A 72,089-nucleotide genomic window follows, 5' to 3' on the forward strand; every position below is an offset into this window, starting at 1 on the left:
CCGCTAAGGGACCTTGTAGTAGGGCGGTAAGGGATTACCGGCACCAGTCTCCTTACTGGTGCCCGGTATCCCTTACCGCCCACCTTGGAATGAGGGCCATTGAGTTCTATAAACTCATGGTCATGCCTATACTTACATATGGTGCTGAAATACAACTTATGCTCACAGTCTGGCAACATGTTGAGGTTATTTTCTGGAGGAGAGTCCTTAATATGCACAATTCATTACACGTTGACGTGATACAGAGAGAGCTGAGTTGAACGTCACTGTATGCAGTTATGTAGTGGAAAACACTTTCCCTCTTACAAAAATGCCTGAGTCCTCCTGGGGATGGTGGCTTTGAAGTATTGAAAAATGCCCTAAAGGAAAATCATGAAAGGGCTCTGCTTGAGTGGAGAAGAATATGTACTGCAATACTACAAACCCTCGCACTCTCGGAAGAAATGCTATTAGAGAATCCAGGGTATGTAAAAAATAACTATTTGACCTTGGATAACAACAGAGGAACAGGACCTCTCCTTTAAAGCTGGATGGGTAAAAGGTAGTGACTTCAGTAGAAGGGGAGTGATTCCCAGCTATATAAAGACATTTCCATCACCTGTTTTGAGACATAAGTTTATGAGATACTGCTTCAACTTGTACCTTACAAAAGAGGTAACAGAGAGACGTTTGGCTGAAAGCAAGCACAGCTACTCCTGTAGATTCTGCTCTTCCCCATTTGAAACTTTGTTTCATCTTATGACAGGATGTTCAGCACTGAACCCTCTAAGAAAAAAATACTTGGGTACATTTTTAAATGACTATCACAAGGACACCCAAAGAAGAATGGGACTTCCTGATTCAAGGCAAGAGAACTACCGTGACACTGGCACTGCTAGCTTTCCTAAATGGCATTATTGATAAGCCAGTGAAAAATCGAAAGAGTCAGTAATTCATCGGAGGTGAACAAAAAAACAAGGACTACGTCTGGGCGTTTTTTTTCTTATCTTTCAAAACACTTCCTGTGTTACTCTTTTTTTTGGTTTTATTGACCACGGTTTCCTTCACTTATTTTTTATTCACTTATTATATTCTTACGTATTCTTGCAGCAATATCAAATTTGAAAGGTTTTAGGAAACTGTGGTATTCATAAAAAGTTTAAATTGTAAACTATAAATATGCTTAATAGTAGTGCTGTTTGCAGTATGGTTGGATCCACCCATTTGTTACAGTGTTAGATGTGAGATATATTTCAGTCAATATGTTAATATTTGGGTTGTTCATTAAATGGACACCCCCAATCTGATACCACCTCATGCACAGTACAACCCCAACAATCTGAGCAAGAAACAGAAGATTTGCTCAAAATGAGAATTAATTTAAATAAATATATTGGAGGTGAAATATAAACAAAGATGGTTCCAGTTTTATACAGGGGATGCCACCACAATATTACACAATTACAGCGAGCTGGTCTACAAAACCTTAAGTGGCATGCCTGCATGTATCTCTCCACTTCGCATGGATGAACACCAGTTTACAGGATCAATGATATATCTATATTAAGTTCTACATTACAACAGATCTGCTCATATCAATTGTGCCATTTTTTAGCCAATATTTGAACACATCATATACTTTATAAAAAAATAACCAAATACACATTAAGTTGCATTTGCTATTGATGGAAAGACAATGCTTTCCCCAAAAACACATGCATATGCTAGAATCAAAGAACTGTTTCTAGTCCCTTGCTTCCCCTGGAAATATAATGCTGTGGGCTGATAACCAGTTTGTGCAATTTACAATATGTTTATACTAACTTGGCTTAGCATTCAACAGGTTTTGGGGTAGGGAAATACTGTTTTCAATTTAGAATGCACAGACTATTTTGTTTCACCCACTCAACCTGAGAAAATTGTGTTGTATTGAATGAACATAAATCCCTCTCCAGTTTCAAATCACATATGAAGCTGTCTGGGCAATTTCATAATTTAAATTCACACTATATTATGGGACAAGAAATGACACTTTTAATCTTGATCTCATTTCACATTCTATATTAAATAGCTATGGCCTTCACAGAATACACATTGTCAAGCATATCCCCAATGGGCACAGCTATGAACGTCATCACATCAGAGCACAGTGTTAACTATTTCTTTGAATTTAATTAAGATTTTTTAATGGGTGGCTTGCCAAATGTACATACATGTTATCTATATTATTGTCCTCATAACTCAGAAAGGTATTTCAATTTGGATGCCTTACTTATTTTTCCATGCAGTGAGATTGCAATGTTTGTATCCCATGTAAATCAATGTATTTCTATAACACCTTCTGAAAACATCCCATTTTGGGTCTTAGCAAGGACATGGCTATAAAAAGCATGCATCATTACTTTTGGGTAAATCCCTACTTTTGGGGAGATCACATTCTCACTTTTGATTAGTTTTTAGAGGCAGGAAGCCAGGAGAAACCTTACTGTGTTCCCTGCGAACCACAGTCATCACCAAATTCCCCTGTGGACAGGAATCATCCCCTGGAATAGGAAACTTCACTTCAGCAGGTTCCCTTGTGGACGGAGTTCATCTGCTGGAGCAGAAACCGGCCCTTCTGCATAACTTATGTTGTACTTTATCTTTAATCCATATACTCGGAACAGGGAGAGTTCTTTCCTCCAACTCTCCCAAGTATGAGAATGATCTCCTCTGTGCTCCCACTATATTTAAAATTGGCACAAGTACCATCTTATGCAATAATGATGTGATACTCTTTGATTTGCCTGTTCGTTCCATTGGCTTGCCAAGCAACCAGGCACTCCCATTGAATACACCCCCCTAATTTACATTATATGATTATAATGTCTATACTACTCCTAAACACTTTACACAATGTATCATGTTTTCTAATATATATCAGCGTTGCAAAATACAAACTCAGTGAAACCAAGATTGTTGGAATCTGTGCATTCCAATATTGGTTAGATATGTTAGATACTGGTGACATAACTAGTTGTCATATTGCTCCATAAATGTATCAATTATTAAATATCATAGCCAATGTGAGTTTAGTGTTAAAAAGAAGAGCAGACTCTTAGCTTTGCAATCGCCACATATCATTAAGTCTAACAATTCAAAAGTTATAAGTGAAATTTTCATAAAAAGTCAATGTTAAATATTTGCTGTTTTAAAAACAAACAAAATTTACATGGCTAGATTTGCCCTGTAATTCAACTTGGAGTCTTGTGGTCAGCACATGAGTTAAATAAACAGCATTTTGCGAGGTCTTGATTAATGATTAATGTGAGTCAGTTGACATGACTCTTTTGTTCTGCTTGCATTAGACCAATACACATGCTGAGTTGTTTGGTGGTTTTGGATGCTTCAACATGTCATGTGAAGTGCAATGAAACTTTTTGAAGCTGGCCATAAAAATTAACAGCTTTTTACCAGCTGATTTGAATCGCTAAATATATTGTAAATTCTATTTTCCTGGAATGTTAGTGTATTTTTCTAACACTCTCCACTGGTAGACTCCCAAAGGTGAGAAGTCTATTTTGCTCTGAAATGAAACCCAGGTCAACTTGAAGTCATCACGCAAGCTAGCTGAATCAAACACCATTCTCATTCAAACCACACAAAAGGATCAGTTTGTTTACATATTTATACTGCAGGATATGATTTAGGTTCACTATGTTTTTAGAATGTTTTTACAATAATTAAAGAATTAGAGAAATGAAACATTACATCAAAAGACTCTGAATGAATAATGTTTACTTTACTTCTTTTGATGTATATAAAGAATTGAATTAATATGCCATTTAGAATACATAACAACACCCTACTACTGAAATGTCCATGTTCTCTAGTTAACAGGATTATATTTTGGACTAATTCTAGCCCCTTCAGCATTTTAAGAAATTAGGTTCCATTTTAAACTGGTGATTTCAGCATAACATTTTTTCAATGACAATGGTAAAAAAGCAGAATTTGGGTGAAATGTACTCAAATTCCCAATGTGCACAGTTTTATCTCTCAGGTGAACAGGTGATTACCTGCATCCCGCACCCCTGTCATGGTAGTGAACAAGAGGCAGAAAGCATAAATAATATAATCCAATTGTGTTGCTTCTCTCTCACTTAAGCTTGACATAGTCTACATTGGTATTTAATTTTCCCTTCACATAGCCAACTGCTGCAAACTTAAAAGGAGCCGCACAGTTCATCTTTTTTTACTTCCTTTGGCATCAGTTTGCTTTAGAGAAAATAGACTTTGGTTCCATTAATTTTGACAGAAGAAACAATAACCATAAACCATAAAAAGAAATCAACACAAATGTAGACCAAGCATCTAATCCTCTGGTTCATTCCACTGTTAATCATGCAATGCCTTCTATTAAATGATAGAAGGTCAGGACTGTATTCCATAGATAAATAACAGTCAGGAATGCCCCATAGACAAAAAGAAAAACACAATTCTTCACTCAATTTTGCAAAAATGAAATAGGCTGTCTAAAGTGACATCAGATGATAGTAATGAATATGTGTTGCAACATTATTATAATGTTTGATTTTCTACAGAACCCTTCATTTAAAAATTCCTTTTGCTTTTTTTCTGCACATTTATACAGTTATGTCTAAACCACAGTTTTGTTATTTTACATTTCACCAAATGCCCATTTGTTAAGGAGGGAACCGGCTTTGATACTGTAGATCACCCCCTACTTCTTGACACTCTTTCCTCCTTTGGTCTCAAAGGCTCTGTCCTCAACTAGTTCTCCTCCTACCTATCCAATTGCTCCTTTACAGTCTCCTGGAGTGACCACATCTCTTCTACCTACCCCCTTGACTTTGATGTCCTCCAAGGGTCTGTGCTCAGCCCTTTTCTCTTCTCACTATGCACCTCCCTCCTTGTTCCAATCATCTCCTTCTTTGGCATCTCTCACCACTTCTATGCCGATGACACCCAAAACTCTCTTCCTGTCTCACTGCTATCAAATCCTGGATGTCCTCCCATTTTCTTACCCTCAACACTGATAAAACAGAAGTTGTATTCCTTCCTGCCAACACCCTCCCTCCCCCATCCCCCCTCCCTTTATTCTGTTTCCCCCCTCCCGGCTCCCCATCTCCCACTCTGTCTGCAACCTTGGCATCCACTTCGACTCTAACCTCTCCTTTACTCACCATATCTCTCTAACTTCCCATGCATGTCGCTATTATCTTTACAACATTCGCAAAATTCAATCCTTCCTTACCTTTAATGCCACTAATTTCTTAATATCTTCTTTAATCTTTTCTTGACTCTTCTACTGCTCTGCTCTCCTCTTTGGCCTTCCTGCCTCAAATCTAGCCCCTCTTAAATCCGTCTACCATTCTTCCATCCATTTTCTCTGTCTCCTCTCTCCTTACGATTCCATTTCCTCTTCACTCTCCTCTCTAGGCTGGCTCTAATTTCCTTCTCAAATCAAATTCAACTTCCTCTGTTTTGTCTTGAAATCTCTATATGATCTTACCCCACCTTACCTTTCCTCCCTCCTCTCCTTCTACTCTCCCTCTCGCTGACTCCGCTCTGCTGACCACTTCCTACTCTCTGTTCCACCTGCACCCTGTACAGCATCTTGCTTCCATTACTTCTAGCTCCTTGCCCCACGCCACTGGAACTCTCTCCATCTCCCTATCTGCTCTATTACCTCATACTCATATTTCTGCACCTCCTTAAAATCCAACCTACTCCAACCTCCTACCTGACAGTTTCTCCAGCTCACTTACGTTCCTTCCAGCTCCTTGCCCCACGCCACTGGAACTCTCTCCCTCTCCGCTCTGTTACCCCATACTCATATTCCGGCACCTCCTTAAAATCCTACCTACTCCTACCTGACAGTTTCTCCACTGTTTCTTTCATGTTCTATTCTGCTTGTATTTTTTTCTAATGATCCTGGCAATCGTTCTAAATATTGTTCTCGGTTATTTGATTCATGAATTGTGTTAACTTGCTTCTTATGTAATTCCTGTTCTTCTCATGTAAAGCACTTTGGCTTAAAGCGCTACATAAAATTCAATAAGTACAAATAAATACAAAATACACACATTTTGGTGTGTATTCTCTGGAATCAATACAACAGGCCTTCAGAGAAAGAGATGTTTTCCAACATTACCAAATGCTGTTATTCATCCACACCCACATTTATCTTGTTTAGATTTAAAATATATGTTTGGGCCCTGAAGTCAATTTTGTGAATCTGGCCTTTTGTCTTTGATGACAGATTAGGTACTTGTACCTTGCTCAGGTGCAAATAACAAGTTGTAAAATAGCTATAGGAACAGTCGGTGGACCAGATGCACTTAGGAAAATACAGAGAAAGTGGAGACATTTATAGAAATTCATGTCAAAACATGGTCAGACAATAGATACAAATTAGGCCTGTTTTTAATTAGAAGACAATTGCATTAGGTGACAATTTTTCCAATCTGTTATACCTTGGCAAGGTTGCATTATTTCACTTTGAAAGACTCAGAAAAACAGATGTGCGTGTAACTCATCTGTTAAAAAATGTGCTCCAGCTTGTAAAGGAAATAAATTGCTTTAAATGTTTAAAAAGCAGTCACTTTAAATGTGATGCTTTCAAGACATAACATGCTGCATACTTTTTTTGCAGCTAGAAAAGAAACATAGAAAAGAAACAAAGAAAATACTGATATCTGAAGTGGGATGGGGCGTTCAGAATGTATTATCTGATATTGAAATACGAATATGATGCTGTTTTGCGACGAGACCCAATCTATACATGAGATGCTTATCAATGCTAGATTTGCACAAGACTTAATAATGTCCACAGATTGTATTCATCTCCATTGATTCCATTTAATCAGTACAGCCACAGCCGACATGTGTTTCTACCTAACAGTCGTTCTCAAGGCTGTTATATCAATACCAAACATTTAATGAAACGGTGTAAATTAAATTCATATTACCAATTGTCAATGCATTATATAAAACAGCAGAGTTACATACACATTATATGAATCCATTGCAATGCTGTAGAGAGAAAACAGAGGGAATGAAAATTGAAACAACATGTAACCAATCATATGGTATCATTATTTAACCCAATTCCAATAAAGAAATAATACAACTCATATTGACTCCGAAGTGCATAAATTGAGTGCATTACCAACTACAAGTGTGACACCACACACTGTGATCAAATATCAAAAATTAAAAATGAATAAGAGAAGAGTTCTCAAATCAATAGAACCCCCACCTGCATGCTAGGGTGCAAATAGAAAAGTGTTTATTATATTGTAATTCAGAAACCCAGATGAAATTGTCTTGAAATCTGTATAATACAGTAATGAAAACCTAGTCGTTATAATACATAAAGAAAATTACTTCCTGTGTAGACATGCTTGAAAAGATAACAGATAATAGGTGAAATGGCTGGTAGCCCATAATCTTTTAAATAAATGCCCATCTTGCTACTCACATAATAAAGATGATATGATCATCAAATCTGATTCTGAAAGTGCATCGTTGTTGTGATCTCAAAACTGTATGTATTCCGTGGGTCCAAATACCTACAAAATATATAATGTATACTGAATATATAAATGTACTCAGTATAAAATTAAACTAGTTGCACCAGATGAGTAAGCGTATAAACCTTTTAAGAAGCACTGGCTTTCTGGTGGTATCACAAGTTAGCTAATCCAGCCCGAGATGAGTGGAGCAAAAACAAGGCATAAAACATTAACTGCCTTGAATCTCATTAAAGACAAATTATTTGGAATGGTAAAAGTATATATATATATATACATTACATGGCCACGTAGTTATGGTTAAGTTGGTGTTTCCATAGGAAAAACACTTTTTGGACGGCTTATAACTTTGCTCCCCGTGGATGATTCCTCACCAAACTTTGCAAAAAAAAGTATATGGCCCTCTCTGAATTTTTTTGCAAAGTTTGGTGAGATTTCGTCCAGGGGGGGCAAAATTATAGGGGGGGTCCCAAAACTTTTTTTTTTCACATAGACTGAATGGGAAAATTGTTTTGCTCGCGCCTACAGCCCAAACCGCTAGGTGGATTTTCACCAAATTTGGACCAGGAGCAGCGGCTTGGTCCCAAAAGTGTGCTTTTGCAAATTTGGTGAAAATCCGTCCAGTAGTTTTTTTTAAAATGACCAAAAAGTAGGTAAAATAAAATTAGTGATATCTGTGTTCGGTCCGCGGAAACACTTCCCTGTTCGCTCCGCGGACAGTGTCCTGATTGGCCGAGTGGCTTATGTCATGTCCGCGGACATATGACGTGTTCGCTGATTGGATGGTGTTAAGCGTGAAGTGCGTCAGATTTTCGGTAGCGCCCGCCATCTTGGATTCGCGGACAGCGCGGTGAAAGTTTGTTTGAAATCTGTATTTAGTAGAGTGTGTTGTTGTGTGGGAGTGTTTGGGGAGGATGGGAGGGTTTGAGATAGGTTAAATGTTGTGCTTTTTTATGTGGTGGACGTTCTTTTTGTGTTCGATTTGTCTGCGGACATCGCGGGTGTTCTGAAATGTTCTAAATAAACTGGATGGGTGGTGTTCTGAGGACTCAAAATGTGTCAGTTTTGTTCGCAAGTAAGCTGAATCTATTCCAAGAACACTCGCGGTGTCCTGAAATATTTGCAAATAAACAAAATGGGGGTGTTATGAGGACGCTGTCCGTATTGTTCGTTGTCAACTTGAAAGTGTTCTAAGAACTCTCGGGGTGTCCTGAAATGTTCGCAAATAAACAAAATGGGGGTGTTCTGAGGACGTTGTCCGTATTGTTCTGTGGCAAGCTGAATGTGTTCTAAGAACTCTTGCGGTGTCCTGAAATGTTCGCAGATGAACAAAATGGGGGTGTGTTCTAAGAACTCACGAGGTGTCCTGAAATGTTCGCAAATAAACAAAATGGGGGTGTTCTGAGGACGCGGTCCGTATTGTTCGTTGTCAAGTTGAAAGTGTTCTAAGAACTCTTGCGGTGTCCTGAAATGTTCGTAGGGGGTGTCCTGAAGACGCTGTCCATATTGTTCTGTGGCAAGCTGAATGTGTTCTCTAAGAACTCTCGCGCTGTCCTGAAATGTTTGCAGATAAACAAAATGGGGGTTTGTTCTAAGAACTCACGCGGTGACCTCAAATGTTCGTAGGGGGTGTCCTGAAGACGCTGTCCGTATTGTTCTGTGGGAAGCTGAATGTGTTCTAAGAACTCTCGCAGTGTCCTGAAATGTTCGCAAATGAAGAAAATGGGGGTGTGTTCTAAGAACTCTCCCGGTGTCCTGAAATGTTCGCAAATAAACAAAAAGGGGGTGTTATGAGGACGCTGTCCGTATTGTTCGTTGTCAAGTTGAAAGTGTTCTAACAACTCTCGCTGTGTCCTGAAATGTTCATATGGAGTGTCCTGAAGACGCTGTCCGTATTGTTCTGTGGCAAGCTGAATGTGTTATAAGAACTCTCGCGGTGTCCTGAAATGTTCGCAAATGAACAAAATCGGGGTGTGTTCTAAGAACTCACGCGGTGTCCTGAAATGTTTGTAGGGGGTGTCCTGAAGACGCTGTCCGTATTTTTCTGTGGTTAGCTGAATGTGTTCTAAGAACTCTCACGGTGTCCTGAAATGTTCGTAAATAACCAAAATGGGGGTGTTCTGAGGACGCTGTCCGTATTGTTCGTTGTCAAGTTGAAAGTGTTCTAAGAACTCTTGCGGTGTCCTGAAATGTTCATAGGGGGTGTCCTGAAGACGCTGACCCTATTGTTCGGTGGCAAGCTGAATGTGTTCGAAGAACTCTCGCGGTGTACTGAAATGTTTGCAGATAAACAAAATGGTGGTGTGTTCTAAGCACTCACGCGGTGACCTCAAATGTTCGTAGGGGGTGTCCTGAAGACGCTGTCCATATTGTTCTGTGGCAAGCTGAATGTGTGCTATGAACTCTCGCGGTGTCCTGAAATGTTCGCAAATGAAGAAAATGGGGGTGTGTTCTAAGAACTCTCCCGGTGTCCTGAAATGTTTGCAAATAAACAAAATGGGAGTGTTCTGAGGACGCTGTCCGTATTGTTCGTTGTCAAGTTGAAAGTGTTCTAAGAACTCTTGCGGTGTCCTGAAATGTTCATAGTGGGTGTCCTGAAGACGCTGTCCGTATTGTTCTGTGGATAGCTGAATGTGTTCTAAGAACTCTCGCAGTGTCCTGAAATGTTCGCAAATAAACAAAATGTGGGTGTTCTGAGGACGCTGTCCGTATTGTTCGTTGTCAAGTTGAAAGTGTTATAAGAACTCTCGCGGTGTCCTGAAATGTTCGTAGGGGGTGTCCTGAAGATGCTGTCCGTATTGTTCTCTGGCAAGTTGAAAGTGTTCTAAGAACTCTCGGGGTGTCCTAAAATGTATGCAAATAAACAAAATGGAGGTGTTCTGAGGATGCTGTCCGTATTGTTCGTTGTCAAGTTGAAAGTGTTCTAAGTACTCTCGTGGTGTCCTGAAATGTTCATAGGGGGTGTCCTGAAGACGCTGTCCGTATTGTTCTCTGGCAAGTTGAAAGTGTGCTAAGAATGCTCGCAGTGTCCTGGAATGTTCGCAAATAAACAAAATGGGGGTGTGTTCTAAGAACTCATGCGGTGTCCTCAAATGTTCGTTGGGGTGTCCTGAAGACGCTGTCTGTATTGTTCTGTGGCAAGCTGAATGTGTTCTAGGAACTCTTGCGGTGTCCTGCAATGTTCGCAAATAAACAAAATGGGAGTGTTCTGAGGACGCTGTCCGTATTGTTCGTTGTCAAGTTGAAAGTGTTCTAAGAACTCTCGCGGTGTCCTGAAATGTTCGTAGGCGGTGTCCAGAAGACGCTGTCTGTATTGTTCTGTGGCAAGCTGAATGTGTTCTAAGAACTCTCGCGGTGTCCTCAAATGTTCGCAGATAAACATAATGGGGGTGTGTTCTAAGAACTCACGCGGTGTCCTCAAATGTTCGTAGGGTGTGTCCTGAAGACGCTGTCCGTATTGTTCTCTGGCAAGCTGAATGTGTTCTAAGAACTCTTGCGGTGTCCTGAAATGTTTGCAAATGAACAAAATGGGGGTGTGTTCTAAGAACTCACGCGGTGTCCTGAAATGTTTGTAGGGGGTGTCCTGAAGACGCTGTCCATATTGTTCTGTGGCAAGCTGAATGTGTTCTAAGAACTCTTGCGGTGTCCTGAAATGTTCGCAAATAAACAAAATGGGGGCGTGTTCTAAGAACTCACGCGGTGTCCTGAAATGTTCGCAAATAAACAAAATGGGGGTGTTCTGAGGTCGCTGTCCGTATTGTTCGTTGTCAAGTTGAAAGTGTTCTAAGAACTCTCACGGTGTCCTGAAATGTTCGTAGGGGGTGTCCTGAAGACGCTGTCCGTATTGTTCTCTGCCAAGTTGAAAGTGTTCTAAGAACTCTCGCGGTGTCCTGAAATGTTTGCAAATAAACAAAATGGGGTGTTCTGAGGACGCTGTCCGTATTGTTCGTTCTCAAGTTGAAAATGTTCTAAGAACTCTCGCGGTGTCCTGAAATGTTCGTAGGGGGTGTCCTGAAGACGCTGTCCGTATTGTTCTGTGGCAAGCTGAATGTTTTCTAAGAACTCTCGCGGTGTCGTGAAATGTTCGCAGATAAACAAAATGGGGGTGTGTTCTAAGAACTCACGCGGTGTCCTCAAATGTTCGTAGGGGGTGTCCTGAAGACGCTGTCCGTATTGTTCTGTGGCAAGCTGAATGTGTTCTAAGAACTCTCGCGGTGTCCTGAAATGTTCGTAAATGAAGAAAATGGGGGTGTGTTCTAAGAACTCTCGTGGTGTCCTGAAATGTTCGCAAATAAACAAAATGGGGGTGTTCTGAGGACGCTGTCCGTATTGTTCATTGTCAAGTTGAAAGTGTTCTAAGAACTCTCGCGGTGTCCTGAAATGTTCGGAGGGGGTGTCCTGAAGACGCTGTCCATATTGTTCTGTGGCAACCTGAATGTGTTCTAAGAACTCTCGCAGTGTCCTGAAATGTTTGCAGATAAACAAAATAGGGGTTTCTTCTAAGAACTCACGCGGTGACCTCAAATGTTCGTAGGGGGTGTCCTGAAGACGCTGTCCGTATTGTTCTGTGGGAAGCTGAATGTGTTCTAAGAACTCTTGCAGTGTCCTGCAATGTTCGCAAATGAAGAAAATGGGGGTGTGTTCTAAGAACTCTCCCGGTGTCCTGAAATGTTCGCAAAAAAACAAAATGGGGGTGTTATGAGGACGCTGTCCGTATTGTTCGTTGTCAAGTTGAAAGTGTTCTAAGAACTCTCGCTGTGTCCTGAAATGTTCATATGGGGTGTCCTGAAGACACTGTCCGTATTGTTCTGTGGCAAGTTGAATGTGTTATTAGAACTCTCGCGGTGTCCTGAAATGTTCGCAAATGAACAAAATCGGGGTGTGTTCTAAGAACTCACGCGGTGTCCTGAAATGTTTGTAGGGGGTGTCCTGAAGACGCTGTCCGTATTGTTCGTTGTCAAGTTGAAAGTGTTCTAAGAACTCTCACGGTGTCCTGAAATGTTCCTAGGCGGTGTCCTGAAGAAGCTGTCCGTATTGTTCTCTGGCAAGTTGAAAGTGTTCTAAGAACTCTCGCGGTGTCCTGAAATGTTCGCAAATAAACAAAATGGGGGTGTTCGGAGGACGCTGTCCGTATTGTTCGTTGTCAAGTTGAAAGTGTTCTAAGAACTCTCACGGTGTCCTGAAATGTTCGTAGGGGGTGTCCTGAAGACGCTGTCCGTATTGTTCTCTGGCAAGTTGAAAGTGTTCTAGGAACTCTCGGTGTGTCCTGAAATGTTCACAAATAAACAAAATGGGGGTGTTCTTAGGACGCTGTCTGTATTGTTCGTTGTCAAGTTGAAAGTGTTCTAAGAACTCTTGCGGTGTCCTGAAATGTTTGCAAATAAACAAAATGGGGGTATGTTCTAAGAACTCACGCAGTGTCCTGAAATTTTCGTATTATTCTATGGCAAGCTGAAAGTGTTCTAAGAACTCTTGTGGTGTCCTGATATGTTCGCAAATATACAAAATTGGGGTGTTCTGAGGACGCTGTCCGTATAGTTCGTTTTCAAATTTAAAGTGTTCTTAGAACTCTTGCGCTGTTCTGAAATGTTCGTAGGGGTGTCCTGAAGACGCTGTTCTTATTGTTCGCTGGTAAATTGAAAGTGTTCTAAGAACACTGGTAATGTCCGCGGACATTAAAAGTTTCCATAGGCCATAGTTGAAATGTTTGAGTGTATGGGTGTGATATGCTGCGGTGGTTGTGGCCAGGGCATAGAGTGTTGGGTGCCTGGCCAAATGGTCAGGCACCCAACACTCTATGCCCTGGCCACAACCACCGCAGCATATCACAGTTATAGTTGCTTATAACTTTGGGTTAAAAACAAATTTATAAGGAACAAAGGTATAAGATATTATGGGTGTGATATGCTGCAATGGTTGTGGCTATGGCATAGAGTGTATAATATACTTACTGTTTGGTTTAGTAACTGGAGTACATGTATTACTTGTTGATTTCTGTGAGAAAAGAAAATAGCATGTTAGTATTAGTATTTTGTAATGACTTATTACATTGTATAATCAACATTTTTTTTTTTTTTTTGGACCCTCAAATTTAGTAGATTACAAACCAGAGTACTGTGCAATTTTCTCAGTTTCTGTGTTCGTTGCTAAAACCATTGGGTCTGTGGGAGAAAAAAAAATCCATGTTGGATTAAAAAAAAAAAACTTTTTCTGTTATGCTACAGTTTATTTGTTTGTTTGTTTTCAGTGTTCACTTGTTGTTTCTGGCTAATGGTTTATACATTGGGTTGTTGCCTTTTTTTGGAGCAGTAACATATTATTTATTTGTTTGGATATCATAAAATTTTGGAGCAGTTAGATACCAGTAGGCGTATTCCAACATTCTATTTATTGATATATTTCAGTGGTATTGATTTATTTGTTTGGATATTTTTACATTTTGGGACAGTTAGATACCAATTGGCGTATTCTAACTGTTATTTTTTGCTCTAATTTAGTGGTATTCATTTATCCGATTAGTTGTAGAATCTTTGGGCAGTTATATAGCTTTTGGAATATTCTAAAAGTTTATATTTTTTTACTACAAGTCTAGTTAAGGTTTTAGAACAATTTATTTATCAAATTTTCGTTTTAAGAACATTAAATAAGCGTTTGTAAGATTTGCTGGTAATCTCTGCTTGAGAGTAATGGTACTATCATTACATTCAAACCATCCACATTTCTTTTTTATATATGCAGTGTAGTGACCTGCATTGGTTGTGTCTCCTGCGTGGTAGATTATACCTATTGTTGTGAAGGTTTTCTTGCCAAGTGATATTTGACAATGTGTGAATCCAGTCAGCTTGCAGTTGTTTTTGGTACCATCTGCATTGTAATGTAGAAACATTAGTATTACGTATTTACTATGTGTTTGTATTACTAATGTGGAGCGATTATCTGAATTGCAGGTAGAACATAATCTACCATGGTTTGCATTTTGTACAAGTTGTTGAAATGGAATGGATTCACAATTAGGTATTGATATATATACGAAGCGTTCATTGGGGATTTCTTCTTGTGTCACATTGTTTCAGAGAGTGCATGTATGTTTCCACATGTATGAAATCTGGAATATTTCATTTATAGATATGTTTTTGTTTTCTAATACTTGTAGTAAGTACATTAGAAATTCTTGTGGATCTTCCTGTGAGTTTATAGTGAAATTAACCATTCCAGCACAGTAGTCTAATTCTTGTCTTATTCCATAAACACTTTATGTGTTATCAGGATTGTTTGCTGCATTTCTGTGAAGTACTAACATTTGCAAACACAATTGGTCTGTACTGTGTAATTAAATGTTGTCAATAATTGGTGGTAATTGAAATAGAATATTCATTGCTACATTTGCGTAGCAACTTACACCAACTATATTTGAGAGTTTAAATGGACCAGGAAGTTCTGTATCTGACTGCTTTTTTTGGAGTTTGAATTTCTTCTTTGAAGAAGTACCTAGTTTATTTTCCCTAATTGATTCTTTTTTGCTTGTGGTATTTGATGAAGTATTAGTTTCTTGTATTCTCTTGGGAGGATTTGCATTGACATCCTGTTGCATTTCTGTTTGATTTATTTTTCTTTTATAATGTTTTACTTTTTGTGGAACAGAATATGTGTTTAGATGGGGGTGTATAGTGAGCAAAGTCTATTGTATTCTAAAATGGAAGGAATATCAGCGTTTACTTTACTTGCATCAAAGTTGATTAGAATTTGTCCGTCAAGTGTACGTAAGCGTGATAGTGCCACGTAGCTCATGCCTTCTTTAAAGGCTGTGTTACCAATATCTATCATTGCTTTGTCTAGGGTAAGACCTTGAGATTTATGAATTGTGACTGCGTATGCAAGAGTTAGAGAAAATTGTTCTCTGCGTACATACATGTCTTTGAAGAGAAGGAATCGAGCTGTTGTGCGTCCTATCCTTTTTTTGTTGTGCCAGGAGAGAGTTTCTCAGATACTCTTTTTGTTGAGAGAACAACAGATAGCTATGGCTGTGTGTTTCAGAAAACAGATTGTTTGGGTTTTGGGAGATTCATGGATACATTGGTTGAAGGTGCATGCAGAAAGCTGTGGAGTTGCTGTAGATCTTGGATTTCCACATGTGGAAGTACACTGGCATGGAGTACATGGAATGAAGTGGTTGGACTTGCTACCTCTTTGTGCTACTTTAGAGACAGAGCAACATCCAGACATAATTGGAATTCATTGTGGAGGGAATAGTTTAGGACATGTGTCTGGAATTTCTTTGCAATTTTCTATGAAGGAAGGACTTGGGAAGGTCATGGACATGTTTCCTAATTCTCAAGTAATATTTTACGGATTGCACAGAGACAAATGTGGCTTTGTCCTTCATTTGGTCCACGAATGGAAAAAGCAAGGCGCAATGTTAATAAGGCTGTTTGTGCCTTTCTAAGAGGTTTTGACATGTCCTATTCTCATAATGAAAATATTATGTTTCGTACTACATACATTTTTCGCAGAAATGGAGTCCATCTTACTTATGCTGGCAATCAGATTTTTTTGACAAATATACAAAATGCATTACGACCTTTTTTAGATTTACAGCATCTATTTTGAAGTAGGTGTTAAGTATTTATAATTTTTGACATACAAACACCTCCCAAAGGCTCTTTTAAGAGCCACCACTTCCTACCAGAGAAAATTGCAATGGTTATGATAGGGTACCAACCCAATTTTTTTGATGTCCGCGAACTGTCCGCGGACTTCTCAAAAATACAAAGGGCCCTGCTTAATTTATTTTCACTTCTATTTTTTAACTGTGAAAGGCGACTCTGAAAAGAGCCTTATTTTTTTTGATTTTTGTAATTTTGTATTTTTTTTGTGATTTTTTAGACACAACACACTAGGAGAGGAGGGGAAAGGAGGGGAAAGGGGGGGACACCAATTCCAGGGATAAGAAAGGACGAGCTGAGAGAGGAAGATGTAGAGTGGGTTTTATTTGGGTAGTGAGCAGGTCTTCTCGTGCTCTGAGACAATAGTCTCAAAAGCACTCCGAAGTCGCTCCCCCCTGCAGAGTACTGTGTCACAGTACATACATACAACTGTGACCCTCGAAAGGTATGGGTCATCAGAATTCTGTATGGCATGTGAGGCAGCTTGAGGAAGACGCTGTCCCACAGAGGTGGTCCTTGTGGTGACAGGATGAGAAACAGAGGATGAGGTAGAGGAAATCAACCTACTACGTTCTTCGCAAGGTACAACCTTGCGAATAGCCCCAGAGTGAAATGACTTCAGGTGTCGCTTCATGGTCGTGGTCCCAAAGCTGTACGAAGCGTGCTTCCCACGACTGAGTATCATTTTGCACTCATTGCAGATAACACGGTTCTCACGAGCCTTAGGACCATTCCCATTAATGGAAAATAACCGCCACACCCAAGACTCACGTCTAGTGCGGGTAGTAGGGATTTCCTCTACCTTATTCTCATCATCCTCTTCTTCCTCCTCTGCATCCTCACTCCTGTTCCCCTCTTCAGGCCCTTGGGAAGGTGGTGGTAGTGGAGGGGATCGGGGTGGGGGTGGTGCTGAAGCAGGTACAGCACCAGGAGGTAGTTCTGCAGCCAGGGATGCCATCTCAATGCTGTAATCAGCAAGTTGCACGAGAAATAGCTGTGCTCTGAAGAATAGCCAGAAACACAATGAGAATAAGCTCTAGGGCGTGGTCTTTTATAGGGGTGCTTGTACGCGGTTCACGGACATGCGCGCTGTCCGCGGACAGATCAAACACAAAAAAGGGTTCAAAAAGTTTCAAAAGATATGCAGAAACTCAGGATTACTATGTGGCACTTGTGCCATGATGAGTTTTTATGGAAAAATATTGTGGATTACTCGAAAATGTACTTTTAATTTGTTCGGGGACACGAACAGTTCGCAAAGGAAGTGGCTGTCCGCAGGACACCAAATGCACGGACATTGGTTTGCGCATGCACGTTGATGTTCTACGGACAGTGTTCGGGTCTTGAATTAATTAAAAGTGCGTCACACATCAAACGTACATTTCTGGACATCGCGTGTGTTCTAGAACAGTTTAAACTTGCTAGCGAACACTACGGACAGTTATAGTGTTCTTTAGGACACCTCCATTTTCGTTTAATTACAAACTTTTCAGGACACCAATTGGGTTCTTAGAACAGTTTAACTTGCTAGCAAACATTACGGACAGTTATAGTGTTCTTTAGGACACCTCCATTTTCGTTTAATTACGAACATTTCAGGACACCAATTGGGTTCTTAGAACAGTTTCAACTTGCTAGCAAACAGTATGGACAGGTATAGTGTTCTTCAGGACACCTCCATTTTCGTTTATTTACGAACATTTCAGAACACCCGTGCTGTCCGCGGACATCTACATTGATTTAAAAAAAATAAAAAATGGGAACTAATTACAACACAATATAAAAATTTAACTTTATTTCACATATATTTTAATAATATATTTTATTAGATTTATAACATACAACCATTGGGCCTTCCAGGGCCAACCTTTTAACAACAACATTAATGATAATAATAGAAATAAAAAAAATAAAAAAAAATAAAAAATAACGTTGGATGGGAGAAGCACTCATATGGAACACATGTTAAATGCTATTATGTAACATTCGGTACATAGCGTAATAATGTTTGGTACAAAAGTAGGTATTCGGCAGCATTGTCCATAACCCTTGTTCTATGATGTTATGATATTAGAAGTTCATTAGTTCATATTGTGTCTTCCCAGCGTTGCCATACTCTATCTGCTTTTCCAGGGCAACCTCTGGCTCTGTACACCCTCCTTTCTATTGCGATGCAGATTTCTACATCCGTGACCCACTGATTCACCTGCGGCGGTTCCGCTGCCCCCCATAGGCGTGCTATGTTTCTTTTGATGATTGCTGTTGTGGTCATGAGGCAGAGCTTTTCGTATTTTGAGAGATCTATCTCACTGTCCACTCCCAGTAGCAACAGTTTGGGATCTCTGGGGATCGTCTGATTCAGGACTCTTGATAACACGTCGCAGCATTGCTGCCAGTAATTACTGATTACCGGGCATTCCCACAGTATATGGAAGACGGTTCCTTCCTCTTCCCGGCAGCGCAGGCATTTGGGTTTGCTATTTTTCCCCATTGGTACAGGGCTACCCTCGGGTAATAGATCCTGTGCAATATCTTCAGTTGTACTAGCCATAGTCTGGCCGATATGGTGACCTCACGGGGGTACATCAGGATTTGGACCCAGTCTTCCGACATAATTTCTCCCACTTCAGCCTCCTATTTCGACTTCAATTGTTCGAGTTCTGGTGTGGCAAAGGAGGTGATAACACTGTACAGAACAGTGGTGACTTTGGCTGGAATATGGTCTTCCACTATGTTCCGTTCCAGTGGAGTAGAGTCTGCCATGTCGGAGAGAGCAGGGAGGTGCTGTTGCAGGGCATGTCAGAGCTGTGTGTAGTGATATCTCTCTGCTTCCGGGAGGTCAAAGTTTGAGATTAGTTCATCAAAAGGTCTAATAGATCCTTCTACTATAATGTCTTTCACCATTTCTATACCGTGTCCCATCCAGATCGGCCATTTCGGCAGTTTGATTACCTCGGGGAGGTTCCTGTTGTTCCACAGCGGTTGCAGTGGAGTGATTTTGTCTCCCCAGCCTATGAAGGTGTGTGACTCTGTCAAGATACGTGGCATGTGCGGGTTGATGTCACGTGGAGATGTCCTAGGTGTCGCAGCGTATAATTCCATGGGGGGTGACGCTCTCACATGTGGTAATGTTGGATCGGCGTGTAGAGTGTCGTTTATCACCGCCATCTGACTGGCCCAGTAGTATGTCTGTAGCCTCGGTAGACCAATACCTCCTTCCCATATTGACCTTTCTAGAGTTTGAAGTGCTATTCTCGGGTGTCCGCCACCCCACAGGAGTTGCCTAAGTACACGCTCTATCACCTGGAACGTTTTGGTTGGTATGTGTAGCGGAGCATTCTGTAGCACATACAAGTAGCAGGGAAGTCTTAACATTTTGAACAATGCAGCTCACCCTTAGAGGGTCAGGGGTAGAGATTTCCAATGTTGCACATCTCTTGTAAATCTTTCCGTAATGGGTTGCAGGTTGTCAGGTATATAGTCGTTGAGGTTTCTTGTAATCTGGATGCTCAGATATTGAAACTGTTCATGAGCGACTTTATATGGGCAGGGCTCAGGGGGCTCATTTCCCAGTTGATTCAGTGCAAATAGTGTGGTTTTGGATCAGTTCACTTTCAGACCACTAAAGGTGCCATATTCTTGTAATAGCTGTGTTACCACTGGGCAAGTTGTTTTAGGTTCTTGAAGGTATATCAGTAGGTCATCCGCGTATAGTGTGACTCTGTCCTCCCACTCTGGTCCTCCGGGGATGCCTTTCCGTGTGTGCGTGTCTCTCAGCCATTGGGCCAGTGGTTCCAGGGCCAGCGCGAAGAGAAGGGCTGATAGTGGACAGCCTTGTTGTGTCCCCTTACCCAGGGCGAAGGATCGTGACGTCCAGCCGTTCACGCTCACTTCGGCCGTCGGCGCCTCGTACAGCAGTTGGATCCAGGTTAGGAATCGCTCGCCAATCCCCATTTTACGCATAATCGCCCAGAGTGCTTCCCAGTGGACCAAGTCGAAGGCCTTCTCAAAGTCTACCGCGAGTACTGCCGTGGGGATGTCCAGGGTCTGGGCGCGCTCAATGGCCAGGTGTAGTCTACGTATGGTCATTCTCGTAGATCTACCAGGCATAAATCCACATTGATCTGGGTGTATTAGGGATGTTATGACTTGTTGTAGGCGCATCGCCAACACTTTCGCCAGTATCTTCGTCTCGCTGTTAATTATGGATATTGGTCGATAAGAGCCACATTCGTCTGGGGGTTTGTCTGCTTTAGGTATCACAACTATTGTCACCTTCCTTAAATCCACTGGTAGGCTGCCTTTATCTCGAGTCTGCTGATACAATTTGAGTAGGTGTGGGGCCAGTTCAGTTCCGCCTATTTTCTTCCAGATTTCAATGGGGAAACCGTTCGGACCAGGTGTCTTTCCGGACTGGAGTTGCATCATAGCAGCCACTATCTTGTCTTCTGTGATTTCCATTTCTAGCCCAGCCGCTTGTTCAGCATTAAGAGAGGGAAGGGCAATCTTGTCTAACACAGAGGTTTCAGGGGGAGTTTCAGGTGCTCTGTATAGTTTTTCATAATATTTTGCAAATTCCTCTGCAATATCTGCATCTGTTGATCTCGTTTGAGCGTTTGTGTTGTTATCGCTCTTACTTGGTTGTGTCCCTCATCTCTCCGTTCCAGCCATGCTAGCATCTTTCCAGCTTTGGTGCCTCTTTCATAGACTCTGGCTCTCATCGCCCCGTGTGCCTGTTTAGCATTGTCCAATGCAATGTTTTGTAGCTTTTTTTGAGCTAGGATTAGAGCTCTGTTCGTGTCAGGAGTATCGTGGATTAGGTGTGCTTCCTCCGCTAGTTTGACATTTGCCTCTGCTTCTCTTATTGATTCCAGGTGTGCTTTTCTTTGTGCCGCGGTCCAGGAGATGATCTCTCCACGAATCACAGGTTTGTAGGCTTCCCACAGAGTAATGGTGGAGTCCACTGTTCCTTCATTTAGCTCGAAATATGTTGTGCTAGCGTGTTGTAGACGTTCTAGCAGTTCCGGGGACCCTAGGTGATAATTATTCAGCCTCCATACCGGTGGCGGTGTTGGTTTATACGTCGTGATTGACATTAATAGGGGGGAGTGATCCGAGATGCCTCTTGGGAGGTACTCTGCATGTGTTGCCATGTGTATTATTGATGCTGATATAAAGAAGTAGTCCAGGCGCGACAGTGATGCGTGTACCTCCGGGTGAAGGTCTCGCCACAGATCCCTAATTCCAAATGCTTCGACAAAGGTGGCCAGGTTAGTTTGGCGATTGGGGTCTCTAATGCGGAGGTGTGTGCGGTCTCGGGTATTGTCCATTACATCGTTGAAGTCTCCCCCCAGGATTAGGATGTCTGAGGTGTCCATAGTGATCAGTGGCGTGATGTCTTCTATCAGCATGGCTTGCAGTGTGGGTGGGGCATAGATCGCCAGTAGGGAGATTGTTGTGTTCCAGAGCGTGCCTGTGACATGCGTGTATCTGCCTCCAGTGTCCTGTGTTGTGGCCGAAAGGGTAAAAGGAAGTCTTTTATATATCAGTATTATTACTCCTCTGGCTCCCATCGTGAATCCTGCTTGTATTGCTGTACGGTAGTTGGACCGCTTAAACAGTGCATTTGTTGTTCCTGCTAGGTGGGTTTCAGTTAGGAAAGCAATATCTGGGCTGTGTCTATTCAGGAATTGTCGCACTAATCGTCTCTTCAGACTGCTTCCTAGACCATTCACGTTCCAGGTGAGGAGCTTTAAAGTTCAGATCTTAGTGTCTTGTGGAGTCATTTAGGCGTATGTGGGTGTAAATGACAGTAACGTCCTTTGGGGTCTGGCCATTGCGTTCATTTGTACCATGGCAGGGAACAATGGTCTAGGCCGTATCAAAACCTGTGTCTCGAGAACTTCAATGTTCCATTGAGTTTGTCCATCCTTTAAACATAAAAACATATAACCAACTCCCCCCTCCCCATACTTCGCCCCCAACTGAAGCATCTGTTGCCCCATTACAACTTGAATACAAATGAAACAAAAACTGTAGACTCGCAGCCCATCGCTCATAAGTTCCCACTGTGCTCCAACGCAGGGAGGCAGGGGGGAGCTTTCCAGGGGGCAGGGGGGGCTTCGACCTGTTCTGACCGCTTTTCTATGAGTCTCTTCATGGCTGTCATAATCGTGTAAACAGAATGTCAACAATACACAGTACCTTACACCTTGTTTATTGGGGCCTTCAGAGTTCCTGATTATTCGTGCCTCGGGTGTCAGTCTTCTCTTTCTTGTGGTTGCGGAACGTTGCCTGGTGGTTGTTGGTCCGGCGGTTCATGTCTTGGTCGCGCTCGGGGGGTTCTGTTTCCGTTGCCTCTTGTCTTGGTCCAGTCGCCTTCAATGTGTTGCTCTACCCACTTCCACACATCTTTGGGGTCAGTGAAGTGAACCGTCGTGCCTTTATAGTATATTTTAAGTTGGGCGGGAAATAGGAGGCCATATTTCACATTCAAGGTTTGCAACTGTCGTTTGAGTTGGTCAAACGATTGTCGGGCTTTTTGCACGTCTCAAGTGTAATCTGGAAAAAAACGCTATCTTCGATCCATTGTATGTGAGGGTGCCTTTTGCCCGTGCCATTTGGAACAATGCGTCACGATCTCGATAGTTAATAGCTTTGCTATCACTGTGCGTGGGGGGGGCACCCGGTACTGGGCGACCCGTCAGCACGCGGTGGGCCCGTTCAATTGAGAAAAAGTTGGAAAATGTATCTGTTTCGAACATGTCAGTGAGTAGCTGCTCCAGAAATAATTCCATGTGCGGGCCTTCAACTTTCTCTGGCAATCCCAGGACTCTAACATTATTACGCCTGGATCTTCCCCCGCTTTCATCGACCCTCTCCTCCATGATTTTTAGGCGGGACGTAACTCTGGCCAGTTGTTGTTCTACTTGCCGTAGGCCGTCCTCCGTTCCAGATATGCGTTGCTCTGCTTCTCCGGTACGGGACGTCAGCTTCTGGAGATCATGCGGAGGAGGGAGACGTCCATGCTGATGCCATCTATTTTTTGCTCCATTGAGGCCCGTGAGTCTGCTATGGCAGCCATGATGTCTTTTAACAATATTGTGCCTTCTGCCTGTGGTATAGTGTCTGGTAGGTCTTGTTCCAACAGGGTGGTTCCTGTCGGCGTCGTGAATTGATCAATCCTGCTCTGGGAGATTAGTTTCCTGGGTTTATCCTTGCCCATATCGTACGGCGATGGTGAGGTGCCTCCGACTGAACAGGCGTACAGTTTTGGGGTTTCAGGCCAGCTTGCGTAGTATTTCTTCTGCGCCCTCCTGGGTCGGGGGCGACTGCTAGTCCGTGGAGGTGCGGGCATCTGTTGGTTAGGCCTGTGGGCAGCCGCTTCCAGGCATAGGTCGCTGGTCGCAGATCTATCACAGTATGGTACTCCTTCACCCTGCTATGTACTGACGGGTGCGGCCATTTTGTCTGTGGTTTCCGGCTGTCCTGTAAATTCACTGACCGCACTGATCGCACTACGAGGCACGGGTCTTCGCCACGCGTATCCACAGGTCGGAGTCCCTGGAGGGTCTGTGGCGTCTCCCGAGACGGGTTATGAAGCCAGCGGGTCACGTGCCGTGGACCTACCGGGCCGCCTGGCTCTGCACGCCGTCTGGGCTCCTTCTCTTGCAGGCTCTGTATGAGCGCGAGGGCCAGGGTAGGGCAAACATATGGATGTCACCCTAGAGTGCCGTCTCCCTCTCGGGTCACCCTGGCGGCCCGATGGTGCACTGGGGCTCGCCACACCATTCACATGGGCACAGCGTAGATTCGCCGCCTTCGGGAGAAGGTGGGCACGTTCTCCGTATTGTTCACCAGGTTCCCTCCTGGTTCGGTTTGCTGGCCGGGAGTGTTCCACAGACGACGTGAGTGCTGCTGTTCTGGTGGAGCTTCCACCTCGTCATGCGCAGCTGTTGTTGCTGCGTGCCTCCATTCCCAGCCACCGGTCACTGATCACTGATCACAGATCCGAGTCGGAGTGACGATCCTTCATTCGGCTACGATCCGACGAGCGCGGCCATTTTGTCTGCAATTTCCCGCTGCCGCGCAGCTTGTTTTCTTCGGCTCCGAACTCACCCAGGAGTGTGCGATTTTGGCCGGGATTTCGCCTGGTTGTGCCCAGTGTGTTTGTCTTCTGGAAAATGTATAATTTCTACAGGAAAGCCATTCGTAGCAGGCTGTTTCTACAGGATATCTGCTGCGGCCGCAGGAGCTACAGGGGCTCACGTCCTCATAGCTCTGCTGCTGGCCACGCCCCCTATTTCACATATATTAATAATTTATGACAGAGAAGGTGAGGCAGAAACAGAAACAAAAACAGGAGAATTAGGGGTTTCAACATGATTGTTATCAGGTGAAGAAGGGATGGAAGTCTCATCAAAACCTTTTGGATTATGGAGAGGGTTTGGGGATAATTGACTGGGATATGGTGAGGAGGGACAAGTACATGTGGGAAAATGGTATGAGGTTTTTGTTTTAAAATGATCCTCAACAAAAGTTTTCAAATTATTAAAATTGCTGAATAATAAATCAATGTTTTCTTTTAAGCTGTCAAGCGTGTTTTCCATAACAGTTTCTTCAGAGATATTTTCTATTTTGGTATGCTCTGTACAAAAAGAAATACATATGTTAAATATATATAAAATAATAACAATTAAATGGTTTATATTGTAAAGTATGTACCATTAGCTTCACTATTTTCTGACATTTTGTCATGTGGGAAGTGCTCCTCTAGCCATTCCAGAGTACTAGAAATTTCTGTGAGAAAAAAAAAAAAATTATATTTTTTTTAAATTTAATACAGAAAGTTTATAAAGATATGAGTAAAATGATGTACACTTACTATTTCAGGTAAGATATGTTCTGAGTACTCTGTAGGTCCGGTCTTGGTCTTAGTTGTGGAGTGTCTGTGAGCTAATTATGTTGGAAGTCAATTTATCTTCTCTTGGTATATTCCATTTTAGAACATATTGTATTTAAATGAATGGTTAGTGTGGTATGATATGATATGGCATTTGTAACGCGGCTATACACAAGTGTTTCAAGGCGCGACGAGGCAGGGCGGGGGGAACAAGGGGAAGACAGACAACGATCCTACTAGGCCAGGTATCATTCAGACCGCGCAAGTGCAGGGGTAGGGGAAGGGAAAAGTGCAAGGGGAAGGGGAGGGGGAAGTGCAGTACAAGTAAGTAGAATAAAAATAAATAAATAAATAGGGCCAGCTGTTGGCAAGTGCAAGGTAAGTGCAGACAAGTGCTGGGAAGGGGGCTGTAGGGATACAGAGACAGTCCCGCAGTGCAGGGGATGCCAGGGAGGCAGTGCAAGTGGAGAGTGGCTGGGCCCAGGACCGAGGTCGGTGAGAGTGGCCCAGTTGCAGATTCAGTGCAATTTCAGTGTAGAATTTAGCTGGGGAGAGGGACAGAGAAGGCAGAAGCAAAGAGGAAGGTTTTGAGGTGCTTCCGGAACCGGAGATGGTTCTCCTGAAGTTTCAAGGAGGCAGGAAGGCTGTTCCAGAGGGAGGCCCCTGCCACGGAGAGAGATCTACCCCCAGCTCATTGCTTTGAGAAGCGGCTGACCCTGAGGGAGTTGGGGACGGATGAGCGAAGGGCTCGGGAAGGAAGATATTTAGGAAGAGAGAGTTGAACGCATTTTGGCCCCAGGCCCAGAAGGCCTTGTGGATAATGCAGAGGGTTTTGAACTTAATCCTCGCAGCCACTGGGAGCCAGTGTAGAGATTTCAGTCCTGGAGAGATTCGGTGCCTGGGCTTAAGGCCAAGGACAAGTCTCGCAGTTCTGTTCTGGATGAATTGCAGAGGGCGGAGGCAGGCAGATTAAGATAGAGGCTGTTACAGTAGTCCAGCTTCGAGAGAACCAGGGCTCGGGAGACAGTGAGTTTCTGGGGGAAGGAGAGGAAGGGAAGAGTGTGACTTCTTAGAGACGTCAGATATGTGAGGAGAGAAGGAGAGTGTAGAGTCGAAGATGACCCTGAGGTTTTTAGCCTTGCAGGTAGGAGCAGGAAGAGGGCCAAGAGAGGCCGGCCAGAGAGCTGCAGGGAAGGAGGGAGTGGGTGTGCCAATGAGTAGAATCTCAGTCTTACTGGCATTAAGGCAGAGGTCATTGGCGGCACACCATTCCTGGATAGCAGACAGACAGTCAGAGATGAGGGAAGGAGAGGAGGAGGCCGAGGGTAGCCTGAAAATGAGCTGGGTATCGTCCGCATAGCACTGAAAGTTGGGGCAGAGGGCGGCGAAGCAGTGGGCAAGGAGTGACAGATGCTGGTTGAAAAGCAAGGGAGAGAGATTAGATCGCTGGGGAGCACCACAGGTGGAGAAGAAGACGTCAGAGAGGAAGGACCCAAGTTGGACCTGGGAGGGTCGATTGGAAAGGAAAGAAGTCAGCCACGCCAGAGCCTGACCAGTGATACCCAGGTTATCACGGAGACGGTTAAGCAGGATGGCATGGTTGACAGTATCAAAGGCAGAAGAGAGATCAAGCAAAATGAGAACACAAGCAGTGTTACAGTCAAGGTTGGAGAGCAAGTCTTCACGGATGTTCAGGAGAGCAGTTTCCGTGCTTCTGGCAGCTCTGAAGCCAGACTGATGGTCATGAAGGCTACCAACAGATTCAGCATGGAGGTTAAGCTGGGAGATGGCCAGTTTCTCCAGGAGCTTGCCCAGGAAGGGAGTGATGGAGATTGGGCGATAGTTAGACGGGCAGGAGGGGTCGGAAGAGGGTTTCTTAAGAAGAGGGTGCACAAGGGAGTGCTTGAGGGGGGATGGGAAGACTCCAGAGGCGAAGGACTGGTTGCAAAAGTCAGCCAGGGCGGGAGCCAGGGAGTCAATGTGGTCCTTGATAGTTTTGAAGGAACAGGGGTGAACCTGTTTAGACGAGACTTTCATAGATCGGACTTGTCTGGAGACCTCGTCAGCAGAAAAAAGGGGAAAGGCAGAGAAGGAGGGAGGAGGGGTGGCTGCAGAAGGACCAGAGGAAGAGCCGGGAAGAGAGGGAGGGAGGTGATAGGAGGAGAGTGAGGACAGGATGTCCTGAGTTTTAGAGATGAAGTGAGAGGCCAGTGCCGTGCAGAGGGCCTGGGAGGGGACAGGAGAGGTAGAGACTGCAGCAGGGTTGGCAAGCTCCTTGTAGATTTTAAAGAGTTCAGCCGAGTTGTTAGATGCCGCAGAGATGCGGGCTTGGATAAGGGCTTTCTTCTTGATGACAACGGAGAGACGGTATTGCCTTTGGAGCAGGCGGCAGGCCAGTTTGTCAGAGGATTAACACGAAGCACGCCATTTCCTCCCTGCCACCCTGCACTTGCGTTTAAGGGTGACGAGATCCGAGTCATACCAGGAGTTACATTTGGCTTTGGGCTTCAGGCGGATTCTCATGACAGGGGCAAGGATATCAAGAGTATCAGAATATAGCAGAGTGGAGCATGGAGAGGGCTGTGTCAGGGTGGGAGTCAGCCGAAGGGGGAGGGGGAGGCGGGAAGGTGGCAGCGAAAGCCTCAACTGACACGCGCTTCATGGGTCGGATGGCCGAGAAGGTGGGTGGCGATGATGAGGGTGGCTTTGCCTGAGGGGTAGCGAGGGTGAGGTGGGAGGATAGGAGAAAGTGATCACTCCAGGAGCGAGGAATGGAGAGATGGACGGAGAGGGGAAGGTCAAAAGAGATCAGAGCATCAAGAGTGTGCCCTGCAGAATGAGTAGGCCCAGACGGGAGAATAGAGAGTGAGAGAGAGTCGCAGAGGTCACGAAAGAGTCCAGTGGGGGGACAGGAGGCATCCAGGTGGATGTTGAAGTCACCAAGAAAGAGGATTTGAGTGGTAGCGGACAGGATTGAGGAGGAGAGGTCAGCCCACTCAGAGAGGAAGGAGGAAATTTGACCAGGTGGCCGATAGATAGTAGCCACGGTAAGGGAATGGCTGGGAGAGAGAGAGAGTCGGCAGACAAGCCATTCAAAAGAGGAGTAGGTCTGCGTAGGAATGACAGTGGCAGGAATCCACCCAGGGAAGATAAGGGCAACACCCCCCCAGCACGGTTAGGCCTGGGCACGGAGAGGATCATGTAACCATCAGGGAGGAGTGTGTCAAAGCTAGTGACAGAGCTGGCTGTGAACCATGTCTCAGTGAGACCGAGGACGTCAAGGTCCCGTTCCTCAAGAAGGCGACAGATATCAGAGGAATGCTTGATGGCAGAGCGAGAGTTAAGAGTGGCAATGTGGAGGCGGTTGCCAACCTTGAAGGACTTCCGGTGAGGGGTACAGATCAGAGGTATGCCCTGCGGAGGTGTAGAAGAAGGAGGTGAAGAAGGAGCATGAGAGGGGGCAGGGAGGGAGGGTAGAGGCAAGGTAGAGGAGGACAGAGCAGGGGGGACAGCAGGAGAGGAAAGGAAGTTGATGAGGCGTGGGAAGCGTCTATCAAAGAGGTGAAGGTTGGCCTGAGGGCCTTGGACCAAGACGGTCCCATTAGCGTAGACATTAATGATGGCCTTAGAGGAGTGGAAGGAGGCCAAGAGGACATCCCAACGGGTGCCACCATTAATAGGAGAAGAGGAAAAAGGAGAGAGCACGGAGACCATATGAAGGGTCCATAGGTCAGGCGAAGGCACGAAAAAAAGGATGTCAGTGAGAGTTTCCTTAGTGCAGGCACTAGTGTAGGTGTCAGCAATAGGGAGGCCTGGGTTGGAACCAGGATGTCCTTTTTAAACTTTTTCTTACCAGATTTAGTGAGGAGAGCAGGATAGTCAATAGAGAAGCAGTTAGAGAAGATAGGCGAGATAGAGAGCACCATGGAGTAGGAGGGGGTGGGGGGGGACAGACGATGCGAGAACACGCAGACAGGAAGAGAGCGGCAAGCACAGGTTACCACATTTCAGAACAAACAACGGTATGCGAATTAGGTACACAGTGGTGGGGCCTCACCTAAGTTTGAGAGTCCTGCGGGGGGAGAAAAACCCTAGTTTACCAAATTTTCAGAACAGACAACGGTATGCAAATTAGGTACACAGTGGTGGGGCCTCACCTAAGTTTGAGAGTCCTGCGGGGGGAGAAAAACCCTGGTTTACCACATTTTCAGAACAGACAACGTTATGCGAATTAGGTACACAGTGGTGGGGCCACTTAAGTTTGAGAGTCTTGCGGGGGGAGAAAAACCCTAGTTTACCACATTTTCAGAACAGACAACTGTATGCGAATTAGGTACACAGTGGTGGGGACACCTAAGTTTGAGAGTCCTGCGGGGGGAGAAAAAACCCTAGTTCACCACATTTTCAGAACAGACAACGGTATGCGAATTAGGTACACAGTGGTGGGGCCACCTAAGTTTGAGAATCCTGCGGGGGAGAATGGTACATATATGGGTTACATTTCTTATGTATTACTACATATAATATGTATGTGTACTACTTTGTGAATTTTTTAAATGTTATCATGTTGTAATATAACAATTAAACATACCCCCTCAGACTTTTTAGGTAGTGGTACTGTTGTCCGAACATGTCCGCGGACATCAAAAAAGTTTGCGGACATCACATTCAGTAGAATTGGTTCAGTATGTTCCATATTACATGTACATAAAGTCAAAGTTACTATTGTTAAGCTTTGCTACTAAAAACCTATGAAATTCAGTGAAAAAACTTTGTTAAAGGGACGTTATGGTTAAGTTGTGCTACTAAAAACCTATGAAATTCAGTGAAAAAAACTTTGTTAAAGGGACTTTATGGTTAAGTTGCGCTACTAAAATACCTATGAAATTCAGTGAAAAAACTTTGTTAAAGGGACGTTATGGTTCCAAGTAAAACCGAAAAACCCTTGAAATTCACCAGTTATGGTAAGCTAAGCAACCATAACTCGCGCCACTACCGTGCACTGCTAAGACTAACACCCAGGACATCAAAGATGACATCACAAATGTCATTGATGACATCACTGATGACATTACATGTGTGGCTCCCCCTTTTTTCCTTTGCTGACATATCTAAGCCACATGGTTTTCTTCAATAACAGTCAGGAATTAAAAGTGGAAAAGGTAGTATATTTGTAGACTTATCCTTCAAGTATGCTCTTACAATAATTCCCTTAGGATCCAGTCATATTATATGAAACATATACATAGGGGAAGACACAAGCTTGAAAGATAGCAATCCTTTCTGTGCATTAAAATAATCAGTAGAGTTGTCAGCACTTTCTGATAGTTCTGTTGTTTTTTTATTACTGTACTATCCCTGTATAAGCTCCTATTTTTATATCTTGTATTCACACTACTTTCATTAGTGTCCAGGCACATCATGTGATATATATACATAGGGTAAGTAGCAGCTTTGAAACAGAACAATCATTTATCTGCATAAAGGTAATCAGTTAGTTTATTAACACTTTTTGCTACTACTCCTGCTGTTTTTCTCTTACTTCAATGTCTTTGTATATACTCATATTTGTATGTGGTGTTGTTTCTTTGTGTTTTGTCTATAATAATGCAATTATGTAGTAAGTGGGTTTTATTATCTACTTATCACATGTTTCATAGTATTCAAAAGTCTAATAAGAAAACAGTTATCATTTCACTATTTAACATGGCAAGCTTATGAATATTGCATATCCATCATGTTTGCTGCACACAATACCTACGTTTCTACATGAGCACGTTAGTATACTGGATGGACTAATTAGCCCTTGATATTTATTCCAATGATCCTTCACACTTTTTTTATTAACATTACAATAAGAAACCCTTGTACAGACTTTTCATGAAATTTGTGATGTCATCTTTGATGTCCTGGGTGTTAGTCTTAGCAGTGCACGGTAGTGGCGCGAGTTATGCTTGCATAGCTTACAATAATGGCAAATTTCAAGGGTTTTTCGGTTTTACTTGGAACCATAACGTCCCTTTAACAAAGTTTTTTCACTGAATTTCATAGGTTTTTAGTAGCGCAACTTAACCATAACGTCCCTTTAACACCGTTTTTTTCACTGAATATATATATATATATATATATATATATATATATATATTCACTGAAAAAACTTTGTTAAAGGGACGTTATGGTTAAGTTGGACTAATAAAAACCTATGAAATTCAAAGAAAAAACTTTGTTAAACGGACGTTATGGTTCCAAGTAAAACCGAAAAACCCCTGAAATTCGCCAGTTATGGTAAGCTAAGCAACCATAACTCGCACCACCAAAGTGCACTGCTAAGACTAACACCCAGGACATCAAAGATAACATCAAAAATGTCATTGATGACATCACTCTTTTTTGGTTTTACTTGGAACCATAACGTCCGTTTAACAAAGTTTTTTCATTGAATTTCATAGATTTTTATTAGTCCAACTTATCCATAACGTCCCATTAACAAAATGTTTTCAGTGAATTTGAAAGGTTTTTATTAGTGCAACTTAACCATAACGTCCCTTTAACAAAGTTTTTTCATTGAATTTCATAGGTTTTTACCAGTGCATGCCTCATACAAGAGTTGCAATGACTTTTAAAGGCCAAACCCATGTGCAGAGAAAAGAAATACATTTGGGATACTTTGAAAGCAGAAAAACAGAGGGTCCAGTAAGTCTGTTTCGGACTGAAAAACAGTGCATGCGGAAGCAGACATTGGGGTGTGTGCATGTTCCTTGCAGCTCATGCTCACAGTGGGGCTTGCTTGCATTCTGATGTTCTGCTGATTTCAGTGTTGTGCCATCTGGCTGACAGTTGTGAGGCCGCTGTCCGTGACAACCCCTGTTGTGTTGGTCTAGGGCTCTTATATTGTGATGAAGTGGCTGTTTCTATCACTTGCTGTGGCAATTCAGTGATTCTGAATGCTGAGCTCCAACGATATATGGGGTCACTGATGGTCAGGCTGGTGGCATGTTGCACTTGGGATGCCACTCAGTTTACAACATCATATTACTTTTTTGTGTCGGCTGACCATTTGTGTGCCTAGCTGTCTCTCCTCCCCCTCCCACTTCTCTGGCTTGGGTCATTGTCCTAGACACAGTTAACAGGAGGGAGTGTTTTGAAGATTGGGGGCCTGTTTGAAGGCCTTAAGGCATGTGGTAGTTCCTGCTGTTATCTGTTGAACCTGTAAAATTCCTTAGGCAGTGAGTTGGCATAGTGTGACTTAACTCCCAACCTCCAAATTGGTTTTAGCATGCCTATTACAAGATCTCATAAAACCAATATGACACCCATGGGTGGTAGTTCTTTGACAAGGGAAATTGAAGCTGAGGATTTGATCCAATCCAAAATTTCTGTTATCGAGGTGAAGGATGAACAGTCAAAAGAAGGTCAATACTCTTGGATTCTCAATTCGGATATACCACTTCTGCCACATGTATGTCAGGGGGAATTGTCTCTCTCGTGTTCTGGAAAGGAGAACCAGGAAAAGGCAGTGACTGCAGGAATCAAGAAGGATAGATAGTGAGGCTGTTTGCACTAATGATGTGGAAGAGTTGAAACCCAAAGGTTACAGTGCTGTTGTTTGTCAGGGAGGGTTCATAGAAACACAGGAGTGTACTATCAGGAGGGATCCATTGAGTTTCCATTGATGTTATAGATGCAATTGTGTGTCATTCATCGTCGCCTGTAATGAAAGTGGTGGGTAAAGTTCCTACTACATCCCCTCCAAAGTTCTCTCTGAATGCCCTGCTAATACAGGTTGAGAGGGGCTGTGAAATGATTGATCAGCAAATTGGCCAAACATTTTATTGTGTCTAACTTTAATCAGTTTTGCAAATTAAATGAGTTCTGCCAGTGGCTTGAATCTTTGGAGGAAGGAGTGATCAAAATTCAGCTGGGATCAGAGGATAAATATAGTTAGTCAAACAGACCTGGAAGAAGAGAGCAGTATCAGGATGGTTAGGGAAGAAAGTGTCGGAAGGCCAGGTGACCACTGCCTCACTGCTTATGGCAGCTCCATTGACAGTTTCAGTTGAATCCACTGGGGGATCTATAGTGGCTCATCAATATCACGCTAGATCTGCAAATATGACACATGGAACATCCGGGTCCTCTACTACAAGGGATATTATCTTGCTTAAAACGCAGATGCCTATTACCACTGACAGTTACTTAGGAGACTTTGGGCCTCATTACGAGGTGGGCGGTAAGGGATTACCGGCACTGGTAAGGGCACCGGTGCCGGTAATCCCTTACTGCCCTACTACGAGTTCCCTTTGCGGGTCCTTCCTAAATGCCTGGTTTTACCAGGAGTTAAGGACGGGACCCGCAAAGGGATACCGGGGACAATAACGGTACCACAATTAGCAGTACGGTTATTGCCGCCTTCTCATTGAGTCCTATGGGGGCTCAAATAGGAATGGGGAATGGGGAATGGGGAATGGGGAATGGCTCTGGTGAATGAGGAATTACCGGTCCCACCGACCTCGGAATGGACCGGTAATTGCTCCATCCACCAGACCGGAGTCGGAAGGGTTTTGGAGGCAGCCATGGCGCTAATAGTGCCATGGCTACCTCCAACCTCGTAATGAGGCCCTTTGTTTTGGATAAAAGAAATGTGATCATTACTAATGTGGAGAAAACTGTAAGACCTGAGCCAACAGAGGCCTTGTGCAATAAGGTCTTAGCTTGACTACCCATCAAAATGTAGGGCATGGGACTATAAGACTGCATGATTTGAAAAAAGGGTCAATACCCCACTTTTCTAATTTCACCCAGTCTTGATCTATCCACTCAGTCAAACGAAGCTGTGTAATCTATATAACACACAAATAGTGGCACCCCTGTAGACAACCTTGCATTTCCTGCTAATAGTTGCATTACCCATATTGCATGTATAGTGCTGTACCCCTTAGAGAATCCTATTTGCTGCCATTTTAGAAAGTTCCTCTATTCAGCCCATGTGGTCAGTTGATGTAATAAAAGTGAGGCAAATATTTTTCTGCTTATATCAAGCATAGCAAGCATGCTAAATTAGATGGTACTCAGTGGCTCCCTTACTTATGGACAGGAATCGGAAATTGAAGTATGCCAACTCTTAGGAAGTTCAGTAGTAGACACAATATTCTGGAATGGTGCAAATACTATTATTGTCCACATCTCAGGATTTTGCCTAACCTCTACATTTGCAATCTATCAGGCCTGGGGGCTCTTGGTAGCTTCAGCTTGCTGATATTTTCTATGATATCTTCCTCAGTTATATGCAAAGACCCTTCTAAGATGGACAATTTTCTAGAATTGATAGGCTGGTCAGGCACTGAAAGACCAAAGAAATATCGAGGCTTAGTACCACAAAATTAAATACGCCAATCACGGGTCAAATGATGCAAGTATCTTTATTTCTGTGCAGAATTCCAAAGTAAACAGATAGCCATCTGGCTCCCAACACCTTGCAGTGTGTACCAGCAGACACAGTGATGGGTGAGACTGCTGGACATCTTAATGGGAGCATTTTATACATTTGTCCTATCATTGTCCAGCCCCTCTACCAACTAATAATTTACATGCTAGGGTTCGTGCCCAGTTCAGATGACAAATATTACAATATTGTACAACGGATTTAACAAGTTTGCATGTCCATGAAGTTACAATGACAGTATTGGGTACCCGGCTCACAGTAAGCCTAGTTTCAAGAAAGATCACAATATATTACAACCAAAGCACACAGCTTGAGTTTGCTCCACATTGTTCCACTGTTTATATGAGGATGAGGCTTTTGAGTGTAGACAACACTTGATTTGCAGTTCATATGAGTCACAAGGTTTCTTTGCACAGAACAAACAGTCTGCTTTCAGTCAGCCTAAATGTTGACACAACTCAAAGGTCGTTCGGCTCAGCTGCAGTTGAAAATCGGAGCATTTCAGACACGGCTTTCTGTGCAACGCGATTGGCTTAGGTCAACATTCATTACAAGGCGGTATTATACGAATACTGTTTAACAGCACAATTTCAGGCCAAAATTGGGCCGCAATATGCTTGCTCCACTCCACCTCTGGCCTGAAAGATATCTACAATGCAGATACCAAAATTTGTTCATGTCATTATATGTTAAGATGATATACAGCGCATTCCATTTTGTGGTGTTCAGCGTACATCTTTATTGACTTAGCCAATTTTTTTTATCTACAGTACAACACATTTACACTGAATTTCTTTGTTGTACATTTTAAATACTTACCCTTTTTTATAATTCGACATTCTTTCTGCATTATTTTCTTTCTTTCTTGAAAATAACAATCATTTATTTGACCACTTATATTTTTATCCCGTAACATTCAAGATTTATTTCAAAGTTTGTTCTTTACATGTTGCACAAGCGTTTCAGCAACATCATCAAAATCTTCAAGCAATGTTTGCACAGAAACCAAGTAATTTGCAATATCGTTATTTGCTTTTGTAACATTATAATGTGACCATAAAATCCTATTGCCCTGAACATTGCTAATAACCTCCCTCACGCCTTGTTACCATGGTATTCTTGCCAATGTACAAATGTCACAATTAATGGAGCATGATTGCTAAGTTTTGTGAAACTTGTTTTAGAATCCATTACTTGTGCAATTAAATCATGAGTGTCAAAGATGCAGTGTAGGTTAGAAGTATAAACTCCATTATGCCATGTCACATCCTCAAACAATGTGTCCACCTTATTAGGAGTTAAAGGAGTGATCCCAAAGTCTAACATCTTGCCAGTCTATATTTTCCCCTTATGTATTACCCTCCACTCATAGATCTCTAGATGTTCAGCAGGACTAGGCCCAGACACATGTTTATTTTGGTAAGGTTCCTCATCCCCCAGAGCCAAACAATGAGAGTTATAATCTCCTGTGAATAATCTTGACCTCTGTGAATGTGATTTTAACTGAGATTGTATTATGACGTAGGCTTTTTCTAATACTAATCTCATGTGTAAACCTTCAGGTGGATCATATATATTAAGTAACAATGATTTTACATGTTTCTGTGATAAAAATCAACTTCTGCACACAAAAAATTAGGATCATTAATACCACTAGTGAAGAGGTTTTTTTTTTTTTAGATTTACATCAGCTTTTGCCCAAATGCACAGACATCCTTTGGCTGGCCAGGGCCTTTGCCACTGGTCTTACACTCTACAGTTGTGAAACCATTAATAAATAGATTTTGCTTAGCCCATTTCCCTTGTAAAAAGAGTATTGATGAAGACATGAGTATTTTGATTCCGTCTTCGTGTTGCATGAAGGAGTGGTGTCCTTGTGTATTCCATTAGGCAAACTGTATGGGAGTTCCTTTGCTTAGGCTTCAATATTGCCCATACGGCTCAGTTAGGGACTGCCATGTAGCATATTCTCTTTTTTGCCATTTGCTGTTTCTCAGATCAATTGCTGCCCAATGTTACAAGAAGCCAAAGATGTATGTGAATTATGACCTTGCTTATTCTAATAAAAATTATCATTAGCAAGAACATGAATATCAAAACCCAGCTTTAATATGCTCGCCAGGTAGTGTTGTATTCTTTCCACAATAATGGATGGAACAAAGGTAACAATAGTCAATTTAGCCCTGCTGCATGCCCAATGTTACAAGAAGCCAAAGATGTATGTGAATTATGACCTTGCTTATTCTAATAAAAATTATCATTAGCAAGAACATGAATATCAAAACCCAGCTTTAATATGCTCGCCAGGTAGTGCTGTATTCTTTCCACAATAATGGATGGAACAAAGGTAACAATAGTCAATTTAGTCCTGCTGCATATAGTAGGAAGTTCAACCTTTTCTATGTCCTCTGAAGATATTAATGCAAGCTCTGGTATCTGTTGCAATACTTGAAGGATTCAGGTTATATTCAAGAAGGGACTGGAGGGACTAGTGGGACTAGAGGTGCTAGTGTTCCACTCCCAGAAACGAATTTGCATACTAGTGGGACTAGAGGTGATAGTGTTCCTCTCCCAGAAACGAATTTGCATACTAGTGGGACTAGAGGTGCTAGTGTTCCTCTCCCAGAAACGAATATGCGTACCCACACAATGCCCCCTTATCTTGGCCACTTTCGTAATGAGGGGAACAACACATGTGAGGATCACTTCATATACAGAGTAGAGTAGACAGCAGTGCAAACGAGCCACTTAATGGACACTTCCGGCACATTGTTGGACACGATTATAATGAACAACACAATGATGGAGATGCATAAAATCTTAAGGGGTAAGATAATTATACTATCCCTCTACAGGCACAAGGGAATTGATATCGCATACATATATGTCTGTGAGAAGTTCCTCTTTACTTACAAAGAGAGAAACTAATGTGAGATGACACATGGCGCAAAACTGGCACGACCGATACAAATTATAATCATGACGCTTAATGTAAGAGAGCCCATTAGTAGCTCTGATTCACTATATAACATCCAGAGTCACACAAGTATGGAAATGGGACAATGGGTGTGATGCACATTGCACCAAATTGACACCAAACAACTGATGAGATGCAGAGATAGTATGCTGTACAATAACTATCAACCTGTATTGACCCATGCCTTTATGCTTCTCTTTCCTCAACAAACCTCCCATGTTTTCCATTTGTTTATTTATTATTATTTGTTATCCTTTTCTTTTTAACAAATACCAATTGAAATGGCAAATGGTTCACTCTTACTTTCATTTCAGTTGTTTAGAATGCTATGGTCTGTGATATTTAATTTATTTATTTTTTATTTTACATTTATAAAGCGCTCACACAGCCCGCAGGCATCGAGGCGCTGTTACAGGAATTGTTTGTTTTTCTTAGTTGCGTAGTTGTGGTTTTTTTGTCTTAGTTACGTATTTATAACGCGCTTAAACACCCAGAGGTGTCTAAGCGCGGACCCGGGGATCGAACCTGTTGTTGCTTCGTGTCGTCTTGCTTCCAAGACGCGCACGCTGCCGCTGAGCTATCCTCCCGGGATATATGTGCAACAATGGTCCACTTATGATATGATACTTTCAATGTGATAATAAGTTCAAACATTAAATGTGTCTGACAACATTATGTTACATAATATATATATATATATATATATATATATATGTACACAAAGTACACAATAATAGCGCAGTTTGAAGAAGACTGAAGGGCGGTTGAAACACATGTCACATATGGGAAGTTAACTTAGTATAGAACAAATGGCACACAAGTCTAAAACTTATTTCTTTGTTATCAGACAATAACCAAGTTCAGTAAACTACTGATGGACTAGCGCCGCACAGAGGTACCACATCTGAAATTCATTTTAGAAACAATCACATCTGTGACATTAATATCATATCTCAAATTATATAAGAAGAAAACACGTACAACCTAAACTGCAAGTAAATCGATGCACTCGTCTGGGGAACTCCCCAAATGTTTTCAATGATTGGCAAAAAGAAACAATCACATATTAGTTAAAATTCGAAAACCATGATTTGTCAGACTACATAAACGGATATTCCTTATTGACATTAATATATTTTTTAATAAGATACCCTTACTCTGAGCCTGCTGGAAACATACAACTTGAGCACTTCTAATCCCAATATTACTAGTCAACCACCATTTTCATAAAATTAAACAATGATAATCCCACATCATAGTAAATTTGCAATTTTAATAAACCGTTTTTGAATTAGTCTCAACTTTCTGAAGTACAGATTCAGCTTGCAGATTAGATGTAACAATTAAGATACCAATCATTGTTCATACCTTTGGGCTGTATTGTTGACATTTTATGGATTAAACATATCTCCCTTTGAGCCAACAGTCTTGTCAGAGCTCCACCTCTCCTGGTAATTTAACAAATTCGAGAATAACAAAAACTAAACTGTGCTAATGTATGTTTTTTCTCCATAAAGTGCATAACAACGGTGGAGTTAGGATTCCGCAATCTAGTATTAGACTTATATTAAGTCAATCTAAATTTTGCTTTACTGGTTGTCATACCTATGTAATAGCTTCCACAAAGACATTTCAAACCGTATAACATTTGGAATATTGCATGTTGGGAAATGTCTTAATGCAGTACGTTTTCCAGAATATGCATGTCTAATCGAGGGACCTTCAAAAATATTATTGCAATGTTGGCATCGCAAACAGGCATAAGTACCCTTATCTTGGGTGTCTAGTCAAAGGATCGAATCTAAAGGGTCGACAGGTCAAAGGATCGACACCAAAGGGTCGACAGGTCAAAGGATCGATTTTTTAAAAAAATGATATAGATTTTTTTAGGTTTTCGTTTGGGGAAAAAAGTGTTTTTTAGCAAAATAAGGGGGTTAGGGGACCCCCACAAAAAAAAAATATGTGAAAAAAAATAAAAAATCCGATCCTTTGACCTGTCGACCCTTTAGTGTCGATCCTTTGACCTGTCGACCCTTTCACTGTTGATCCTTTGACTGGCAACCCCCTTCTTGCATGTGCTGCTCTCTAACTCTTTGGTTAGCTCAGCTTTTAGCAGTCTTTTTCTCACTGGCTCTTTCCATAATGCTGACTAAGACCATCTAAGGCTGTTGAGTCCATGCAACCTGATGACAAATGTTCATGAGACCCCGAGCAATGACGCCACTGAATGCACCTATTAAGGTACTAATAAGCTTGCTCTGAACCCAGCATTCACTAACACACACTTGAAATCTGGAATAGCAAGCTCATTAGATCAAAACCTCCACCCAGACACTCACCTCTCCTATCACTATGCTCACTCTTTACTCTACACCAACACACAATTAGAGCGCAGCTACACCCCTCAATCAATTTGGGCTAGCTGCACACATAAGCACCCTACACAGGCCTATTTTATTTTAAAATGTTTTTCTTGGGATGTGTAGTATACAGTAGGAATCTGCCTCCAAACTTTACCATTATTGTTATACATGTATATAAAAAAGCAGGTTAAGAACAACAACTTCTATGGTAAGCATAGCTTCTTTAGCTTTGCACTATGACGTACTTCAGTGATTTTCAGCTTAACCAGCAACCCTCTAACTCTCGCTCTTAAATGTCTTTTTTCTTCCACTTCTCCTCTGTCTACTCGCCTTGGTACTCACTGTCTAACTTGGACCTTCTATTACGTTTTGTTTCAACATCTAACCACTGTATCATTGATGATGTCAATTATTATATATTTACTTTACCAATCTGCACTAACCACCCCACGCACCACTCACCACATATCTCCATGCGCTAATCATGCAACTTTATTCGTGTTTTACCATGACCCATATTGTATGAATATTGAATGTCCTTTTCCATCATGAACATGTCACTACTGTGCGTCTGGTTTGATATATGATTCCACTTATCGTGATTTCACCTTATGCAACATGTCACTGAACCACCCACTCTCCCACCACTCACCAACCCCCACCTCACACAGCCTTGAGAAAGACTTCGGTTGAAACACGCGTCGGCTGTTTTTGCTACTTTTATGGTTCACCGACCTGGTACATTGTGCCCCAGGTGTTATGCTGCACTTGAAATAATAAATATTCCTGCACATACAATAACTCTGGACTGAATTGTGTAAGAACTAGTGACAACACAGGGGTACCAACCCTCTTGCCAGCGCCACCAACCAACTAGGTTTTGTCAACCCACCCATTTCATAAGAACAAGTAACCTTGTAAAAACAACAGTCTTCATTGTTAAATTTACACATAGGAGTACTCCTCTTTCCACTGGAGGAAGCCCCGATGAGCAAGGCCTTGTTGGAGTTGTTGAGGGCCAGAGGGGTCCATCCGGACTTCCTTGTCTTAGTGGTCCAGCTCTTAGTGAGTTCTGGGCAATTTAGGTGTGGACACAGATCATTCATGGGGGTTTGTCATCTGATGGATGAAACATGTCCCAGATTAGTGTTTTAGAGGCCTCATTTGCAGGATGCCTCCCACTATTGCTTCAACTTGTTGTTTTTGAAGTTGGGTTTGTCTGCTAGCAGGCTATAGAGCCTGGATATTGGCTTCCATCCATCGCTCAAGTTGTGTAATAGTGTTAGTAGTGGGTCTGCCTCCTGCTCTTCTGGCCATTCTTTCCACATCCTCTTTGCCACCTTCCTAATCTTCTGATACTACAGGTACTGGCTGTTGGGTAGTCCCTCATTCTCGCACATGGATTCAAACTCCCTGAAGATGCCCTCCTCACATGCATCCCCCAAGTATAAATGCCATATCTTTCCCATTGCATTACATTTGCCAGATCAGCTTTGACTGTGCAGGCATCAGCTGCGATCGGGGTTTTGGGGGAGTAGGGGTGTTCGCGTCCCATGAGTTTTAGGGCCGTGCCCCAAACCCTCCTGCCTAACTTTATGATCATTGGGACATTACTCAAACAACTCAGTGGGACCCACAGTATCTCTTTTAGGTGTGTGGGCGCTAATAGCTGTTTTATCAGCCTTGTCTCTAAGGTGGCCCCATCTGCAAGCCACTTGGGTACGAAGTTGAGCTGCGTAGCCAGGTAATATTTCTCGAGATCTGGCAATTGGACCCACCAGCCTTGTACGGCAGCATAAGTGTGTTTAGAGATAGCCTGTGACTAGTGGGACCCCAAAGCAACTCCCCCAGTAACCTTTCCAGTAGACAAAATAAAGAGGCCAGGACATAATAGTGAATATTATGGAAGAAGTATAGGAACCTTGGTAGAACTATCACTTTAATAATGGCGACCCTGCCCATCACCAATAGCGGGAGTTTCGGCCAAAACTTCATGGACTTTCTGAGTTCTTGCACCGCTAGCGCAGTGTTGCAATCATGTATCAATTCTGGTGTGCGCTAGAAATTCTCCCCTAGGTACCTGAACAAATGCAGCTGTCATTGGAGCCCAACTTTTGGGAGGTCTTTATCCGATCTCCTCGCTAACCCCGCCAGCGGGAATATGCAGGACGTCTCCTTGCTAAAGGAGATCCCTGATACTCGTGCGAAATTCCCGAGTACATCCAAGATCACTGGTACATTAAGGTGCGGGTCCCTTAAGTTCAGCAGTACATCATCTGCATATAAGGACACAATGGGCCTCATTACGACCCTGGAGGTAGCCATGCCGCTATTTGCGGCATGGCTACCCCCATTCCGGGTACCAGGTCGGGGTTCCCTGAATGGGGAAATTCTGGACCATTCCAACCTTGGAGGGCCCGGTATTTCCCCATTCAGGGAACCGGGACCCAGTACATTCCCATTCCCATTTGAGCCCCTATAGGGCTCAATGGGAATGAGGAGGATGCAAACAACGGGCCCGTTAATGATGTTAATGATGGGCCCGTTGTTTGCATCCTGGTTTACCAGGCATCCTTAGCGGGTCACGCGAGGAGACCTCGTAATGAGGCGGTACGGGGTTAACGGGGCCGGCAGCTCTACCGGCCCTGTTAACCCCCTACCGCCAGGGTCGTAATGAGGCCCAATGTGATACGCTCCTCCCACCCTGATGCCTGCATCAAAGAATTGTTTCCTGAGGTATGATGATATCGGCTCTAAACCCAAAATATAGAGATTTGGCGACAGCGGTTAGTCCTGTCTGGTACCCCTCTGGATATCCCATAGTTCTGACACTCTTCTTCTGGTCTTCAGCCTAGCCACCGGAGTTTCATAGAGTATTTTGATCCACCCAATGAAGTGCTCTCCCAGCCCGAATTCTCTCAATACAGCAATCAGCCATTCCCAATATATAGAATCAAACGCTTTTATGGCGTCTAGGGAGACTAGCACGTACTGTTCTTGCGAGTCTGTTGTTTGTGCAATGATATGCTGCAGCACTCACAGATTTATTGCAGTGTTTCGGCCTGGTATGAACTCTGCCTGGTCCCCATGCACTTTGGACCCTATGACCCTTGACAGCCGTTTGGCCAGTATGGTCGTCAGTATTTTGACATCATAATTCAACATTGCTAATAGCCTATACAAGCCACACTCATCTGTGGGCTTCCCAGGTTTAGGTATTGGGACCACTAATGTCTCCCTCATGCTCTTCGGTGACACCTTTGTTTTGTACGACTCCTTAAATACCTTGTGCAGGTCCTGGGTTATTTCCGAGCTGTATGCCTTATAAAACTCAGGAGGCTACCCATCGCTCCCAGGAGTCTTGCTAGTGGTCAGTGATTTGATTGTGTCACTTACGTCCTCAGCCGTCAACTCCCTGTCTAGTATTCCCCGTTGGGTACTATCTAGTGTGGGCAGGCCTATTTCATGTAACGTGTCCTGTATTTCGCCTTGGGGTATTAGTGTACTGTGGCGGTACAATTGGGAATAAAATTCCTTAAAACCGTCATTAATCAACAATTGTGATGTGTGCACTGTGCCTGATTCATCTTTAATTCCTGTGATCAGATGTCTCGGGTTTTCCCTCTTGCACAGCCACTACAGCAGCCTGCTTGGTTTATCACCTTCTGTGTGTGCCCTAGTGGTTTTTGCAATATAATCAAACTTTGTTGGTATAGCCCAGGCACTCTGGCAGTTATCCTTGGCTGCTGATAGTTCTAGCTCCGCCTCTCTAGTTTTCTTTGTACAGGCCTCCAACAGCCTAATTATTTCCTCGCCTGCCTCTAGTTAATTTCTCAGCGACCTTCTAATGCCCCCAGCACTAGCAATGACTTCAGAGCTAATCACTACTTTCAGTGCCTCCCAGATTGTATCCAAACCCTTCACACTCCCAATGTTGTTATCCATGTACTCCACTATTTTGCTCCGGAGGCCATCCCTAAAGGCACTGTCCGTAAGGCCATCCACTTGCATGCGCCACAGCGGTATGGGTGGCCTACGGCCCTGCATCTTCCATTCCATGAGTAACGGTGAGTGATGCAATATTGATCTACTCAGATACAGCGCTGACATAACTTGGGGCAGGTGTGTTCTGTCTATTAGTAGATCATCTATTCTAGTGTTTAGCCCATGGGGCGACGAGAAGTATGAGAATTGTCTGCTCTCTGGATGGAGCTTCCCTATCACTTTGTTGAGCGACAATGGAATCGTCTTCGCCCCCTGCATCGGCGGGCTTGACCAATCTAGAGTAAGGTCGCAAACACAATTAAAATGCCCTCTCCAAATAAAAAAAAACTGTTGCGATAAGGAGCTAACTTTGCGCTCAACTTGGTGAGGTACGCCGAGGTCCCACAATTAGGAAGATAGGAGTTAACTATGCAGATCTCTAGCTGCTCTATGCTGCCCCCAAGTATCAGATACTTCCCCTCTGTGTCCGCCTCCTTAGTCAATGGTCAGAAGGGCACAGTGTCGCTAATCCACATCTATACACCTCGTGCATATTTAGAGTATGTCGCTTCAAAATCCTGTCCCCTCCAGTGCCCTACCATTTTGTTGTTGCCATCAGCAGTGAGGTAGGTGAACTGCAACAGTGCAATGGAGACTCTCTTTCTCTTCAAAAAGGATTTAATCCTATTCCTGCGCATGTAGGTGCCCATTCCTCTGACATTCCATGTCAGTACTTTTATGTCAGCCGCCATTGCAACATAGTGTAGCCCAGTTCTGCTCCCCACCATCTCTTCGCTTCCACCAAATCATCTCCCCCTTCTGCTCCCATCTGTTCTCCCAGTGCCTCCCCAGTTGGGTGCCCTTCTCCCCATTATACTGATTGCAATTAAGATCTTATAACAGTTTGAACAAGAACAAACCAAAATTAACCAACTGCACCTAGCAGTTGCACTGGATAGGCAACGCTCAGGTGCCCCCGCTCCTTCTTGGCCCATCTGGTTAATCATGTGCGTATCGTAAAAGGTCAGCAACAGGCCAACCCTAGTCCTTTCGTGAGGGGATGCTCCTGTCGGCTCAGGTCAAGTATTCCGGCAGTCCTCTCGTCCATCTTAAGTTCTGTGTCTTGGCTGCGCTGAGTTTATGTATCCATAGGCGCATGCTGCTTCGAGTGGTCTGCCAAGGCACCGCAGTTGTCAGGCCTTCCCCCTCCTGTCTCTGTATCCAAACTATTTTATGGCTTTCCTCTCCTTCCGTCATATTGTTATGCGCCAGCCACATAGTAGACACCGCCAGGGTCACCAGGAAGACTGCCCTCCCCTTGTACAGCACCTCAAGCCTTGAAGGATACATCAGCATGTATTTAAGGTTTAGCTGCCGTAGCCTGGCCTTGATCGAGACAAAGGAGTTCCTTGCTCTTTGTAACGCTGGGGTATAGTCTGGTTATATGGGGATTATAGCATTGTCTCTTCTTATTTCCCCTCCTTCTCGTGAATAGCGCAGTATGATTTCTATGTCTTGGAAATTCAGGATCCTTGCTATCATTGGCCGGGGGTGTGATCCAGGTGGTGGCCTTTTTTGTAGGGTTCTGTGGGCTCTCTCCACCACAAAGCCCTGTGATAGTCGATCAGCACCAATCTCTTGCTGTAGTAGGGTTTCCACAAAATTCGTGGGGTTGGGGCCTTCCATCACTTTAGGGATGCCTAGGAGGCACACATTTTTGTGTCTAGATCGCCCTTCAGCATCCTCAGCCCTCTCTTCCAAGATTTTATTTCTCCTCTCCAGTTCCTGCACTATCTGGCCTGAATATCTTTCAGTGCTTCTGCAGTTTTTTTCTGTCCGGACTCTGCAACCGTTACCCGCTCTGTGAGGTTGCGCATGTCCTGGCGCATCAGTTGCATATCTGCCTTGACCTCCACTATTTCGGTGTCTATAAAGGAGCATAGCCTAGCAATAGCCTCTAGCACCTGTTTGTCTTTGTTGGTGTCGTCTGGGGTCGCTTGGGCCAAACTAGCCTCACTGGTGTTCTGTGCCTGGTCACGCGGTTTGGCTGCTGCAAAGGATTCCATAATTGTAGTGTTATTCTTCTTTTTAGGTGGGAACATATCCTCCTGTGGGGAACCGGAGAAGTGCTGGCCGTTGGGTTTACGTTGTTTCCTGTTAGGTCCTATCTAGGTGAAGGGCCACCTGCCGGGCCTATGACCAAGTTCAGAACACCGCCCGTGGCGTCCTCTTGTATCCCAGTTATTACGTGCTTGTCTTGGTGGGCAGGTGCGTTGTGAGCCCAGTGGTTGCCTCCGTTGGTCTGCCCCAAGTCTCGCAGCACTCCACTGATTGTCTCCATGCAGGCAGTGCACTCTGAAGCCTACAGGTTCCTCAATGTTGTTGGGATCTTGTGGTGTTAATAGTGCCCTTCGTTACCTTCAGTCCCCTAGGTGCAGCATTGTGCGGCGTCCCTAGAGGCGGTTTCCTTCAATGGGGCATACAGCTGTCTGTTTAAGTTGGCTTCCAACAGGCCCCCAGTTTGTTGTGAAAGCTTTAGTGGACAGCCTTCACCAGGCCTTAGACCACTCCTTGCCTTTTCTGTGGCCCAGTACCTCGGTTTCAGCTTCACTGTGTAAAGGCAAGCTGTGGCGCTTGATGCGGCTACCTTTCAGCAAGCAGTTACCAGCAACAGCAGGTTTCAATAGTCAGTCTCCCAGACACATGTGCCTTGAGCCCTAAGCCTTCAATGCAGTACTTGGTGGGGCCATGTCCTGTAGTTACCACTGTCAGTAATGGAATTGGAACTTACAGTTTGTTTCTCCTCGCGCCTGGGGCAGCTGTGCGCATTCTCCAGACGTGCAGATGTGCTGTTTTGTGCTCCGGCGGGTACCGCTTGTAGTGCCGTCTCCTCATTGCCTCAGGGTTGCTTGGGCCTGCTGTATCCCGTTTAACAGCTCTTACAGCGCATGCCCACCGCAGTGCCCCCTTCTTCATCTAGACTGTGCAGTCTGCCGGTTTAACCCACCCGTCCCTGCAGGGTTCGCTTAGCCCAGTGCGCCCTGCTTTCCAGGGGGCTTCAGTACTCCACAAGTATCCCAATGTTTGGCAGCACACGGGCTGCCTTTATGCCTCCAGAGTGTCTAGCGCTTGGCATATCTCTGGTCAGTCACACTGCGCAGCTCCCGATCAATGGCCCGATCGTGATCGCATATCGGGCAGGATATAACCTTGGTGCCTTCGTCTCAGACTTGTCCTCTCCTCAGCGCCTCAGTCCCAGTGGACCCCACATTCACCTGCTTTTGTGAGTCATCAAGGGGTATGTCACCTTTCTGCTTATGCTTTCATTTTTGATCCTCTAAGCTGTTGCATCGGGCCGTCCTTGCCCGTCTCTCTGCTCATTGGGAGGCACCCGTACCAGGTGCGCTCGACACTCCTCCATCTTGTCCTCCTCTGTCTGAGGCAGCAGAGCTCTTCTCGCAGTGCGTCCCCCTAACCTCGTTGTTTGGCGTCACTAATCCCTGCTCTGCGAGCAAACTGCCGACACTGGTTAGACTGCGGATCGGAGGGGGTGAGAGGCCTCCTTCTTCCCATGTCTTTGATGTCTTCGGTGCAAGTCAGTGCGGAACGTTGCACTCTCCCCCTCTCACTGTCAGGCCACAGCGCCATCCGCCATCTTGCTGCCGGAGGGGGGTTTGTTTAAGCACCTCTGATTTCGGTGTGGGAGCCCGGATTTCCCACAAGCTTCTTGCGGTTAGGTGCAGAAATGCTTCTTCTGTACATGGACGCTTGTTGAATTGCTAGTTTCTTCTGCAGCTTTGAGATTAAAAGATTGTGTTAAGGATCGGGACAGGAGCTCCGCTCGGACATCTCCTCACTCCATGAGCCGAGGCCACGCCCCCCTATACAGGCCTAACGCAGCCAGAACCCACTGTCGGTGATCATCCTCCAGACTGCAATCATTTAACTGATATCAAGTAACACCACACCTAAGGCTAGTATGCAGCTACCATCAGACAATCGCATCGGCTGAGGACATAATCGGTGCACCCAAGCACCCTATGACACCTTACTCTCTCGACTGACTTGGACTATGGTCCCCGAGGGCATGCAACCTACCAGCGCTTTGAGGTCATTCCAATGAATGCCAAATAACAAAAAATAACATAACTAATGAATGATTCCTATTAGCAAATTTAGGTGGAATAGGAATATGTTCTGCAGTCAAACTGTCGTGTTTTAAAATCTGCCAATTCGATAAGATAATCTATTTGATTGCTCCTCTTAGCTGTGACTAGGTACTAACATGCACTATGTTAGGTTGCCCTTTTTATCTTTAAGTGTAAGTAATATATTACTATCCAGTCTAGCAAACCTATTCTCAGTTTCACTTAAGAGGGATTGTCGATACCCTCTAGCAAGGAATTTTCCTTTGAGTTTCTCATTTTCTGTAAGCAAATCATCTTTAGTAGGAGTAATTCTTCAAATCCATAAGTATTCACTCTATGGTAGATTACGAATTAGTTGGGGTAGGTAAAAATTCTTATCAAAAAGGAGATTATTCTGGTCTGTTGGTTTATTGTAAACTGAAGTTTCTAATCCTGCCCCGTTTGCTGTGATTCAAATATCTAGCTAATGTATATCTTGCACACTGCTTTTCATGGTGAATTTAATATTTGTATATCTATCATTCAAATAGTCAAAAAAGATCTTTAAGTCTTCCTGCTCTTGCCAAATTATGAAAATAGCATCATTGTAACGCGGAAAAAAGTTAACTATTTCTTTTGACCCAAGATGTGTTGTTTCTCAAATAAATCAATGAAAATATTACCATAAAGAGGTGCAATGCGTGCACCCATTGAGGTGCCTGAAATGTGTAAGTATTTGCTCACCGAAATGGAAGAAGTTATTATTGAGTATGAATTTAAGCATACTTAAAAAGATTTCAAGGAATCCAGTTCTCTACATTTTACTTCCAGCAATGGAGGCATGTATGTATTTGTCATGTACCATTCGGCTGAGTGCAATGCCAGCTAATACATTAAAGCCAATCAGATGTATATTCCAAAGTGAAATAACAATTAGTGATTCCCAATCATAAATAACTGGATCAATCACTTTTCTCAACAAAATATGCTGTGTAAAGCAACCACATGAGATGGTAAAAAGAAAGGCTGGTTCTAAAATGTATTATTATAATACTTAATTATCTGTAAAAACAATTCAGTTGTAAATCCCCTTTGTTTGTTCAGCTCATGCATTATTCAATGTCCCAACCAGATCTTCATTATTTTACATTTAACAAAAAACACTTTTGTTAAGGAGGGAACTTTGGAGAATGAACTAATACTTGGTGTTCGCTCTTTACAATCCATAGACAAGACTTTCAAAACAACATGTGTTTTCCAACAAAACAGTCATGCTGCCTCCACCAATGATGAGGTGGCTTTGGTAAACAGTGAAAAAGGAATGTGATTGGTGAAGGGAAGGTGGAGTGGAAAGAGTGCATGGGGTCTGCTGAACTCACCCCTCCTCCATATGGGACCAGTGGTTCTCTGTCTGCATATCTCACCAAATAAAGGGAGAACTAATTGTACACCATCAAATTTTAAAGTCATTTTAATGCAGTGTCACTTTAAATGTATGCATTACATGGAGTTGGCAAATAGCTTTCGAATTTAGATTTCCTCGATTACCATTGCTGAATATGTGATTCACTGTCAAAGCTTTGCTATTCCATACTAGAGAACATCCATTTTCCTACCTCACCACCCTCACACTATGAAAATGTGTTCCTTCATTTGTTTGTGTTGGCAGCCACTGTCAAATTGTAGTCCTACTTTTACATTGGTCCATGTTTCGGATTTTGAAAATCTGATCCCCCTAGTTATATATCTCTGGCTCCTCATCTCAGCCCATAATTTCCACAAAACAAGGAATCACTCAAACACAGGCAGGCACTCCGGAAAGCTACAGCCCCAAATCCCAGATCAGCCAGTCCTTCCAACACATCCCAGTAAACCTTGAGGGTGAGATGACGATGTGGAGCTCAACAAGGCTTTTTCAAAAGAGCACAGACATAGGGAGAGGAAAAGATGAGGAGAGAGAGTGAGAGAAAGAGAGAGAGAAAGCACTTGATTGGTGCATGGTGCCCTGGGTACAGAAAGCGCTATATTTGAAGCGGTGGTACGCGTGAGTTAAGGCTACATTTGTTGTTTGTTGGACTTTGATTGTATTAGGTAACTAGTCCATTTGGACTCAGCATTAATACCTCATTATTGGTCTTACCAACATCTGTATATTTTACAATTGTGTGTGTGTGGTCTGAGCCCTAGTACCATAGAATTGGCATTCTCAGAATTTTAGAGGATTTCACTTTTGTATAACAACATGGTGAAACTCAATATTTTCTGGACATTTTTCCATGTACCAGATTCACAAGTCTCAGCAGCCACAATTGACACTTTGTGAGAATCACTCTTACTCCCTTTGACTTTAGCCAACAGTGAGGGTAGCAGTGCAGGCCTCGGCTCCCTCTTCCATTCTCAATGTCATGGAGGCCCTATAAGAAAGAAAGCCTTGCCACACTCAATGGGCCTCATTACAATAATGGCGGTAAGGCAAGAACGGCGCTGGTAGGGCTACCTGCGCCGTTGTTAACATGCCGGCACATTACGAGTTCTGATCGCGGGTGCCGCTCTGCATGCCTGGTCAGACCAGGCGTGCAGAGCGGCACCTGCGAGCAGAACTGGATGGTAGCAACGGTACCATTATGAATGGTACCGCTGCTACCATCTTCCCCATTCCCATTGAGTACTATGAGGGCTCAAATGGGAATGGAGACGTACCGGCTCCGGGTCCCGCGCAAGGGGAATTACCGGGACGGCCGAGGTCGGAATGGCCCGGTAATTCCCCTTTCGGAATGGCCCGGTAATTCCCCTTTCGCAGGACCCGCAGCCGGACACGAGTTTGGAGGTAGCCATGCCGGTATAAACGGGTACAAAACCATTATATTAAAAAAAGACAGTCACAAGGTGGCACGGATGGGGTGGTGTTCAAACACAGTTAGGATGCAGTTAGGATGCTCCAACCTCGTAATGAGGCCCAATGTGTCTTCATATACTTTTTCTTTTCAATCATGTTTTCGTTTATTTTTTTTACAATTAATTTGATGTTCATTCCTTTTTTCCAAAATCAGGCCTTGGGTGTATCAAGACATTCTCCTTTTGATCCATATTTATATTCTTTTCTGTTTGTCATGATTGTGGTTTGTAGGGAAAGAGCACTTATGTGGCTCTCGCATTCTCCATTTATTTTGATTTTTCAGTGAGAACGTTCCCACTGTGACCGGGAGCGCACAGGTTGCCATGCTTTCCCCCACCCAGATTTGCTGAGAAGTTAATACATATCAGAAGCCAAGAGAGAGCTTGCAGTAGTTTCTTTCTTTGTGTATTCGTATGCCCAAGAGGTGCAAACTTTCAGAGACCAAAGATTGTGGCCTTTTCCTTTTCTATACCCGTTCCCCAGTGCTGCGAAAAGGGCCACAGTCAGGTGAGAGCGCAGAAGGCAGTTGCTTCTTCTATTTATCTTATTTATTTATTTATTTTAGAAAAGCCCAGCACATGAAGGGAAATGGGGCAGTTTCACATTGCTGCTTACACCACCACCAAAAGGGGGATCCCTTTCAACTGTCAAAAATCTGTTTCAAGGGCAGGGAAATGCCAAACTTGCACTTGCCACCGGACGGTATATACACTTTAATTGATCGTCTCTGGTATCTTCACAGTAACGTTCAACTTTAAGTTTCCCTTTTAGTAATAAAGAATGGCAACTTCGTTATAATGATGTTTTACGGCTTGAGTGATCGCCATGCTATCGCTTTGTGGTTAGCTGTAGTTGTAAGCAGGAACAACCTCTTCTCTCTTCATTTTGCAGTGTGTGCACTGAGCATTGATGGAGTATGGGTTTCAAGCCCTGGAGTCAAACAAGATGTGCTTTTCCATGGGATGTGAAATAGATCGAAAAAAGACTACATTTGTCAAAGCAGGAGAATAATTTGGAAAACCTGTAAGTTATTTCTGACAAAAAGAAGGGGGAGGAAGAGTCAATAAAAACAATCAAAAAGTGAACAGCTCTGACTTTGCAAACGTAAAGAGTAAGATTTAATTAGTAAAGCTCATAGGAAAATAAATTAATTTTGCAATTGATGAGACAATATACTAGTTGTGAAGAAATCATCTTCTAATTGTTTGGGGGCAGGATACACACTCATTGTTTGTAAACGAATGTACCTACTTTGTTTGAAGGGCAAACTGAAATACAAGTTGCTAAGAAAAGATCTTACATATGTTTGCAGGCAGAATTTCATTGAGCGGCATAAGAAGGTGACACTTATTTGTGACATGAAGCACAAAACACAAGTAACTCCTACAAGACTGAGGGGACAGCATTGTGGTTGCAAATAAAAAACTCTTAACATGGTTTAGAGGGAGACATGTATTCAGTGGTTATGGTGGATTGTGTTGGGCGCTGCATCAGTTTTACAACCGCTTGTTTTTGATATCTTTGAAACCAACTTTAAGATCGGCAGGGAAGTGAGAGCCATCACAGACATCAATGACTATCCCCAAAAAAACAATGCAAAAAAAAGACACATTGAGCAGCAACCTGCACCAATGGATGATTGGGTGAGTGAGAATGAAACTATTACTCTTTGCCGGAAACCTGACAGCCCTCTACGGGAAGCTCAAGTGGGAGAGCGGATTAAAATCACTGTTGAGTGCAATCAAAAATCAACTGATGCTGCCATAAGTAAATCTGGTCCCAAAAATGACAACCAGAAATTCGACAACTAGAGCTGGCTTGTGAAAACTCTTGGAGGATGGAATTACAGCTAATGTCCTGATCCAGAAAAAAGAGAGACGTTTTGCATCGGCACATGGAATACCAGAGGATTAACGCATCTGTTCAACACCAAAATAGATTGGTCTGATTGCCTTGATGTACTTTCTCTTCAAGAAACCTGGCTCGATGCATGCCCAATTGCTGACGATTTCGAAATTGCTATGGATCCCGCATTAAGAAAATCCAAAGGACGTCCTTCAGCAGGTCTCATAACTCTTGTTCAGAAAAGTTTGGGATTTGAAATTTGTGACACCAAAAACATTTCTTCAAATATTCAAATCACGGCGAGTGAACTAAAAAAGATATCGAAAAAAGGAAAAATGTCGTAGCTACATTATAAATCTGTATTGGCAGCATAAAGCTGCAGGTACGATAATATTCATTGACAAAGTGATGAAAATAATTGATGCGATCAAGGCAGATGATCCTTGGTCAAATATTATTTTGTGTGGCGACTTAAATGTAAGCTGTATAAATGATGTAAACAGGCACCAACAACTCAACAGCGACTAGCACAACAATGATGCTATGAGATGGAAATGAGGGACATGGCTTAATGGGAATATACCATGAGATTATCCCCCCCAGGCGACCTGGAAGATAAATACACAAGAATCAGTGCTTGATTACATCTTTGCATCTGGAAATTTGGGGCAAAGCACAGAATCTATGCAGGTAGTTTTTATGTATGAAAGTGATCACAATTTGGTAAAAGTGTCACTGGTGGCTCCACAAATATCAAGAACCCAGGCTTGGAGGTATGCAGTGTCTGTTGACTCAAGGCGGAGGAGACTCCGACTTAAAGACAACAGTGTGGATACAATTACTGAAGCTTACTGCAGGGACCTGGGTGGAAACAGTGTAGAGTATGCTCATTTATTTGAACAGTTTGCAGAATGCTCTCATGGCTTTCATAATTGTTCCTTCAAACCCAAGCATTCATATGACATTCAAATTGCGAAAAGAAAATGAGAGTTACGTAAAGAGTTCATACAAAGCACAAACAAGAACAAAAGCAATCAGACAATCGCCAAAAAAAGAATCAAACAAAAAAACAAGAATTGGATGATTGCAAGTGGAGGGGCAATCCAACAACCGGATGCAGAACATATAATAAAATGCTTGGCAAATAAAAATTCTTCTGAATTCTAGAAAGTTATTAATGAAGAGAGCAGCTCACAACAGGCTCTACAGATCAATATGGTGACAGAAAAACAATGGGTCATGCACTTTGGCAAGTGCTATAAAAAAGAAAGGAGAGACAAAAGAACCCCCTTTACTGATGGTAGATTACTGGGCGATTAACTTTTTGTGGATTTTTGCACTCTCCTGTTCACAAAGATAACTTCAGAACGTTCCACTCCTACATCATGGAAGCAGGCAATTGTGGTGCCTATTTTTAAGCAAGGCAACAGAGCAAATCCAATGGACTATCATCCAATTGCACTGTTGGACGTCGTAGGCAAGATCTACGCCACACATTTACAACAGCTCCTGTCTTCCTGGATTACAACTAGCCACCACTTCGATCCTCGACAATCAGGTTTCGTCAAAGGAGTGGGTTGTGGACTAAACTTACTTCTTATTAACTTAATGAAAATGGAAGCCATAAGAAGAGGCACAAATATCTCTCTTGCATTCATAGATTTATCACACGCATTCAACAGTTTGGACCATGAAATTCTTTGGTCAAAACATAAGACGTGGAAATGCTTGCTTAGCTCGCTAATTGCTATAAAACACCTACACACCAACACAGAAGTTGAGATCCAACTTGATGGCTCTGGAACCCTATCTGCCACCATAAAAACCTTCTGTGGAGTTAAGCAAGGCTTTCCATTAGCATCAATCTCATTTAATTTGTTTCTGTCTGACATTGGGGACATCTTTGAGAGCATTGTGACATTTTCACCCAAAATCCATGGAACACATGTGAGTTGGATACTCTATGCGAACGATCTGGACCTTTTGCATGTAACACAAATCGGGCTGCAGCGGAAATGTCATGCTTCGGAACAATATGTAGCAGCAAATGGTCTGTGCATCAATCCCAATAAATCATAAGTCTTGACGATCCAAGATTTGAGAAAGAATAAATCCTGGAATGGGAACAAATTCCAATGGTCCCTGGAAAAACAACAGCGTAATGCACACTAGATATCTAGGAATGTGGATTAGCTCAGGTCTGAATGCTGCCCCTTGGGTAGAAAAAACAAAGGCCAAATGTCAGCAGCTTGCTGTACAAGCAGCAGTCTTAAACAAGAAATTTGGTATTACATTTTTACAATCAAAAGGTAGTACCAACAATGATCCATGGGGCTGAATGTTCCCTGGGGTGTCCATCGACCGTCTGGGCCACATTGGAAGACATCTTTTGGACCAAAGTTCTGTTGCTAGTCAGGGGAACACCCACCTCATGCATCCGATATGAGTTAGGTCTGCTATCCATAAACGCCCGAATTTCATGGAACATGCTAATAATGTATCGTAAGATGATCATGAAGAATGGACTACCTCAATTCATCCGTTTACAAGATCCAAGCAGTGGACACAAAGATAACATTCTCACACTATGGACCAAACGCTGTGAGGGAATCTTAGACAATCTCGGCACCAACAAAGTCACTCTAGAAAACAAACCTCACTCAGTTAAGAAGAAACTCTGGGCACAGGATTAGATTGATACAGGGGATCTAAGAATTAAACATACAATCATGCAAAATGTGCCACAGGGGGCTAAAGGCCTGAACAAGATTCCTAAATACTTAGATACATTTTCGGACAAATACCGACAAACTCTTTTGATGAAATTTCGGCTGAATCAATTCAGAACCAAAAAAGTCCATAGTCGATTGTCCAAGAACACAGAAATTGACCTAAAATTTACGTTTTGCAACAAACAGGACAAAACCTTAAAACATTTGAGACTGTTTTGTACAGCCCTGAGAACTGAAAGAACTAAACATCTGGGCACGTTGATAGCAGATCATAGTTCACTGAGCGCTGAAGACTGGTGGCAAATGTGTTTCAATGAAACAAACAACAAACTGACATTTGCTTTGACTTTTTTTAAGCAATTGTACAGCGATTCTCAATAGACACTGGTGGCAGATTAAAAACAGAATAGAAAGAGCAAACGATCCCAGAGCAGTGAGGAAATCATTGGAAAGAAAATTGATTTAGCTATGTAAATGAACTATTTGCTTTTGATTATGTTGTTTTGTTTTTGTAGTTTTGTGTAATGAAAACATTTGAATGGTTTATAATAAACCAAATAAAATAATAAGAAAAGATTGTGCAAGCATTGTATGACAGGTAAAAAGCACATTCTGGTTGTGAAGAAACACACTTATTTGTATTATTTTTAGACATGGTGTGCATTCAGTGACTGTAAAAGAGTGTAAAAACCATGGGGTAACAATATGTGTTTCTACAGTGTACATATGTACACAAATATAGATTCAATAAAAGTGATAGATGTAGTGGAGAAGGAAGAAAAAATAGAAACATCAAAATATTGTAAACATACATAGATAAAAGTGAAGAAAGTGGTTTATCACCCTGTGGAGCTATATAATTAATAGTTTTTCTCAATTTTCAAAAACCGACTCTTTATTGTGCTATGGAAATGCTAGCACTGGTCATAAAATGTGACCAAAGCCCAAGGTCACTGAACATTCAACTGTAATGGGGAACCTGACCACTTGCACCTCAGTGTGGTGAGGCGCAAGTGGTTAGGTTACCGAAAATATATAGATACTCTTATCTGATCCACTGAAGGCAGCAACGTCCTTGCTATGTGATAATGATATTATGAAATCATACTCTTTTTCAAATTCAAGATTGCCTACTTCAATGTTAATGGCTTGAAAAATATATTATCTCAAAGGGGATCCATCAAGGATACGATTAAAGAGTTATATACAAATCACAATTCAAGAGAAGGCAGAAGATTCAACATTCATTGTACATCAACAGGTGATGTAGTACAGTAAAACGGCAGATAGTAAATTGACCCTGGAGGTAAAATGGATTGATTACCTCTGGTTGGTATTGAGGATTAATGCACACAACCTTTTTCTAAATAACAAATTATTAATTGTTCTTACATACCAAATGGTTATGTCAGTTCTCAAAGTTCAGTACAAGTTTTAGGATAAATACTCTGTATACATTGTCTGTTGCTTATGTTTGATTAGACATATTATTCATAGAGGCTGGGATATTTTCACTATTGTTAAGAACAATAAACACATTTCTATCTGCAAATTCTGCACAAAAATGAACATTGCGCAAAGCCATACAACGTTCTGGCACTGTGGGAGTTTGGAGTCACGTGGACAATAATCATCAAGTGGTACTGAGTGCTCCTCAGGAGAAGAGCAAAAGTGGGTTGGATGCTGCAACATTTTCCGAAGGGACAGTGCTTATGGCCAAGGAAAAAGATGATTTTGGTGAGGGGAATACAAGAGGGAATAGAAGATTTGAGCAGGGCATCAAGCCCTAGGCACCTGAAGCTTCCACGTTGTGGCAGAGTAATGCTTTTCAAGCCCATTTGTGATCTCCCTCAAGGTCAGTCAATTTTCAAAGAAACAAGCTGGGGGAGATCTCTGTCTTTGGTTTGGGCCTCCCTCTGGAACTGCCACTTTAAAACTTAAAGAGAACCATGTCCGGTTCCGGAAGCACCTCAAAACCTTCCTCTTTGCATCTGCTTTCATTCCCCCTCTCCCCTGCTGATCTGCTCTCTTCTTGGCACTGTGTACCTGGCCACCCTCTGTCACCTGGGCCCAATACCTGCTCAACCTGCCACCCTCCTGCACTGGCTCCTGGCCACCTGTTGCAGTGGGGACTGTATCTGTACCCATACAGATCCTCACTCCCCATTGTCTTCTTTTTCTGCACTTATAAGACTTACCAAGTCTGCTGCCGTAAACACACTTGTCACTTGTTTATTGTCTCTATTATCTATTTATTTTTATTTATTGTTATTTATCTGTGTCTCCTCTGCTCCGCACTCTCCACTCTCCCCCTTCCATGTACTTTTCCCCTTTCCCTTTCCCATGCACTTGCACGTTCTCGATGTCACTGGGCCTAGCAAGATCGTTGTTGTTGTGTTCTCCCCTGTTCCCCTCCCTTGCCTTGTCGAGCTCTGAAACAATTGTGTATGAGTGCAAAACAAAAAAAAAATCATATCATATCATGTCAGCAATTAGTGAGCCAGTAAACCCTGCACACTGTCTGATGGCACACTTGAACAATTTAGTACTCTAAAACAATCCACCACCAACACTGAATTCACCAAGACTACAAAGTACCACACAAACCATGGCTCTCTGCATTTTTACCATAGGAAGATGTCCAAAATCTTGGCAGTTCAAACCCTGCCCTATTCTGTGAAGGCTCCTTGCATTTGTCGAAGCAGTTACCCAATAGTATATATGTTTCCACTATTGCCGTGCCTAATCATCACATAACACTTTTAGTGACAATCAGAAAAGTAAAGATGGAGTCTGATGCACATACCATTAATGTGACAATGGACGCGTGGACCAGTGAAAACAGACAATATGTGCATCAGGGCACACCAGTCACTTAACCCTCACTACCTCAAATGCTTTACCATAATATCTTGACTAGCAAGTTATTCTTTCAATGTCTGCCATGGAGAAGGTGCACCAAGAAGTAAAGATCCAGGCAGCTTTCAAATCCAAGGTTTCGGGATGGCTTAAATCAAAACTATTGACTGTTGGTTTTAATGTCATCAGCAATGGTCTCTACAGTGTGCATGCTATGGCTGATTCTAATTATTGCAGTGTGTCCTCTTTTGGGCACTGATTGACCCACATGATGCAGAACTACATGCAAATGGACACAGTTGTTACCAATGTAATGGCTATATGTTGCAAAATATGTGGCCAGTGCAGATAATTCTTCTAAGATGACAAGACGGCTAAGAAAATTGCAAATCTTGAATGGCCTTCCCCAGTTCCCCACCTTCGCCTCGTCAATGGAATACAACTCTATGAATGCTTCAAAAACTCTTTAAACAACCAAAAGCTATCAAGAGAATGTGATGGAACACAAAGTTGAACAACGGTCCAGTGAATACATGACCTGGAGGCTTCAGGGGTGTGCGAATGCTGTAGGCACGGATGTTCTAGCACAGGATTCAGGATTGAGGGCAATGATTAGCTTGAGACATGATTACACAGTAGGGAGAGGCAGCAGAGTTGTTCAGTCAGGAGGATCAGGTGTACAGGCAATCCAGCAGCCTACACCCATCAGTCATCCTATCTCTCCAGCTTCTTCTAAGGTAAGCTTCAACAAACAAATCTGCAAAATGGCCCAGAGTCTCTCGATGTATGCACACATAGGGGCAGAGTTTAGCTTTACCCACAAATCCACAGCCGTAAACAATTCGAAGTTTTAATGGCCAATCAAGCAGGCATGACCAGCCAAACTTCATTCTCTGAAGCAGCATGCACACACAGATACGGAAGGAGGTGCCTATGAGACCCTCATCAACTTTAAACAAGATGGCAGTTATAAATATGTGCCTTTGTGGGATCTGCAAAGAAATTACTTATGTTGAAAGGCCATTGTGGTCCAACAAAGAGAGACCTAAAAACGAAAGAGGCACAGTGCAACCCATTAATCATTTTGTCATCACGTGGTAAAAACGTTTCTGAGTGCTGTCGCCAAAAACAAATCATGATGCTGCCACCACGCTACTCTCAAACACCTATTCTAGCTGATAAAACGTATCCTGCAAATACACAGGTGCTTAGGAACACATATGAGCTGGTAAGGAGAGTACATTAAAAAATAGAGCTGCCGGTGCAGGGGGGCATCAGTAAAGGTCCATGTGATCGTAAAAAGACTAAGGCCCTCAGAAGGAGTTTGCTGGTAAATGGTAAAAGTGAGGTAATACTGGTTACCAGCACTTTCACCGGTCCAGCAAAGTACAAGTATGCTGGAACACAGTTACCAGAAAAACCAGTACCGGTAACACCATGGGTTCATTACAAGTCTGCCCGTCTGGAAATAAGGGAGCTGCTCGCAACGTACCGGCACCCTTTCTGGACCGGCAGACTACAACTGTGCCTGCCAGCACCAGTTCCCATGGCAGGTCTGCCATGCTGGGCGCAAAGGCCCTGGTAGGCACAGTAGTCATGGAAGCACTGTCACCATTTCCAATGGTGCCAGTGATTCCGAGTCCCTATTCCTGTGGAGTCCTTTTGGACTCCACAGAAATGGGGACTAACATTTTCCGCTGCCTGATAGCCAGGGCCACTGGGACTTGCAATGTCCCGGTGGCACCAGGTCTCATGTGGTGGAAACAGTGTTAGAGTCCGGTGGCAACCCGGCGGTAGCACTATTGGGTTACCACCGGACTTGTAATGAGGCCCATCATCATGTCCAGAATTGCCGGTGCCAGTAATACAGCTGACAGAAATGCTGACTGGGAAGGAACCACGTGCCGGTAATACCGGCACAATGGTATCACCAGCACATCACGAGTATGGATCTGCTGATAATACCAACAGATATTTACCGGTAATACCGGCAAAACCAAGCCAGAGATACCACTACCTCAGAGCAGCAGGTAAATGGACACAGGTGAAGGAAATAAAGCCACAGCTGGGCCTAATCAACCCAGGTGCATCCAATGCACACAGGAACAGCATTAAAGGGCCACACCTTCCCCAAGAACACTTCCCAATACAACCATGCTGCCACTCATTGCTGCATCTATAGATCTGGGGTTGCTCCATGATGATGTCCAGCTGGAAGAGCAGCAGTGGAAACAGAAGGCCGGGGATAGAGGGAGGAGCAGGAGAAGGAGGATGGGGATACAGGTGATGCAGTTGGCGAGGCGGTGGTAGGCCATGATCGCTCACACAAGGGCCACACCATGGGCCCTCACAGACATCCAGATACTTACTCTGTACTGCCTAAACAGGGAGTCCAATCATGGCCTCCTGATCCACATTCAGGATGACATTGGGAGCAGGATTGGCATCAGGACAGCCATACTACCGCTGGTGAAGCCGGTGTCGGTCCTGCACTTCCTGGCCAGTGGCACATTCCAACACTCTGTGAGCCAGCTGCATGTGATTTTGCAGCCTGTCTTCTCCAGAGTACTGGTGCAAGTACTGGAGGCCCTCTTGCGCCATGCAGGCCAGCACATCACACTCCCAACCACCCAGGCACAGTTAAACAGCACAAAGGGCCACTTCTATGCGATTGCGGGCATGCACAATGTGTTGGCAGCATTGGACTGCACACACATAGAGCTGGTGCCCCCCCCACGCCTCAGAGGAGGTCTACAGAAACCAAAAGTAGTTCCATTCGCTCAATTTCCAGGTGACCTGTGAGGCTGACCTGACCATCATGCACAGTTGTGCCCGGTTTCCAGGATCAACCCACGACTCCATGATCCTGCAGAACAGCACCCTGCCCGCTTACATGGTGGGTCACAGAGGGAAAAGGACCTGGATGTTTTTTGTTTATTTATTTAATGTTTGTAATGCGCCTATACAGCAGTCTTTCCAGGTGACACAAGACAAGAGAGGGGGTGGGTGGCAGAGGAGAATGTAACAATAACAGTCTTACTAGTCCTTGTGACATTCAGATTGTGCAAAGACAGTAACAAGAAATGCAGGGGGAGTGGTCAGATCAGGGCGAAGGGATTGGATGAGGGAGAGGAGGGAGAGGGATAAGTGCCAGAGGGAGGGGGCCCCAGGGGCTGGGCAATTGCTGAGGGGAGCCTGTGTGATGCCGGAAATGCATCTGAGGGACAGGGCCTCTGAATCCTTGTCCTTTTTCTGTTTTTACCGTGTGTTCTGTCATGTTTTCTGCCCAGGAGTCCATGAGGGACTCCTGGCAGTGCAGCTCTCTTTTGGTTTGGTGAACAGACCCATGGGATACCCTTATGGCACCCATGGGTAGGGGTACAACCCTGTGCCCCTAGTGTATGTTTTTGGGCACCTGTGGGTGGCCCACAGAGCAGGGTATGGGCTGGTGGCAGCTCCATGCTAAACTTGACAGGTGCTCTGGGTGTCCTCCATTTTGGGATACCCAGGCCCTGCCATTGGGATCAGTTGATTCCTGATAGAAACAAGATGGCCCCTGTGGCCTCTTGCTTTCTATTGCCTGTTGTCTTGTTTTTCCCAAAGTCCTGGGAAGCCCTGGCTCTGTCCCTTCCCCCTGGCTGGCTGTTGGGTGGAAGCTCCATATATGGTGTTGTTGTGAAGGCCCAGCTAGACTGACTGGAGCCTTCCCAGTGACTGTATGTTATGGGTACCTCCTGTGGGTGGGACCTGGGTGAATGGAGTGTGTGACCAATATACACTCCTTGTTGTGGTTGTCTGGTTTCTGGCATGAGAGACAAAGACTGAGACAGCCCTGCCCGAAACTGGCCTGAATGCAGTGTGTAGTGTTGAATGGCTGGGTACTTGTCCCAATCCACATTCCTTGTTGTGAGTGTCTGAAAGGGAGGAGTGTGGCCTGAATGCACTGTGTGCCTGATTGGCTGACTGACTGCATGAATGCCCTTCTGTGTGATTGGCTGCTGTGTGTGTGCCAGCAGTGTGGATGAGAGACAGAATAGTATATCTGGGGACCTCTCACCACTGGAAATTGTTCAGAAGCATTCAGAAGCTGAGTCTCCACTCAAGAGTAACTGGATTTGCTGATCCTCGACGTCCAGCTGGAAGAAGAAGACTTGCTGTGGCATTTGCTTCGACGGAACTGAAGGTTGTCGAAATCGTCGAGGACTGACCCGAGAGAGGACCTGGCTAGGCGCCCTCTTCCCGTGCTCCGAGGGACCATCGAGCACCGCTGAATCTTCGCCGAAGCTCCCTGGACGCCAGACCATCGAAAGGCTGCCGACCGGAGAAGGGGACTGCCGAGGAGACCGAAGTAAAGCACCCGGACATCGACGCTGTCGAAGTCCATTGCCGTCGACCAGGGTTCGCAGGTCTGTGCAACCGCTGGAGGCCCGTCGAAGTTGTGTTGCCCAGCCGTGGGAACCACTTGACGCCGAGCCGCCGACGACCGGAGCCGTCCGCTCCTTGCCTAAGAACATTTGACTCGAAGGACTCCCTCGTCCGCACCGTCGACCGCTTTTGTCCTGCCGGAGAAAGTCGAGGACGACCAACGCGCCGAGGAGAATCCGCCGGTGGGTTTCCCGCCACCTCACGACCCCAAAGACTCGAGCGACTCGACGCCCTTGCTGGGCTCCCGTCTCTACAATCTTTGCGGTCCAGAACTATTGTCATCGAGGTGCCCCGCACACCTCCGCCTTGCAGGACGCCGACGCCCCGACGCCGACGAGCACCGCTCGGACGAAGCTGCCGCCTCTTCGACATCGTTCTACCTCGTTTGTCGACGGACGTTCGACGCCCCGTGCCTCCCGCTTGAAAGGGAAGGCATTCAAGAAGGGCCGTCGATTCCCCGTCGCCGAACCCCGAGGTCTTCGACGTTTCTCGACGCCTCTCGACGATCCGTGACTCCTGCTTTAAAGGGGGTCATTCAAGAAGGATCTGTCGACGCCTCTTCGAAGAACTCGACTCCACCAGGTACATTGGGGGGGTAAAAACATTGTAGGAGAGAATAAGACTGTTGAACAATATATGGACTGGGCTTGTGTTATATCTCTTTATTTTACAGGTTGCCCAGGTGGGGGGATCTCCACACAGAACTGTGTCCAGTAGCAAGGGCCAGTCTTCTGCCTATTGTTTCAACCCTCTGGTATCTCTCCTCTCTCTATTGCTGGTTTCCTTCTTATTGATCCGCGTGCCATTGCTACAGTATTGTGAATGCACTGTTATGAGGTCTAATATTAGTGGTACCACTTTAGAATTGTAGATATTTATCATTATTGGTTTTCCTGAGCACAAAGTGCGTTGTTGTGATAAGTGTACATAACCCTTGAATATTAATTATATAAAGACTGTGTTTTCAGTAATACAGTGTGTGGACATTCCTTTGTGGGGGCTTGGGGATACACTGTACTTAAGAACCAGCCTGCATCACCTCCTGAGAAGCTAGGCCTTGATTGCTCGTCCATTGCTACCACAATCGAGAATCTTGGCTGGGGTCCTCTGTGCCTCTCCTCTACCATATAGAGAGCGGAAGTACAGACCCCCCCACCGGTCTTGACAAGCTGGTGGCAGCGGTGGGATGCTTATGGTTTTAAGACTCAGTGTATAACCGTGCCACTTACAAAATATCCGCACTTTATTAGATTAAGGTTTGGGTGTGTACCAAATAACTGCATTACAGGCAATGGAGCCCATTGCAAATGGTAAATTGACTCGGATGAGCTTAGAGGCTCTCCAGAGTGCTTGTGAAGCCAGGGAGTTAGACTTTGTGGATAAGTCTAGGGCTGAGCTGATAGCTGCCCTGGTGGACTACCAGACTGATGGTGAAACCCTTGATGAAGGGGGGGATGCAACCAGTGAGGACTCTGCCCCTGGGGTTGTCGCTGAATCTGTTTCTGGGAATGCCACCATTCCTGCTGCCTCTGTTCCAAACCCCAGCAATTCCATGGAACTTGAGTTATTAAGGATGAAATTGGCCTTTGAATATCGCAAGTTGGAAATAGAAGCTGAGCTTAAGAAAGAGGAGCTGGCACAGCAAGTGGAACTCAAGAATAGGGATCTTGCGCTCAAAGACAAGGACACTGAATGTCAGAGAATCCAGCTAGAGAGAGCTAGAGTGGAGACTTCAGCTAGACCAATTGAGAGTGGCAGGTCCCCAGCCACCAAGTTTATGAAAGATTTGGTTGGTGTGTTTGTGGAGGGTTCAGATATCCTCCAATGGATTGAAGCGTTTGAAATGGCTTGTGCAATTCATGATGTAGATAAAAGAGATTGGGCTAAGTGTTTGTTAAGCAGAGTGCCTCAAACTGGATATGACTGTATTCTGAAGCTGAGTGTGGAAGAAAGGGGTCAGTATGAGTGTATGAAGTCTGCTTTGATTGCCAAGTTTGGCAAGACACCTACCCAATACCTTAAAAGGTTCAGGGATTTTAAGAAAAGAGAGAATGTGTCTTGGGTTGACTGGGTGAGTACTGCGCACATGAACATGATGGGGTGGATTGACGGTTACAAGGTGAAAACTTTTGTTGAGTTGTCCCACCTCTTGTTTTTTGAGCATTTTTCTGAAGCCTGTTCACCAGAGCTGCGTCAGTATGTGGCTGACCAGAACATTTTGGACCCCTTTAAGCTGGCTAGGTTGGCTGACAAGTGGGTCTCCCACCGGGTGTCCCCTAAGGACTCCAGTGGGAAGGACAAGGACAAAGAAAAGGGGACCTCTCAGAAAGCTGAGGAGTCCCAAAAGCAATCACAGTCGGGTAAACCAAAACCTTCCTCTCCTAAGACCCAAAAATCTAGTGGGGATAAGTCCTCTGTGGGTGGGAATAAGAGTAGTGGTCCACCTGCTGCAAAGCAGGTTCCCAGTGGTTCCAGTACCGTACCCCGCACTCCTGGCACTTGTTGGGATTGTGGGGCTCTGGATCACAAAAGGGGTGACCCCAAGTGTAAAGGTAAGGCACTTGGAGTACAGGCTGTCAGCCTGACCTACCCTTACCCCGTGGCTGAGGTGGAGGCCACTGTCCTCCCCTCCTCTACAGGAATCACATTTGGTGCTCCGGTAGAGATTTCCTTAGTGTCCCTTGGGGCCTGGGACCAGTACGCAGAAGTACTGGCAACTATCCCGCAGAACACCCGTAGGTTTTTGAGAAGTGTCCTCTTGAATGGCCAGCCTTCTACTGGTTTGAGAGACACTGGGGCAAGCATGACAGTGGTGGACAGGACCCTGCTCAAGCCAGAGGACTATGTAGGTGCTCCTCTGAGAACCACCAGGTTAGCTGGTGGGCCTCCCAAATTATCGCCTGTAGCCCTAGTCACACTCATGATTGGAGACAAGACAGCAAAGCTTCCTGTCCTGGTTCAGGACAATGTCCCTGCTAACATTCTGTTAGGAAATGATCTAGTAGAGTTGGGGTTGATCTCGGATGGTCTTCCCATGACTGCTGCTGCAGTCACTAGGTCACAGGTGACACCGGGTCTGGCTGTGAGTCAGGTACCCGAGCCAAAGGCGAGGCCTAAGGCAAGAAGAAGGAAGACCAAGAAGGCCACCTCTGTGGAGGGAACACCTTCTCTTCCTGCTGTTCCGACAGCACCCATTGGGATCCATGCTCCGGACGGGCTGGGTCCAGTGGAAAACCCAAACTCAACTCCTGTGGGAGAAGAGACAGAAGACTCTCCTTTGGGAGAGGTTCTCAACCCGGAGGATCATCCCGACCTTCAATGCTTGTTAGCTGAAGGGGGACCCTCCCGGGCAGACTTCTGTAAGGGACAGAGAGAGTGCCACTCTCTCGAGGGCCTGAGGAAACAGGCCCTGTCCCAGGCACAAGGTGAAGTGCCTAGGACATTCAAGATTTATTGGGAGGGTGAGCTCCTTGTTAGTGAGCCCACTAAGCCCGAACCTGGTGCCCGCAAGAGGTTGGTGGTACCCCAGGTTTACAGGCCCTTCCTACTGCAGTTGGCGCATGAGGTGCCCTTGGCTGGTCATCTTGGGACCAAGAAGACTAAGCAGAGGCTCTCTGCCCATTTCTACTGGCCACGGATGGGAGTAGAGGTGGAGTCCCACTGCAGGACCTGCCCAACTTGTCAGTTGTCTGGCAAGACTGGAGGCAGGGTCATTGCCCCACTGCAGCCATTACCAGTGGTTGGCACACCATTTGAGAGGGTGGGCATCGACATCGTCGGTCCCCTTGACCCTCCCACTTCAGGTGGACATCGGTTCATCCTGGTCTTGGTAGATCATGCCACCAGGTACCCTGAGGCAATACCCCTTCGGACTGTTACTGCCAAGGTGGTTGCCAGGGCTCTCCTGGGCATTTTCACCCGTGTTGGATTCCCCAAGGAGGTTGTCTCTGACCGAGGATCCAACTTCATGTCTAGTTACATGAAAACCATGTGGAAAGAGTGCGGGGTAACCTACAAGTTCTCCACCTCTTACCACCCCCAGACCAATGGTCTGGTTGAGAGATTTAACAAAACTCTCAAGGGCATGCTAGGTGCTTTGGAAGAGCCCCTAAGGAGGAAATGGGATCTCCTCCTGCCATGCCTGCTGTTTGCTTACAGAGAGGTACCTCAAGAGGGTGTTGGTTTCAGCCCCTTTGAGTTACTCTTTGGACATCCCGTGAGGGGGCCCCTCGCCTTGATCCGAGAAGGCTTGGAAGCCACCCCTCCAGGTCCCGCCAAGCAAGTGGGGGACTATGTGTTAGGCCTCAGGCGGAGGATGACACAAATGATGGGTCAGGCAACAGCAAATCTCAAGGCCAGCCAGGAATTGAATAAGTACTGGCATGACCTGAAAGCTTCGCAAGTGGATTGGACTCCGGGACAGGAAATCCTTGTGATGGAGCCTACCAAGCCTAGAGCTTTGGCAGACAAGTGGACTGGACCCTTCAGGATCATCTCCAAGATGGGCGAAGTCAATTATCTGGTGGACATGGGAGCCTCTGGGGTAGCCCCCCAGGTATTCCATGTCAACAGGCTCAAGCCTTTCCACAGGCGAGCAGAGGTCTCATGTCTCTTGCTAGCTTCAGGGCAAGAAGAGGATGAGAGTGAGCCCCTTCCTGATTTGCTGCATAGCAACCCTCAGGATGGCTCAGTGGAGGGAGTACAACTCTCTCCAGATTTGACAACAGAGCAGCAGAGGGCCTGCCGGGCTTTGCTCCAGCAGTATGCCCCTCTGTTTTCACTGACACCGGGCCTTACACCGTGGTGTAAGCACGAAATTGACACTGGTGACAGTGTGCCTGTCAAAAGCAGGAGCTATCATATGTCAGATACCGTCAAAAACCACATCCAGGCTGAGGTCGCCAAGATGTTGGATCTGGGTGTTATTGAACCCTCCACCAGTCCCTGGTCCAGTCCAGTGGTCCTTGTCCCCAAGGCAAGTTCCCCGGCGGGTACCAAGGATTGGAGGTTCTGTGTGGACTACCGAGGAGTCAATGCCGTCACCAAAACTGACGCGCACCCATTGCCCAGGGCTGATGAGCTCGTGGACACTATAGGTGCTGCCAAATTTGTGAGCACCTTTGACCTTACCTCAGGCTATTGGCAAATAGCTCTGACGGACCATGCCAAGGAAAAGACGGCATTCTCCACACCTGAGGGACTCTACCAGTTTAGGGTCATGCCCTTTGGGTTGAAGAATGCCCCTGCCACCTTCCAGAGATTGGTCAACCATGCGCTCAGTGGGCTGGAAGCCTTTTGTGTGGCTTACTTAGACGACATTGCCGTCTACAGTTCCACCTGGGAAGAGCATTTGACACATCTGGATAAGGTGTTGCAGGCCTTGAAAAGGGCTAACCTCACTATCAAGGCCACCAAGTGCCAGATAGCTCAGGGGAAAGTTACCTATCTTGGTCATGAGGTAGGAGGGGGTCAAATCCAACCTCTCTCCAGTAAAGTACAGGACGTACAGAACTGGGAGACTCCCACTACTCAAACCCAGGTGAGAGCCTTTTTGGGCCTCACTGGGTACTATCGCAATTTCATGGCAGACTATGGAACCATAGCTGCACCCCTGACAGCTCTAACTTCACCCAAACAGCCTAGGAAGGTTAATTGGACTGAAGACTGTCAGAGGGCCTTTGATGGCTTGAAAGAAAGTCTGTGTAGGGCACCTGTGTTGAGTGCGCCTGACTACAGCCGACCCTTTATCGTCCAGACGGATGCCTGCGACACCGGAATTGGAGCTGTCTTGTCCCAGTTAGATGACAAAGGGAGAGAACATCCTATCATATTCATCAGTAGACAACTCAAGGGTAGAGAACTTAGGTGGGCTACTGTTGAAAAGGAATGTTTTAGTATAGTTTGGAGCCTTAGGCGTTTTAGGCCCTACCTTACGGGGTCCACCTTCAAGGTCCAAACAGATCATAAGCCCCTGAAGTGGCTTATGCAGATGAAGGGTGAGAATCCGAAATTGCTCAGGTGGTCGATTAGCCTACAAGGGCTAGACTTCACCATAGAGCACAGACCAGGGAAGAGTCACGATAATGCAGATGGCCTTTCCAGAAGGTATGTTGACCGTCTGGATGAGGGTGTCTATCCCGTGGGAGATTAGGCACCCTCCACCTCAGTCTGGGGGGGGCGACTGTGATGCCGGAAATGCATCTGAGGGACAGGGCCTCTGAATCCTTGTCCTTTTTCTGTTTTTACCGTGTGTTCTGTCATGTTTTCTGCCCAGGAGTCCATGAGGGACTCCTGGCAGTGCAGCTCTCTTTTGGTTTGGTGAACAGACCCATGGGATACCCTTATGGCACCCATGGGTAGGGGTACAACCCTGTGCCCCTAGTGTATGTTTTTGGGCACCTGTGGGTGGCCCACAGAGCAGGGTATGGGCTGGTGGCAGCTCCATGCTAAACTTGACAGGTGCTCTGGGTGTCCTCCATTTTGGGATACCCAGGCCCTGCCATTGGGATCAGTTGATTCCTGATAGAAACAAGATGGCCCCTGTGGCCTCTTGCTTTCTATTGCCTGTTGTCTTGTTTTTCCCAAAGTCCTGGGAAGCCCTGGCTCTGTCCCTTCCCCCTGGCTGGCTGTTGGGTGGAAGTTCCATATATGGTGTTGTTGTGAAGGCCCAGCTAGACTGACTGGAGCCTTCCCAGTGACTGTATGTTATGGGTACCTCCTGTGGGTGGGACCTGGGTGAATGGAGTGTGTGACCAATATACACTCCTTGTTGTGGTTGTCTGGTTTCTGGCATGAGAGACAAAGACTGAGACAGCCCTGCCCGAAACTGGCCTGAATGCAGTGTGTAGTGTTGAATGGCTGGGTACTTGTCCCAATCCACATTCATTGTTGTGAGTGTCTGAAAGGGAGGAGTGTGGCCTGAATGCACTGTGTGCCTGATTGGCTGACTGACTGCATGAATGCCCTTCTGTGTGATTGGCTGCTGTGTGTGTGCCAGCAGTGTGGATGAGAGACAGAATAGTATATCTGGGGACCTCTCACCACTGGAAATTGTTCAGAAGCATTCAGAAGCTGAGTCTCCACTCAAGAGTAACTGGATTTGCTGATCCTCGACGTCCAGCTGGAAGAAGAAGACTTGCTGTGGCATTTGCTTCGACGGAACTGAAGGTTGTCGAAATCGTCGAGGACTGACCCGAGAGAGGACCTGGCTAGGCGCCCTCTTCCCGTGCTCCGAGGGACCATCGAGCACCGCTGAATCTTCGCCGAAGCTCCCTGGACGCCAGACCATCGAAAGGCTGCCGACTGGAGAAGGGGACTGCCGAGGAGACCGAAGTAAAGCACCCGGACATCGACGCTGTCGAAGTCCATTGCCGTCGACCAGGGTTCGCAGGTCTGTGCAACCGCTGGAGGCCCGTCGAAGTTGTGTTGCCCAGCCGTGGGAACCACTTGACGCCGAGCCGCCGACGACCGGAGCCGTCCGCTCCTTGCCTAAGAACATTTGACTCGAAGGACTCCCTCGTCCGCAACGTCGACCGCTTTTGTCCTGCCGGAGAAAGTCGAGGACGACCAACGCGCCGAGGAGAATCCGCCGGTGGGTTTCCCGCCACCTCACGACCCCAAAGACTCGAGCGACTCGACGCCCTTGCTGGGCTCCCGTCTCTACAATCTTTGCGGTCCAGAACTATTGTCATCGAGGTGCCCCGCACACCTCCGCCTTGCAGGACGCCGACGCCCCGACGCCGACGAGCACCGCTCGGACGAAGCTGCCGCCTCTTCGACATCGTTCTACCTCGTTTGTCGACGGACGTTCGACGCCCCGTGCCTCCCGCTTGAAAGGGAAGGCATTCAAGAAGGGCCGTCGATTCCCCGTCGCCGAACCCCGAGGTCTTCGACGTTTCTCGACGCCTCTCGACGATCCGTGACTCCTGCTTTAAAGGGGGTCATTCAAGAAGGATCTGTCGACGCCTCTTCGAAGAACTCGACTCCACCAGGTACATTGGGGGGGTAAAAACATTGTAGGAGAGAATAAGACTGTTGAACAATATATGGACTGGGCTTGTGTTATATCTCTTTATTTTACAGGTTGCCCAGGTGGGGGGATCTCCACACAGAACTGTGTCCAGTAGCAAGGGCCAGTCTTCTGCCTATTGTTTCAACCCTCTGGTATCTCTCCTCTCTCTATTGCTGGTTTCCTTCTTATTGATCCGCGTGCCATTGCTACAGTATTGTGAATGCACTGTTATGAGGTCTAATATTAGTGGTACCACTTTAGAATTGTAGATATTTATCATTATTGGTTTTCCTGAGCACAAAGTGCGTTGTTGTGATAAGTGTACATAACCCTTGAATATTAATTATATAAAGACTGTGTTTTCAGTAATACAGTGTGTGGACATTCCTTTGTGGGGGCTTGGGGATACACTGTACTTAAGAACCAGCCTGCATCACCTCCTGAGAAGCTAGGCCTTGATTGCTCGTCCATTGCTACCACAATCGAGAATCTTGGCTGGGGTCCTCTGTGCCTCTCCTCTACCATATAGAGAGCGGAAGTACAGACCCCCCCACCGGTCTTGACAGCCTGGAGGGCAAGAGCCTGGGGAAGCAAGGGAAGGGGTCAACTATTGCGAGGATGGTCATGGACCATACTCAGTAGGCTAGTCAGGGAAGGGTGCCCGAGGCCAAGTGCTGCAAAAAAGAGGTGCATGGGATGACTGATCAAGAGGAGGGCCTGACTCAGGTAAGGCTCATAAGGGACGCAGGCAACCAATTGCAGTGGCAGGTGGTGTATAGCAAGTGAGGGGATGGGGAAGGAGGAGGGGAAAAGGAAGGTATTGATAAGCTTATGGAACTTAAGGATATTCTGCTCAAGTCGGAAAGGGACAAAGAGGCCATTCCAGCAGAAGGCTCCTGCCAATGAAAGAGATCTACCCCCCACTCACTGATTGGAGAAACGTCGGATCTGCAGAGTGCTGAAGCTAGAGGACTGACAGACTCTAGCAGGGAATTGTGGGGAGATAGAGTTGGATGTCCCAGGCCCTATAAAGCCTTGTGGATGTTGCAGGCGGTCTTGAATTTGATCCTTGCTAGCACTGGGAGCCAGTGGAGAGATTTTAAGTCTTGAAGTACTATTTTGGATTAATTGAAGATGGCGGAGGGAGGACAGAGGCAGATTAAGGAAGAGGCTGTTGCAGTAGTCCAGCCTGGAGAGAACCAGAGCTCTAGAGACCTAGTGTCTGGGGGAAGGTGAGGAAAAGGAGAATTCCTCTGAGGAGGTGACGCTCCTCCATGTTGGGTAATTACATGAACATTTACACCTACACTGCAGCATGAGTTACTGGCAAACGGGGGGGGCGACTA

This window comes from Ambystoma mexicanum, chromosome 3p (genome assembly GCF_040938575.1).
Source record: "Ambystoma mexicanum isolate Mex_15411 chromosome 3p, UKY_AmexF1_1, whole genome shotgun sequence".
Classification (NCBI taxonomy): Eukaryota; Metazoa; Chordata; class Amphibia; order Caudata; family Ambystomatidae; genus Ambystoma; species Ambystoma mexicanum.